At 46.4% G+C, this 72,089-nt stretch overlaps 1 protein-coding gene across 4 annotated transcripts; it reads left to right on the top strand.

Annotated features, from left to right (window-relative positions):
• The first annotated feature begins 41,879 nt into the window (after nucleotides 1–41,879).
• Nucleotides 41,880–63,385, top strand: LOC100384492 (eukaryotic peptide chain release factor GTP-binding subunit ERF3A). 4 transcript variants are annotated; one of them, XM_008664865.2, is made up of 17 exons: nucleotides 41,907–42,282; nucleotides 46,827–46,877; nucleotides 47,336–47,407; nucleotides 49,876–49,987; nucleotides 56,543–56,588; nucleotides 57,018–57,089; nucleotides 58,118–58,180; nucleotides 58,255–58,409; nucleotides 58,496–58,560; nucleotides 58,887–59,037; nucleotides 59,366–59,471; nucleotides 59,559–59,694; nucleotides 61,815–61,879; nucleotides 62,143–62,328; nucleotides 62,419–62,491; nucleotides 62,874–62,960; nucleotides 63,040–63,385. In XM_008664865.2, exons 1-16 carry the CDS (start codon nucleotides 42,084–42,086, stop codon nucleotides 62,933–62,935), a joined length of 1,614 nt encoding a protein of 537 aa, XP_008663087.1. In that variant the 5' UTR covers nucleotides 41,907–42,083; the 3' UTR covers nucleotides 62,936–62,960; nucleotides 63,040–63,385. The 4 variants fall into 4 exon arrangements, with proteins under 4 accessions (XP_020401650.1, XP_020401649.1, XP_008663087.1 ...); XM_020546062.2 differs by having other exon boundaries at nucleotides 41,923–42,282; nucleotides 47,333–47,407; XM_020546061.2 differs by lacking the exons at nucleotides 62,874–62,960; nucleotides 63,040–63,385 and having other exon boundaries at nucleotides 41,880–42,282; nucleotides 62,419–62,796.
• The last annotated feature ends 8,704 nt before the right edge of the window (nucleotides 63,386–72,089 follow it).

The raw sequence follows: 72,089 nt of genomic DNA, 5'->3' as shown, positions 1-72,089 counted from the left end.
TCTTTTATGTTTTGTTATGTAAATAAAAGCTTCGGCAGATAAGAGTAGCAGTCTTTTATGTTTTGTTATGTAAATAAAAGCTTCGGCAGATAAGAGTAGCAGTCTTTTATGTTTTGTTATGTAAATAAAAGCTTCGGCAGATAAGAGTAGCAGTCTTTTATGTTTTGTTATGTAAATAAAAGCTTCGGCAGATAAGAGTAGCAGTCTTTTATGTTTTGTTATGTAAGGAGAGGCTTCGGCAAAAAGAGGAAGCGGCCTTTTATGCTTCGTTGTGTACGAAAAGAAGGGAAGGTGTTTTTTCGCCTTCGGCTCAAAAAACTGATTTCGTCCACATCAAAGCACCTCAATCGAAGGGTAAGAATATATTACAAGGTATGTACAAAGTTCCTTGAAGAACAGTTTAATTCTATTTACAAGAGTTGTTACAAGATTATCCTGAGTTTTTCTAAAGCACACTTCTGCTAGTCTTCATTAAGCTTCAGCTTCGACGACAACTTCGGCGACATATCTTAGGCATCATCTTCACCTTCGTCATCCTTCATGAGTCAAGGAATCATAAGTAAGAATCAAGCCCAAAGAAAAAGGTAAGCACGAAATGTCATTTCTTACTGGTTCAAGATGACTTCGGGCTTCGTCTCCAGCTTTCTCTCGCCCGCCCTTTGTCCATACCATTTTTATAAATCTATTGGAGATACTTCGGGCGAGGTCGGGCATATCATCCAGGATTGATGAAGATAAGGTGAAGTTGGGCCTGTTGACAACCTTTCCATGTTCGCAGCCGGCCTTCAGAAATGCAGCAGCGGTACCCCGAGAAGCTACCCAGGCACAGAAGTCGCCGTGCCCGGCTATAACTTCGTCAAGCTCTTCGATTTCAGCTTCAATATGATCGAAGGCCTGGGGTAAATTTTCCGCCGAAGGGTTAAATTTCCCACTGCTGGCTCCAACAGAGTAAAATATCTTCTTTAATCGTCCAATACAATTATTGCCAAAGTTCAAGCATTTGTCTTGAAGGCTTGTTAATGCTTTCTTCAATTCTGAGCTGGTCTGGACTTCGGCTTTAAGCTTCGAATTCAGTTCTAGCTTCTCCTGATCAAATTGTTTTGATTGATTGATAAGCTTCGAATTTAACTCTAATATTTTAGCCTCAGTTTCAGCCAGCAAGCCTTCGGTCGATTGGAGCTCGAAGTCTTTCTTTTCAATGATGGCAGATTGCTCTTTTATTTTGCTTTCCAAGTTTTCAATTATAGCTTCGTGCTTTTTGTCCTCCAAGTCTTGTTGCATCTTCAGAGCTTTGCTCAGTAGCATGCTCTGAACAGAAACAACTTATGTTAAGTAATATTTTCATTGTTAACGGCAATAAAAACCAGAAAAAAAGGTTGTTTACCTTGAAGTTAGAATAAAACAAGCTGCCGACGATATGTTGTCGTCGGTAGCGGCTGATGTCTGTCTCTAGCTTCGGAAAACCGATACTCTTTGATAGAGTACCGATGACCTTAGCCCCAGCTGAGTCCCGGATGCAGCCCAGTTGTTCATCATCAATGCCTCCAAATAGAAGAGCTCCTGGCTTGTATCCGCACGATTTGGCGTATTCCTTAAGCTCTTCTTTTTCGGCCTTCGACAGTTTTTGCCCGACTAAATTTTGAAATGAGTAGGCTTCGTCGTCCGAAGTGTCTTCGGCTATTTCTTTCTCTTTCCCAGGCACTGTGGCCATGGTTTCTTCAGCAGTGGTGGCAGCTTCTTCTGCAGCCATGTCTGTTAAAATTTTGTTGATGTCTTCAACAGTAGATTCTAAGTTTACATCTTCGGCTGTAGCGGCTTCGGTAGCCACGACCTCCGAAGGTGCGACTTCGACATTTTCCGTGCCCTCAACGGCTGGTGTTTTCTGAATTGACGCCCTCGGTGGCGTCTTGTCAATAACTTCTGTTACGGCAATAATTCTTTGCCTTTTCGCTTTGGCTATCTTCGTTTTTCCCGGCTCCGCCACCTTTTGAAAAAGCTTCGTCAGTCGAGGCCCTAATGGACTTAGCTTCGTGGGCATGGGTTCAGTCATTACCTTTAAAATTTCCTCCACGTCGCTGGTAGAAGGCGGTGTGGGGGTCTCCTCTTCTTCGGGTGATTTGCGCTTCGGAGCAGATATTTTTCTTTTCTTGAGAACTTTCTTCTCCTTTGCTGGTATTTCTTCATCCCTGATCAGAGCTTCGGCTACTCTTTTTCTTTTGAGGCCCTCAGCGCCCTTGTTCAATTGTTCGTAGTCTGGGTATTCGAAGCCCAGTGCATCAAGCACTCGGTTCAGCCTTCGCTTCGGACGGGTGCCGAAGGCTGCTGTCATCAGTTGATCTTCTTTTTTCGAATAATTTCCAAGAATTTCATTACACATCACCTCAACTGTATCCAGCCACTCTTGGCAGGGCTTCTTAAAATATTTCTTGAATTTGAAGTGGTAAGGAAGCCGGACAAGATCCCCTTCCTTCTTCTCCCCCTTTAACTTTGGCATTTCCCATTTTTTCAGAGTAGGGAAGACTCTGAATGCTAAGAATTCTTGAACCAGATCCCTGGTACTAATATGCTCTGCAATGATCCTGAATTCATCCATTGCCCGTTGAGTTTGACCCTCTGGTGTCATGTTGCAGTGGGGTCGGGTTTCTCCGAAAGTTAGCTCGAGTGGACTTTGCACAAGCTTCTCCTTGTCCTCATCAACCTTGACATAGAACCATTCTGATTTCCAGCCTGCCGGCCATTTGCTTCGGTAGCTGATTACAGGAAACTTTGCAGTTTTCCGGTAGGCAAAATTGTAGCAACCGAAGTTTTCATGAAGCCCATCTTTTCTGGCCTTTGTTTGATAATGTAATTCATGAACTCGACAGAAACTGTCAGCAAAAGGCTCCACTGCTTGGCTTCGGAGGGCCCAAATATAAACGCTAAGCCTAACGATAGCGTTAGGAGTTAACTGATGAAGGTAGATGCCAAACCTCTTCAATATCTCCGCAACAATATCGTGGAGAGGGAATCTAAGCCCGGCTTTTAAAAAACTCTTGAAAATAACAATCTCATCCTTCCTTGGCTTCGGGGTGGTTTCTTCTTCCCCGAAGCGGAGTAGCTTCTTCTGGTCCTCATTGAAATAACCTGCTTTCACCATCTTCGAAAGGTCAGCTTTTGAAACAGTTGATTTCCCAAAATCCAGGTGACTGGGCTTGCTGGGCATAGCAAGGTGATAGTCATCTTCGGAGTCAGTCCCTTCAATGTTTTCTTTTCCTTCGGCAGTTGTTGGGCCTGCTTCAGCAGCAGGCATTTCTTCTGTAATCAGTAGACCGGAACGCTGCATTGCTTCGGAGATGGGCACAGTGTCTGAACCTTCGGCTTCGTCTCCCTCACGTACAACTTTGGCAGTAGATCGTATTCTCGCCATTTGATTCTGAGTTTGGAAAGTCAAAAACTTTTTCCTTTTTTCTTTTCTCCGAAGCTCTTCTTTTTGACGAAGCGGACGTTGAGAAGCACCTTCGTTCGATTCTGAGACTTAAGCTTCGGCTATGGTGAAAAATTTTGGCAGCGAAGCAGTGCAAATAGCAATGAATGCTGTGGTAACTTCATACCCACCCGTTTGTTTATATAGTGCTGCAGGTAGGAAGGCGAAGCGGTGGAACTGTTACATCAGGCGCGCAGTAACTCATACCCGCTGTGCAGTGGACCGCAAAGACCAAACAGTAACTCTACAAAGTGGGCTTGGCACGCGCTCGGAAGTCGGATCGTTTCTCCGCAACGAGCTCAGGGAAGGTGTTTTTTGGACCTTCGGCTTCCCGAAGCTGAAGAGGTTTTTTTTTCACGGGCCAAGCTCGTTACGAAGAACGATCTAGCACCGCGAAAGGGGCTACTGTTGGGGCCATGCTTCGTTGCGCCGAAGGTCTTGCGTGAAGAAGCAGCTTCGGCTGAAATCGTCCCCAGGAAATGGCCGAAGGTTCCTTTTTATAGAGCTTCGGCGTTGCAAACCGACATAAAGATAGAATGACCTTTTTATCCATAGAGGTCTAACATAATGTTGTAAACTTTTGTAAAGGGCATAATTGTAATTCGTCACAGGCTGCGTCCTGTGTCTATAAATAGATGAACAGTACCCCCGTACTGTTCACACGGACCTGTCATTGGCCTTCACATCACACTTGTATTCTTCAAGACCGAAGGTACATTTGTAATTTGAAATCATTTCTATTTTTCCATGTTAATAAAATAGAAGTGATTCTATGATGATGCTTATATTATATTTCATGCTTTATACGAACCCTTCGTCATTACTTGTTATGTTTACGAAGGTATGTCTCTTATGACCTTCGTCCGAAACTCATTATTTCCCGAAGGGACATAATGCTTCGAAGGACGAAGGACTTTAACATTTAACACTTTTTATGTTGCCTTGTTCTTAACTCTTAGCATTTGAGAACAAGTCCCCAACACATAGTATCATCATTGTATCTCATCATGTTCATTGATTCAAGTAAAGCGCTAGCATGAAGCTAACCATAGTAACCCGAAAGGTAAACAAGGATAAGGTAAATAGAAAGCTAGTCAATCCTTAGGTTTCAATTAAGTAGTGCGGGACAGTGAATTATAAATAGATAGGACATAATGGGTCAGAGGACACTTGTCTTCACCAAACAGATGCTCAGGGTCTTTAGTCTCGTAAAACTCGTAAAGCTATATCACTTGGTCGCCAACGCTTGATCCTCGATCCCTCGAAGCTTGGAACCGGATCGCAATCTATTCGCGACGCACAGCGAATACAAACAGGCACAAACAAACAAACATATATGCGTAAGAACATTACACCATTCAAATAGAAACATAATAAAATATGCAAAACGAAATAGAGCGTGTTACTACGATCACGCAAGGAAAAAGAAACGCGACAGGCGGAGCTACGATCGAGAAGTTATCGTGTCTACACTAAACGAGTATTAGTCATAACATTTAGTTTGACCTGCTTATATTAATCGATATTTATTTAAAATGAAATTATAGCTATCACACAATTTTAATTAGCTGACCACACTAATAATTCTTAGTTAAATAAGTAATTTAAATAATATCAGCAACTCTAAGCGGGACGAATTAGCGGAGCGAGACGAAATACGTAACGCGTGAAACAGCACGCCCGCACGCGACCTAGCGCACATGACACGCGCGGCACACGCAGACAACGTGACGATGGTGAATCCAACACGACAGCGTGCAAAAACGACGTGCGGACACGCACGACATAGCACGCTGACCACACACGAAACAGCGCGCGCGACCAGCGCGAACGAGCACGCCACCACATGCGGAACAGCACGCGCCACAGGTGAGAAAACTAAATAGGTGACATGTTTATACTAAACAAATGTTAAGTAAATAGAAAGTAGTTAAGTTAATATTTGTCATGTCAATATTTATTATAAAAGCACAAGTTGAGCATTACACATTTAATCTAACTGAGATATTAATCTAATAAATATTAGTCGAGTAAACCTTAAGTTGATTATCTAAAATATATGATGTGACGAATTAACCTTATTAACATGAGTGTTTATAAGCGAAAACAATTTATTATCACGTGCGGATTCCGCGCGACACATGTGATCGACATGCGAGATACGCGCTAACGACGCGCGGCAAGCCAAGCGACACGTGTAAATGGCACACGAGATGCACGCAAACGACGTGTGACAACGCGTGCGAACAGCACGCGCGACACACGCGAACGAACAACGGCGACGCGCAAACAGCGCGCGATTAACACGCGAAATAATGTGCGCGACAACGCGCGAGTCAACGCGACTACGCGCACGAACAGCATGATGACACGCACATGATACCGTGCGCGAACAACAACATACAAATGATTGATTAAAAGTATTTAAGATGGTATTAATCAAGTTAATTAACATTTATATTTATAAAAGCACGAGTTAAAACTATAGATTCATTCTAATTAAATTATTATTTTATTAACCCTCGAACAAACCAATAATTAAATATTCAACTAAAACATGCGACACGACGACAACGATCGCCACACGTGGGAACAGTGTGCGCGCCACGTGTGAAGGAGCACACGGAAAGCGCGCACGACCACATGTGACCATGAGCAAATGACGCGTGACGATGCGCATGAATAGCACACAACAACACGTGCGACACACGAGAACCACCAACAGATGTCGTGATTATACTAAGTAAGTATTAATTCAAAACATTTAAGTATGGGATTAATCATGTTAACATGTATTTATAAAGGCGCAATGTAGAAACTGTAAAATAGTTTTAACCAGAAAGCTATTTTAAATAACTAGCAGATTAAACAATTACTTGACTAATTAATTAATTAAAACTTGTGTTGCGACAAAATAGTGTTACTGATATGAATGTGATGCTGTTATAGAGTTAACGCGACTGAAACAAGTCAAAACAGGTTTGCGACGCATAACGTATTGAATAATTAACAATTCTCGGCTAAATAACGACGCGACATACGAATGCCACTAGCTTATGCTTAAACGTGAAACTATATTTCTAAGTTGATTTTAGTTAATATAAATTATTTGCGTAAGATATTTTAGATAAATTGAATTATCAATTAGTCAACGATTAAACAAGAATTAATTACTAAGCATGAGCGATTATAGCGAAGCGATTAACTAATGTGCGCGGATCGTGTGTGCGACACTCGCGAAACAGCGCGAGTGGAAGGTGACGGCGCATGCGGACGGCAAGAACGACACGTTTGTGCACACGCGGATGCGGGTACGTCCACAGCACAAGCATGACGACACGGTTTGAGACTGGGTTCGGCGACTTGCGCAGGTTGCGCGATGGAGGCGAGGTTGTTGTTGTGCACGTGGCTGGGCGGGCGAGACCGGGTCGGCCGACCACGCCAGCAGAGGCAACCGCAAGGCGGCAGAGCGAAAAGTACCATGGTCCAGGGAAGGAACACCACATGGAGGAAAGACGGGATCTACGGGTCTTACCAGCCATGGCATCCACATCGACGTGCTGCGCAGGCACGGCGTCGAGGCTTCCAGGTGCGCACGGTGGCCCCTCGGCCAGGAAACGGTGGCGAGGCGATGACTGCGCGCTGGGATCAGCCATAGCCGTCACGTGTGGCCAGCCAACCAGCAGGGGTGCAGACGAGGGCACAGCTTGGACGAATCGACAGCGCTGACGCCAGGGGTGACCTCCGGTGGCTGTTGTGCGAGCGGGGCAAAGTGGAGGGCGGTTCTGGAACAGAAAGATGGGACAGGGGGCTTGGGCACGATCGCCTTGCGATTTGGCGCGGGGTCAGTTCCATCTAGATGATGAACAGGAGCATGCTAGCTGCCTCTGCCGCGTGGGCCAGAGTGAGGGGCGCCAGCAAGCTAGTCCGCGGGCGGGGAAATGCTAGTTTGGTGCTCATCCGCGCAGGCGCGTGGGCCGCCAGGCGTGCGAGACGGCCGGGGCGCGCGCGCAGAGCGCACGATGCGGGCTGGCGCGGGGTGCTCGGGGAAGAGGAATAGGTGGTGGGCTCAGGTGACGGTGTGAGAGCGAGCAGTTCTGCATGTGAGGAGATCGGAGAATGCATGCACGTGGGGCCCAGCCATTTTCTTCAAAAACATGATGCAACTGGCTCACGGCTGGGGATTTATCTAAGAAAGGAAAAAGCAGTTTTGGAACATAAAATAAACAACCTTCGTAGATCATATTAGAATAAATATCCGGATTTTCCAAATCAATAAATTTCCAAAAAAAATCTAAAATTTATATTTAGTACCTGAAAATGTTCCAAAGGCTAAAAAAATTCTAGGACAATCTGTAGACATGTTTTGGCACCAAGTGAACTCAAATCAAAATACTTAGAGTTTGTAAATTATTTTTAGGTGTCTTAAATAAGTAGATTTTGCTTTTTCAGAAAAAGGGAAAAATACTCCGAAACAATATAAAAGTTATTGGGGCTTCTACAAGGTATATTAACACGTTTCAAACACCTTTTGCACTTAAAACACTTTGTGACTGCATGAATGCAACAAACAAAGCACCTCTAGGGCTCACTTCACTAGGCTTGCCAATATATATAACAAAATACTTATCCGTTATTTAGAAAAAAGAAAATAAAAGTAAGGAGAAGAGAGGATAACACCTGAATTTGGTGGATATTAGAAAAGAAATTTTATACCCCCAAATCAGGGTGTTACAATTTAGAGGCTTGATCATTTTCTTCATCATCATTTTGTTCTTCTTCTTCACTTGAGGAACTTGAGCTTGGAGCCTTCTTCTTGCCTTTCATCTTTTTGTGTTCATCACATGCAAAAGCATATGACATTGAAGAAGTTGGCTCCTCTTCTTGACCCATTTTTTGCAACATCTCAAATGCCACAATCTTTCCAGTCACAATCGTCGGGATCATTTTGCTCAAGTCCTCAAGATTGTGAAGGATGGTGATGATGGTCTCATATCTTTGTTGAGGTAGAAGGGAGATGATCTTGCACACAATGTCCGCATCACCTAGCTTATTAATTCCAATAGAGTTGAACTCATTAATCACAAGATTTAAGCGAGAATACATATCTCTAACAAGCTCATTTTTTCATAGCAAAAGAATTATACTCATTTAATACTAGGCAATGTTTTTGCTCACGGACATTAGATGTGTCGTCATGGAGCTCATGCAGTTCTAACCAAATCTCATTAGCAGTTTTCAAGGTAAATACTTGATTGAAAATTTTCATGCTAAGAGATTCATACAAGCAATTTTTGGCTCTAGCATTCAAGTGAATTTCTTTTTTGTCACTCGTGGAGAGCTTCTCGGGATTCTTGGGTGGTTTCATCCCATCACGAGTGACTCTCCAAACACCTAGATCAACCGCTTCTAGGTAACAAGTCATTCTAGCACTATTATATGGGAAGTTAGTGCTGTTGAAGTGTGGTGGCCTACGGGTATCCATCTCTTTCCTCTAAAAAGCGTCGACTCGATTAGCGGTGAAGCTAAAACGTTTTAGATGAGCCAAACTAGACTCCAATACCACTTGTAGGAAACGGTGACGCTTAAGAGGGGGGTGAATTGGGACTTCTAAAAACTATCTCCAAACTAGGCCACAAATAAATCCCTAGAACAAAACCAATGCAAATAAACAATCTAGAATGTGTATACTTGTCGGCGTTTCGACCCCGGGGGGTCCCTGGACCGACGAGTAAATTGTCGTTGCGTGTCCCAGCCCAGATGGGTCGGCGCGAGACGGGACACAAGGGGGAAACAATAAGGGGAATCGCGGTCTCGTGTTGTCTTGTGCCCAGGGCAGATGCGCTTGCAGTAGGGGGTTACAAGTGTTCGCGAGGGAGAGAGAGAGAGAGAGCCTTGTTTGTCAGCCCGTCCTCCCGCGCGGCCACCTTCTCGTATGAGGGCCCTGGACCTTCCTTTTATAGATGTAAGGAGAAGGCCCAAGTGTACAATGGGGGGTGTAGCAATGTGCTAACGTGTCTAGCAGAGGGAAGCCAGAGTCCTATGTACATGCCGACGTGGCTGTCGGAGAGGTTTTGGCGCCCTGTTCATGTGATGTCGTGGCCGTCGGAGGAGCGCTTGAGCCCTGTAGGAGCACAGCTGTCGGAGCTGTCGGGTCCTTGCTGATGTCTCCTTGCTTCCATAGGGGGCTGAGAACCGCCATCGTCATGGAGCACGCGGGGTGCCATCATTACTTGTTTACCGGGGTGTGCCAGATGGGACGTCGGTCTTGTTCCCCGTAGCCTGAGCTAGCTAGGGGTAGGGTAATGATGTGCCTCCCTGCGACGTGGTCGGTCCGAGCCCAAGGTCGGGCGAGGCGGAGGCTCCTCCGAGGTTGAGGCTGAGTCCGAGCCCTGGGGTCGGGCGAGGCGGAGACCGTTGTTCGAGGTAGAGGTTGAGTCCGAGCCCTGGGGTCGGGCGAGGCGGAGATCGTCTTCCGTGGTCGAGGTTGAGCCTGAACCCTGGGGTCGGGCGAGGCGAAGTCCGAGCCCTGGGGTCGGGCGAGGCGGAGATCGTCTTCCGTCGTCGAGGTTGAGCCCGAGCCCTAGGGTCGAGTGAGGCGGAGTCCGAGCCCTGGGGTCGGGTGAGGCGGAGTCCGAGCCCTAGGGTCGGGCGAGGTGGAGATCGTCTTCCATGGTCGAGGTTAAGCCCGGGCCCTGGGGTCGGGTGAGGCGGAGACCATCTTCCGAGGTCGAGGTGGAGTCCGAGCCCTGGGGTCGGGCGAGGCGGAGACCGTCTTCCGGTGTCGAGGTTGAGTCCGAGCCCTAGGGTCGGGCGAGGCGGAGCTTCCTATGGCACCCGAGGCTGGACTTGGCTGCTGTCAGTCTCACCCTGGCGGGTGGCACAGCAGTCGGAGCAGGGCAGGCGTCACTGTTTTCCTGTCAGGTCAGTCAGTGGAGGGGCGAAGTGACTATGGTCACTTCGGCCTTGTCGACTGAGGAGCGCACATCAGGATAAGGTGTCAGGCGATCCTTGCATTTAATGCTCCTGCGATCCGGTCGGTTGGCGAGGTGATCTGGCCAAGGTTGCTTCCCCGCGAAGCCTGCCCGAGCTGGGCCTCGGGCGGGTCGAAGGTGTGCCCGTTGCTTGAGGGGACCCTTGGGCGAGACGTGAATCCTCCTGGGTTGGCTGTCTTTGCCCGAGGCTGGGCTCGGGCGAGGCGAGATCGTGTCCCTTGAGGGGACGGAGCCTTGACCTGAATTGCGCCCATCAGGCCTTTGCAGCTTTGTGCTGATGGGGGTTACCAGCTGAGATTAGGAGTCTTGGGGGTACCCCTAATTATGGTCCCCGACAGTAGCCCCCGAGCCTCGAAGGGAGTGTTGGTACTCGCTTGGAGGCTTTTGTCGCACTTTTTTGCAAGGGGACCAGCCTTCCTCGGTTGTACTTCGTTCCGGTGGGTGCGCGCGAGCGCACCCGCCGGGTGTAGCCCCCGAGGCCTCGGAGGAGTGGTTTGCCTCCTCCGAGGTCTTAGCGCTTTTTGTGACGCCTCGGTCGGTCTGGTTGTTCCCTCATGCGAACTGGTCGTTGCCTGGGTGCATAGTCAGGTTCTGAGTTCTCGGGCTGGTATGTTGACGCTGTCAACGGTTTGGCCGGAGCCGGGTTTGCGAGAGCAGCCCCCGAGCCTCCGCACAGAGCGAGAGGATGGTCAAGGACTGACTCGGCTTTTATCATACGCCCCTTCGTCGCCTTTTCGCAAGGAGGAGGGGGGAAAGCGCCATGTTGCCCTCGGAGGGCGCCGAACATGGTGTCTCCAGTGAGTTGCTAACGGGTGATCCGAGTGGACGCCCGTGCCCCGTTCGATAAGGGTCGGCTAGTGGCCCAGAGGCGCGCTCCAAAAGTACCTGCAGGTGATTTGCCGGACCCAGTCCCGTTTGATAGGGTCCAAGGGCTCGATGCCTCCCTCTGATGGGATTCTGTTACAGAATCGCTCCTACTGGTCTCGGAAATGTCCTAGGGTACCTCGGGAGCATAGCCCGAGCCTCGGCCATGTATCGGACGTACCTAGAGTCATCCCTCGCTCTGCGTGTTCTGAGGCGGCTGTCGAACCCTTCGGGGGGCCAGCCTGCGAACCCCTGATCAGTAGTGGGCGCGGAGCCCGAGTGGCCTGAGGCGGCTGTCGAACCCTTCCGAGGGGCCAGCCTTCGAACCTCTGACCAGTAGTGGGCACAGAGCCCGAGTGCTTTGAGGTGGCTGTCGAACCCTTCTGAGGGGCCAACCTTCGAACCTCTGATCAGTAGGAGGGCTCGGGGCCCGCTTCCTTCGCGGAGAAGGATCCCTTTTGGAGTATCCCCTTTCTCGGTCCCTGTAGCAAGAGAGAGAAAGGGGAAGAGGCAAAGGATACGAAATTGAACGACGTGGCGCACCTTTTTTTGACGCGGTCATCATGGCGGAGGTGAAGCGTCGCCCGCTTCGCCTGCCAAAGGTGTCACCTGCCCCGCCGCAGAGTTAATGCGACAGGCCGAGTGGTTGGCGGGGCAGCCGTTGTGTATGCGCGAGCCGTTCGAGGAACGGAACACGGGCGTGTCGTATTCACACTGTGGGAGAGGGCTCTCTCGCTGTCCCAGGAGGGGACATGAGCCTGTAGACGATTTGACTGTTGCTTCCGCCTGCCTGCCGCCGCCATTACTGTCGGCCCACTTTTGGCCATATCGACCGTCGCGCCTTCTTTCGCGGCGGACTAACCCGTGACCGATGTGCTCGGTTGGCACTGTTGGGCCATGCGCAGGGTTGCCTCGAGTCGCGGCACCGGTTCCGCAGTCGAGAAGGCGTGGTACTGGCGCAAGTGGCGGTGCAGTTTCTCACACGTAGTAACTGGCGCGCTGGTTACATGACGTGTGGGCCTAGGCCTCCATGTTGGACACGTCGAAGTCGAAAGGGTGCATCCCCTTGGTGTAGTTGCATGCCGCCTGCATGGCGGTCCGCCCTTTCGCCCGCTGGTTTAGGCGAAGATGGAGGAGTGCTCGTAACCGCTGGGCAGTTACGCGCTCCGCGCGTGGCGGTTTGGCTTCTTCTGTCCTGGGCCAGCTTGCATGACGCGTGGGACCCAGCCCCCATGCCGTAGGGGGAGGACCTTGGAGCGTGTTGGTGAAGACTCAGTCCGCGATGGCTAAGGACGCAAGTGGGGAGAGTCTCCTTTTAAAAAGGGGGCGACATCCTTGGATGGCAGCCATGCCTTCGCACTCCCCTCATGCATTGCGCCCTTCCACCTTCTGAGCCCCCGGATGGGGAGCGCCCGCGTTGCTTTCGTCTCCTTGAGTGTCGGTGTCTGTTCATTGTGGCTGTCGGGGCCTGAACATCGAGGTATTTGAGCGCAACACCGTGTTTTTTTCTCATTTAGAGCACTAGGACTCGCCTGTCGGCTAGCTGAACCGCTTAACCGAGTGTGAGTTGCCCTGTGCGAAAGGTGACGAGTGAGGTATCCGTATCCCGGAGGCGTAGGAGTCCCTCGGCTCGGTCGGCCTTGCCGCCTGAGGCTTCTCTTGCCCAGTTAAAGAAACCCTCGGTCGCTCTGCGATGAGCCGGAGCCGGAGGCAGCAGTGTCAGCATGGACAGAGGCGGAGTTGGCTCGAAAAGAAGACTTCGTCGGCCTAGGAGCAGGTGACTTCCCAGGCCGAGGAGGCGTAGCAGCGGCGGCCGGAGCCTGGCCGGGTCGTCCACTGGCGGGACCAACCCTGGAGTCGGGCTACCGAGGCCATGAGCCGGTCCGGTGTCCCCGGGGGACGGCTGGCTGAGGCTACGGAGCGGCCGGTCCGGCCGTCTGCTTGGGCCGGGTTCCCGGAGGAGGCCCTGGCGGCGATGACCCAGGCGCGATGCTGACATTTTCCTTCGAGGTGGAGATCATCCGACCATGTCGCCGTCCGAGGCCAGGTCGGATTCCGCCGAAGGTGGAGTTGACGCCGAGGGTGCTGCTGCTCCCCCTACTGATGTCTGAACCTGCAGGATCAGTTTGTCTGTAGTATGCATATGTTTTTTTTGCGGCCACCGAGGCCCAAACATACCGTCGTCGTGTTGTAAAGCTGCGTTTCTTTTCCCCTTGTTTCGAGTATCAGGACTTGTTCGTCGGTAGCAGAATTGTTTATCCGAGCGAGAGTTACTTTTCACGGAAGGTGATGAGTGAGGTATCCGTATCCCGGAGGCGTAGGAGTCCCTCGGCTCGGTCGGCCTTGCCGCTTACGTGTACTCTTACTCGTCCGTAGGATTCTGTTATCGATATAGTCGAGAAGGCACGAAAGATCGTTTTGGCAGAAAAGTTTTCGAGCGTTAAGACTTGTTCGGTCAGCGGAATCGCTTATCTGAGCGTGAGTTACTTATCGCAGAAGGCGATGAGTGAGGTATCCGTATCCCGGAGGCGTAGGAGTCCCTCGGCTCGGTCGACCTTGCCGCTTACGTGTACTCCGTCGTTTTCAGGATACCACTATCGAAGTAGTCGAAAAGCACGAAAGATGTTCTGGCAGAAAGACTTTTTCCGAGGAAAATTTTGACGCAGAGGGGGTACCCCCTTCTAGCCCCCGAGGGAGGGTCGGGCTTTGCCGAGGCAAGGCTGACCCTTCCTTGATGGTTAGGCTTTATTTGTGTATGTAAACGAGGTATATGAACGACTTGAAAACATCTTAAGGGTAGAAGCGACGTAGCTGTCGGATGTTCCAAGCGTTGCTGTAGACCTCGCCTTGACTGTTGGCCAGCTTGTATGTTCCAGGCTTCAAAATCTTGGCGATGATGAACGACCCTTCCCAGGGAGGCGTGAGCTTGTGGCGCCCTCGGGCGTCTTGTCGTAGCCGAAGCACCAAGTCCCCCACCTGGAGGTCTCGGGACTGAACCCCTCGGGCGTGGTAGCGTCGCAGGGACTGCTGATACCGCGCCGAGTGTAGTAAGGCTACGTCCCGAGCCTCTTCCAGCTGGTCCAGTGAGTCTTCTCGGCTGGACTGGTTGCTTCGGTCGTCGTACGTCCTTGTCCTCGGGGAACCGTATTCTAAGTCTGTGGGTAAGATAGCCTCGGCCCCATAGACTAGAAAAAACGGCGTGAAGCCCGTGGCTCGGCTTGGCGTCGTCCTCAGACTCCAGACCACCGAGGGGAGTTCCTTCATCATCGCCTGCCGAACTTGTTGAGGTCGTTGTAGATCCTTGGCTTGAGTCCTTGCAGAATCATGCCGTTGGCACGTTCTACCTGCCCATTCGTCATGGGGTGGGCTACGGCGGCCTAGTCCACCCGGATGTGGTGGTCCTCGCAGAAGTCCAGGAACTTTCTGCCAGTGAACTGGGTGCTGTTGTCAGTGATGATGGAGTTCGGGACCCCGAAGCGATGGATGATGTTGGTGAAGAACGCCACCGCCTGTTCGGACCTGATGCTGTTTAGGGGTCGGACCTCAATCCACTTGGAGAATTTGTCAATAGCGACCAGCAGGTGCGTGTAGCCCCTGGGTGCCTTCTGCAAGGGACCGACGAGGTCCAGACCCCACACAGCAAACGACCAGGTGATGGGTATTGTTTGCAAGGCCTGAGCGGGTAGGTGTGTCTGCCTTGCATAGAATTGACACCCTTGGCAGGTGCGTACAATCCTAGTGGCGTCGGCCACCGCGGTTGGCCAGTAAAAACCCTGTCGGAAGGCGTTTCCAACGAGGGCCCGAGGTGCTGCGTGGTGGCCGCAAGCCCCCGAGTGTATTTCTTGCAATAGCTCTTGACCTTCGGTGATGGATATGCATCGCTGGAGGATGCCTGAGGGGCTGCGGTGGTAGAGCTCCTTTCCGTCACCCTGCAAGACGAACGACTTGGCGCGCCGCGCCAGTCGTCGAGCCTCGGTTCTGTCGAGGGGTAGCTCTCCTTGGTGGAGATATTGCAGGTACGGGGTCTGCCAGTTTTGATTAGGCGGGACCCCATTCCGCTCTTCCTCGACGCGCAGTGCCTCACCCTCGGGGGCCGAGGGTGCCTCGGGCTGAGCTGAGTGTGACGGAACCTCCCAAGTAACTAGGCCCACCTACAATTGTCCTTGTCCAACAGACATCAGACAACCCTATAGATGTTCCTAAATCACTCAACAAGTTCGGTATCTTCTTTCTTACCTTTCCAGGAACGTTTCACCCGTCTTGCAGACATTACAGAACATCGGAGATATAGAAATGCGGAAGCGATTACATAAACTTACATTTATTTAGAAAGTAAGATCAAGTTACTTATTACAGACCAGATTATCCTAGGAGTGCAGAGTAATATTATTACACATACCAAGGGAGGCAAAAACTCCTCCCGATAGTTTTTGAACAAAAGTCCTAATGGAGGATCCTTTCCTCCCGCACTTCAATCTTTGCGCTCTTCCTTGGGTACCACCTTAGAGCAAAAGCAACAAAAAATTGTCGCTTCCTCACCTAAAAACAACGGGGGAATAAACCCTGAGTATGGAATTACTCAGCAAGTCTTACCCGACTAAAGAAAAGACTCTCAAGGGTATGCTAGCTTAAGGGAGTCAAGGAAAGGCTTTTCAATAATCAAAGACTCGGTTTTGCAGAAATGCTTACTAAAGTGAATCCTTAAAAATCCAGTTTTATTTGTCAAGTTAAGTAAAATTACCTGCAACTAGAGTTCTTTCTACCCTAGTTCAATCACTTGTCCTGCACTAGCCAATTTCTTAACAAACCATCATCTTTAGTGGATTGCTACGTGTAAGTCAGTGACCAAGTCTTCATAACCGCGAAGGTACGGGGATCCGAATCGATTATACTCAGCTAAGGATCTCCAATCACACGACATATGTAGCACTTAACCCTTGCATATGTCAACCCGCCACCGGGGTTCTTAAGACCAGATCAGGTTCATGCAAACCGAGAGCAGAGATACACCACCGTCCAACCTCTTGCCACGGAGGGTACACGCTACTCTCGCCACCGCTCCACACCCATTTTGTGTTATCTTATTCTGGCCTTAGTCTGCTCGAGGCAAGGCTTACCCATGACGAGGCATGTGACCAGCTAAAGGGTCATCGGTCATCAAGCCTACATCGAGACGGTCCTTAATCGACTCAGACGGAAACACTACACCCAGACTCTCTTCCCGTGCAAGTCACCCGCCCGGTCTCAGCTTAATCATTTAAACCCAAATCTTGGTACCTGGCAGAGGTACATCTTTTCCGATGTTGAACCCATCATGGCCATGATGGATCCACCATCAAGTTTTATTTTTGAAAACAACCCTCCCACTTTGCCAAACATCTTTTGTAAAACAAATCCTTTTGTTTTTCTAGAGCAATACTAAGCATAGAAAAACCTTTTTGTAAAAACAGGGTTTCCAGGAAGGTAATCAAGTTCAAGGAAGGTAATGCAGGAATTGTTTAAGCATTCAACTCCTATCACCTAATGCAGCAATCAAGTGAGAAAAATTTTAAAAACATCAAGGAAGGTGGCAAATGCACCGGGGCTTGCCTTCGTTAGTAGGTGAGTCAGGCTCAGACCCGCAGATATCAAAGTAGAAACAATTTCCGGCCTGAGATTCCGAAGGTGGTGGTGTCTTCTCTTCGGTCACTTCGATCTCTTCTTCGTTTTCTAAACATAACCATATATATACATATATAAGAATGAATGTCATGTAATGCTCATGAGAGTGCAAAGATAATAAAGATTTATTATCTAAGTCTTGAATACAACTTTCCTTCACGGAACTCCAAGAACTTAGGGTTTCCGGAGTTAGTAAAGGAGTTCAAAGGGAAGGGGGGGTTTGGGTTCTAAGTATCAAACAAGGTCCAAATCAAACCAAACTCTACCCGAGGCTTCTAAATAATGTGTAGAGCTTATATAAAAAAATTTGAGCAATTTTGGGATTACCATTTATTTTCTAAAAATCCAGAACTAATGTTTTAAGCTACTTTAAATACTCCAAAATTCCTTATTTTATCTAAAAATCAGTCAACTATTTTTATTTAATTCTATGGAAAATAAGAAGTCTAGGAAAATTGGTTTCACAATTTTAGGATTTTTCTACAATTTTCTATGGATTTCTAAAGTTCTATTGAAAAAGAAAAGGAAAAAGATTGAATAGTGTTGGGCTGGTTTTAGCCCAGGCGGCCCAGCTACACAGAGAAACGGGGGGCGCCCACGCCCGCGTTGGCAACCTTGCAGAAGGGTCCTTGTCTTCTTGAATATCCCGACAGAGTCCAAGGCACTATTTAACACAGTCGCTGACACTTTGCAAAAATGTCCTTGAACTTCTATTTCTTCGCAGGGTGAAGTCCACGACGACGGTGAACGCGGGGAGGCTCCGGCGAGCTCCTGGACTGGACGAATAGGGCAACGACTAGGGTTCCCGAGCGGCGGACATCAAATCAGACCTACCCCGAGCATTTCCCCTAAGTTAATTACACAGTTGGTGAGCTATCAAGCTCTGTCCGCGTGAACCGAATGGGTGGCGGACAGATGAGTGCGTTCCCGGTGACCATAGGGCTCCTAGCGCAATTGTGTGGGTCGGCAAGCATCGTAGACATATGAGAAAGCTTAAACGAGGGAGAGGGGAGGATGAACTGACCGGAATGGGGCTGGCCACGGTGAGGTGGGTTTCGGGGTGGCGGAGAACTGATTTGGGGCGAATTCAAAATTCGCGAGCTCTGGCGAATGATTGCTAACGATTCTCGGAGACTGGGTAGCTGATGACCTTGTGGAGCTGGTGGAGGGCTCAATTTATAGGGAGAGCGAGTGGTGGTGATCAATTCGGCCGAGCCGTGCTGGCGGCCGGAGATGAAGAAGAACCTTGGCGCAGTGAATTCGTGTCCACCGTCGTGGCAACCTCCCCAGCGACGATGGGACATCTATAGGGAGTCACGGCGACATGGTGGAAAGGCAGAGCCACGCGGCACAAGGCCGAAAGGCGGCGGTCACCGGTGAAGTTATCGGATTCCGCTGCGGTGAACATGGTACGGTGGCCGGAGTTGTTTAATGGCCGGAGTCTATCCACGGCGAGGATATTTACGCGACCCCGAGTGCTATCCGGTTACCAGTGAGTGCGAATCTTAACAGCGGCAACGATCCCGGTGCGAAGTCATCGGCGGCGAGGGGAGCGGTTGATCTGATCTGTCCAGGCACTGTACCATGGCGATGCTTATTCAGTGTGTCTGATAGCCAAGATTTAGGGCCAGATTCCTCCCAATTTTCTATGGAAACATCCCCGAGTCTCTGCATCAAAGTTGTAGTGCTACATACCAGCTACAAATTTGTTATGGGAATCATGCTCAAACTTGCACTGGATCATGTTTAAATCCGAGCCCTAACTCCATGCCATCCCACTGTTAATATGAATTTCAGATTTCAAGCAGTCGGACAGTCCAACTTCAGGCTCATTTATCTCAGAATTCTTCATGGTACCAAGGCATGAGTTCTATAGCAAAGTTATTCTCCTTCCATAGATCTACAATATTGATGTGGTTACCTAGGGCAGAATCCCTTTTGTTTAGAAGTTACAAGGTCACAAAGATGTGCATAGTACACTGAAATTCAGACTTAGTCAAAAGAGTTCAAATGTGGCTCTTTTGCAAGTAAGTCCAAAACTCAGAGTTTAGCTTGCAAATTCACATATTTGTGAACCAAAGGGCTTAGGATACCTTATTGTCATGGTTTTTGCACTTTAGTCCAAGAGTGGACTAATTTTGCACATAGACCCCTAGGGTTTGGATTTAGGGTTTTCCAGGGTTCCAATGGGGGTTTTTGGTATCTCAGGGGTATAAATGTGATTCAAGTTCATTCTTGGTAACATTTTATGACTATTCCCCTAAAGCTTTTAGGTTTTCTCAATTTGGGTTATGTTCTACCCCTTTGATCCCTATTTAGGGTTAAGTTCCCTATCCAGGGTTCTATTTGCAAAATGCTATAACAATACAACTTGTTTGAAATTTTTACCTAGTGAATGCACTCTAGGTGTGTCAAACATATGCAATGCCAATGTTTATGATGTCATGCTCAAGTTTTAGTAGCAGTAACACCAGGGGTGTTACATCCTTCCCCCCATAAAAGAATCTCGTCCCGAGATTAAAAGTCCTAGGGTAAGTAATGGAAAAGGAAATGTGCCACATTCTTATTTCCTTATTTCTGGTACAAGACAGGTGGTTTGGGAATTTACTCCTTTATTACAGCAGTTATACATGCTTTACAAATTACAAGAGGCTAAAAAGCCTGGGAAATTCTTATCTAAAAAGTCTTGAGTTTCCCATGTAGCCTCATCTTCGAAATGTTGGTTCCACTGTATCTTGTAGAACTTGAGGGTTTTTCTCCGGGTAACCCAGTCCTTTTGGTCCAAGACTCGAATGGGATGCTCGGAATATGTCAAGTCTAGTTCAAGGACAACATTTGTCACTTCAATGGTTCGATCGGGAACCCGAAGACACTTCTTCAACTGTGACACGTGGAACACATTATGCACAGCAGACAAGGTTTCGGGTAACTGGAGTCGGTATGCCACTGGCCCATATCTTTCAAGAATAAGAAAAGGACCAATATATCGTGGTGCAAGCTTTCCTTTAACCCCGAAACGCGATACTCCCTTCATTGGTGAAACCTTCAAGTAGACATAGTCCCCCTCAAGGAAATATAAGGGCATTCGTCGTTTGTCTGCATAACTCTTTTGACGAGCTTGGGCTTTCTTCATATTATGAATTATTCTTTGAACTCTTTCTTCGGTCTCTTTCACCATATCAGGCCTGAAGAAGTACCTTTCACCAGGTTCAGACCAATTTAGCGGAGTACGACATCGTCGTCCATATAAAGCTTCAAAGGGTGCCATCTTGATGCTTTCTTGATAGCTATTATTATATGAGAACTCCGCTAACGGCAAACATTCATCCCATTTCTGCGGAAATTCTAGAACACATGCCCGCAGCATATCTTCAAGTATTTGGTTCACTCTCTCAGTCTGTCCACTGGTTTGAGGATGGTAGGCCGAACTATGGAGCAATTTGGTACCCAGGGATTTATGAAGTTCCTCCCAGAATTTGGATACGAATTGAGGTCCACGATCCGACACTATAGTCTTCGGAACACCGTGCAAACTGAGAATGCGAGCAATGTATAATTCCGCATAGGTAAGTACCGGGTAATATGTCTTGACCGGTAGAAAGTGAGCAATTTTCGTGAGCCGATCAACAATAACCCAGATAGAGTCATACCCCTTTGCGGTTCTGGGCAATCCCACAATAAAGTCCATACTAATATCTTCCCATTTCCATGTTGGGATCGGCAAAGATTGTAATGGACCAGCAGTCTTCATGTGTATGGCCTTGACACGTCTGCAGGTGTCACACCTAGCCACATAGCGTGCAATTTTAATTTTCATCTTCGTCCACCAGTAGTGCTGCTTTAGATCATGATACATCTTAGTGCTTCCCGGATGAATAGAATAGCGACTAAGATGTGCTTCATCTAAAATTTGCTGGCGGAGCTCTTCATTCTTTGGCACCACTATGCGGTTGTTGAACCATATTACACCTTGATCGTCTTCTTTGAAACATTTGGCTGTTCCAGCCCTTATCTTTTCACGTATGTGCTTTATACCCTCATCATCTTTTTGTGCGTCAATTATTCTTTGTAAGATGACTGACTCCAGCTTCAAATGATTTGAAGTCCCATGTTGAATCATTCCTAGGTTTAATTTCTCCATCTCCTGGCATAATGTAATGTCAGAAGTCCTCATTGTTAAACAATGGCAGGAAGCCTTACGATTGAGCGCATCTGCCACTACATTTGCTTTTCCTGGGTGATAATGGATTTCTAATTCATAATCCTTGATCAGCTCGAGCCATCGCCTTTATCTCATATTCAATTCTGACTGGGTGAAGATATATTTCAAGCTTTTATGGTCTGTATAAATATGACAGACATTACCCAGCAAATAATGACGCCAGATCTTTAGAGCATGAACCACCGCAGCTAACTCCAGATCATGAGTAGGATAATGTTCCTCATGTCGGCGCAACTGCCTTGAAGCATATGCAATTACTCGGCCTTCTTGCATTAGCACACAGCCGAGGCCACTGCCTGATGCGTCACAATACACATCAAAGGGCTTATTAATATCCGGTTGAGCCAATACCGGAGCAGTGGTTAATAATATCTTCAATTGTTCAAAAGCTTCATCACACTTTGAAGACCAATTGAATTTAATATCATTCTTCAATAAACTTGTGATTGGCTTCACAAGCTTAGAAAAATCTGGTATGAATCGGCGGTAATATCTAGCCAGTCCAAGGAAACTTCGGACCTGATGAACAGTGGTCAGGGGCTTCCACTCCAAAATGTCCTTGACTTTGCTGGGATCTACCGCAATCCCCCTGGCAGATAGTACATGTCCCAGAAACTGAATTTCCTCCAGCCAAAACGCGCATTTGCTGAACTTGGCATATAACTGATGTTCTCTCAAGCGCGTTAACATGATCCGTAAGTGTTGGGCATGCTCCTCTTCATTCTTGGAATATATCAAAATATCGTCTATGAAGACCACCACAAACTTGTCCAACTCGGGCATGAATACCGAGTTCATCAAATACGTGAAGTGGGGAGGAGCATTTCTCAATCCGAAAGACATTACCAGATATTCAAATAATCCATATCGCGTAGTAAATGCGGTCTTTGGTATATCTTCGGGCCGAATACGGATCTGGTGATAGCCCGATCTGAGATCAATCTTGGAAAATACCCTTTCTCCAGTCAGTTGATCAAATAGAATATCAATCCTTGGAAGAGGGTACTTATTTTTGATAGTGACCTCATTCAGGGGTCGATAATCCACACATATCCGTAAAGTTTGATCCTTCTTTTTGACGAATATGGCTGGACAACCCCAAGGCGATGAGCTTGGCCGGATAAATCCTTTCTCAAGTAGATCTTGTAATTGAATCTTCAATTCTACCAACTCATTTGGAGGCATTCGGTATGATCTTCTAGATACTGGAGTCGTACCGGGCTTCAACTCAATTACAAACTCTACCTCCCGTTCAGGTGGCAATCCAGGCAAATCCTCTGGAAAGACATCGGGAAACCCGCATACTACCGGAATATCCTTGATTTCCGGTATAACGGCTTCATAAACTCTGCCAGTAGCTTTGGTTGGAATGGGGATAGGCAAAAGAATTTCTTCCTGGTTATGACTCAACCTGATAATTCTCTGATCAGTGTTGAGGGTTGCTTTGTGTCTGGCTAACCAATTCATGCCCAAAATGACATCTATATCTTGGCCTTTCAGAACGATCATATTAGTAGGAAAGTCCCGTCTGGCCAATGTTACGGGCACTTGATAGGCCACTTCTCTAGTAAATATTTGTCCCCCTGGTGAGTGAATTGTAAACCCTTCTTTTGATTCATGGCATGAGATGCAGTGTTGCTCCACAAATTTCTTGCTGATGAATGTATGTGAAGCACCAGAATCAAAGAGAATAACTGTTGGATGATTGGCCACAAGGAACGTACCCATCATTACCGGCTCACCGTCCGGTGTAGTGGCCACTTGTGTATAATATATGTGTCCCGTCTTCTTTGTATTTTTGCCCATAGTATTTCCCTTGGCTTGAGATGAATTCCCAGATCCTTGATGATTGTTTGACTAGTTCTGCTTTGGATAAGGGCAATCCTTGATAAAATGCCCCGACTTCCCACAATTGAAACATCCCGTTGATGAACTGGGAAGGGCAGGGAATCGAGTGCCTGGGGCACCCGGCTGACTTGATGCAGTGGGGGCATTATTGGGACGAATAAATATTGGCTGCTTAAAAGGGAAGGAGGGTGGATGAGAGAAAGAGCGATTTTGGCTGGAAGGCCGGATGACAAACCGTTGCCTTTTCACCGGGCCCTGACTAGGCCTGTCACCCCCAAAACCCTTGGATTTTCCAGCGCCTGCATACTTTGCTTCAACCGCCAATGTTGTGCTGACAGCTCTTCCATAAGTAAGATCTATGCAGGTTGCCATCTTTCTTTGCAGTCGATCATTTAAACCTCTCATAAAGCAATTCTTCTTCTTCAAGTCAGTGTTCACTTGATCGATTGCGTACTGGGATAAATGATTGAATTTATTGAGATACTGATTAACAGTATCCCCTCCTTGTTTCAGCTTCATAAATTCTTCTTGCTTCATGTGAAGAACACCTTCTGGTATATAGTGTTCGTGGAAGGCCACCTTGAATTCTTCCCATGTTATCTGATGATTGGCCGGTTGAATGACCACAAAATTTCCCCACCAAGTGCTGGCAGGTCCGCGCAGTTGCTGGGCTGCGAATAAGGGCTTCTGGGTTTCCGAACATCGCAGAAGTCCGAACTTTTGCTCGATAACACGGAGCCATTCGTCTGTCTGACGGGTCTTCGGCTTTGACAAACAGCGGTGGTCGTGTCTCTGAGAAGTCCAAGTAAGAGGTTTCACGGGGACCCTGTTGATAACCTCGCCCGCCTTGCTGTTGAAACTGTTGACCCGCCATCTCTCTCAGAAAACGGGTATTATCCGCGGTTGCATTTACCAAGGCGGCAATCGCCTCGGCCAGTGTGGGAGGGACAGGAGGTGGATTTGGGGTAGACACCCTCCCACTGGAAGTTCCAGCTGCATCCTGTGATCGGGTCTTGGACGACATCTATGGCAACAACATTTGGAAACAATATGATATGCCAAAGAAAAACCATCCATTTTACATTACCGAAAAGAGTAATGTTACAGACTCAGATTTTTACAACAGGATACATTACCTATTATACAATAGCACTACCTATTATACAATAGTACAACCTATTATACAATACACTACTTCCATTTCTACTACTACACCACTATTCCTGCTTCCGGTTGCTTTTGGCAGCCTCGTCATCGGGTGTGGGAGACCATTCATCGACCAGCCTCATAGAAGGAGGGGGGTGAAAAAGGTCCAACTCACCACCAAGCGCTTGTCCCGCAACATGCGAGGGTCCGGCTTCCGACTCGACAGGATTCGTAGGCTCACTGGGATGCAGTTGCGAATATAATACATGAACTTCTTCATGTAAGGTATTGCAATATGTCTGCAGGTCTTCAACGGCCAAGTTGAGCTCGGCTACTCGAGCTTGAGCCTTTTGCTCCTTGTCCCATGCAAGCGAACGAGATTGAACAACCCAGTCGAGTGCCAAATCCCAGTCCGCAAGCTGATCTCGCAGATGGCGGACATCTCTTCTCAACTCATTTATTCGGTCGCCATCCACGACCCATATAGCCGTCCTGCGGCGGAGTTCCACTTGTAGCCGACTTACTTCAGCTTCGAGATCCCCTATAGGATCGTTGCTTCCACTACTACTATTATCATGTCTTAGGGCCAGCTGGTGACATGGCACACCAATCGGTCCAGTGTGTTTGTGCGTTGTTCTCCTTGTGCGCGGCGACATTTTCTAAGGGGGAAAATTTGATTAGTATAGTTCTTAGCATGATGCATGTATAATTACAGAATCAACCTTAGTTGATTCACACCTTCTATATGTTGCACTCTTGCTACCTGGTCTTTAAGATAAACTCTTCAGAATACTTAGTTAAGAAGGGAAAAGAGTTTCTAGATAAGACTTTTAGAAAACCCTTTTGAAGATGCCTCATAATATCTGCAAAGAAGGGCTTCGCTCCGATACCAGCTGTGACGGAACCTCCCAAGTAACTAGGCCCACCTATAGTTGTCCTTGTCCAACAGACATCAGACAACCCTGTAGATGTTCCTGAATCACTCGACAAGTTCGGTATCTTCTTTCTTACCTTTCCAGGAACGTTTCACCCGTCTTGCAGACATTACAGAACATCGGACATATAGAAATGCGGAAGCGATTACATAAACTTACATTTATTTAGAAAGTAAGATCAAGTTACTTATTACAGACTAGATTATCCTAGGAGTGTAGAGTAATATTATTACACATACCAAGAGAGGCAAAAACTCCTCCCGATAGTTTTTGAACAAAAGTCCTAATGGAGGATCCTTTCCTCCCGCACTTCAATCTTTGCGCTCTTCCTTGGGTACCACCTTAGAGCAAAAGCAACAAAAATTTGTCGCTTCCTCACCTAAAAACAACGGGGGAATAAACCCTGAGTATGGAATTACTCAGCAAGTCTTACCCGACTAAAGAAAAGACTCTCAAGGGTATGCTAGCTTAAGGGAGTCAAGGAAAGGCTTTTCAATAATCAAAGACTCGGTTTTGCAGAAATGCTTACTAAAGTGGATCCTTAAAAATCCAGTTTTATTTGTCAAGTTAAGTAAAATTACCTGCAACTAGAGTTCTTTCTACCCTAGTTCAATCACTTGTCCTGCACTAGCCAATTTCTTAACAAACCATCATCTTTAGTGGATTGCTACGTGTAAGTCAGTGACCAAGTCTTCATAACTGCGAAGGTACGGCGATCCGAATCGATTATACTCAGCTGAGGATCTCCAATCACACGACATATGTAGCACTTAACCCTTGCATATGTCAACCCGCCACCGGAGTTCTTAAGACCAGATCAGGTTCACGCAAACCGAGAGCACAGATACACCACCATCCAGCCTCTTGCCACGGAGGGTACACGCTACTCTCGCCACCGCTCCACGCCCATTTCGTTTTATCTTATTCTGGCCTTAGTCTGCCCGAGGCAAGTCTTACCCATGACGAGGCATGTGACCAGCTAAAGGGTCCTCGGTCATCAAGCCTACACTGAGGGTTGATGTAGATCTCAGGAGAAGACGTCTGGAGGAATCGTCGTCCGCCCCGAGTCTATCTTAGCTAGCTCGTCCGCAGTCTCGTTGTATTGTCGAGCGATGTGGTTGAGCTCGAGCCCGTAGAACTTGTCCTCCAAGTGTCGAACCTCGTCGCAGTAGGCTTCCATCTTCGGGTCGCGGCAATGGGAGTTCTTCATGACTTGGTCGATGACAAGCTGCGAGTCGCCACGAGCGTCGAGGCGCCGGACCCCTAGCTCGATGGCGATGCACAACCCGTTAACTAGAGCCTCGTACTCGGTCACGTTGTTGGACGTCAGGAAATGGAGGCGCAGAACGTAGCGGAGGTGCTTCTCGAGGGGTGAGATGAAGAGCAGGCCCGCGCCCGCTCCTGTTTTCATCAGCGACCCGTCGAAAAACATGGTCCAGAGTTCCGGTTGGATCGGAGCTACTGGAAGTTGGGTGTCGACCCATTCAACCACAAAGTCCGCCAAGACTTGGGACTTGATGGCCTTCCGAGGAGCGAACGAGATTGTCTCGCCCATGATCTCCACCGCCCACTTTGCAATCCTACCCAAGGCCTCTCGGCACTGGATGATCTCTCCTAGGGGGAAGGATGACACCACAGTCACCGGATGAGACTCGAAGTAGTGTCGCAACTTTCGTCGCGTCAGAATTACCGTGTACAGTAGCTTCTGAATTTGCGGGTAGCGGATTTTGGTCTCGGACAGTACCTCACTGATGAAGTAGACCGGCCTCTGGACGGGCAATGCGTGCCTTTCTTCTCGTCTCTTGACCACGATCGCGGCGCTGACCACCTGAGTGGTAGCGGCGACGTAGATCAAGAGGGCTTCTCCGGCAGCGGGGGGCACCAAGATGGGCGCGCTTGTAAGGAGCGCCTTTAGGTTCCCGAGGGCTTCCTCGGCCTCGGGGGTCCAAGTGAAGCGCTCGGCCTTCCTTAAGAGGCGGTACAGAGGTAGGCCTCTTTCGCCGAGGCGCGAGATGAAGCGGCTCAGAGCCGCAAGGCATCCCATGACCCTCTGTACTCCTTTCAAGTCCTTGATGGGCCCCATGTTGGTGATGGCCGCGATTTTCTCCAGGTTGGCCTCGATGCCCCGCTCGGAGACGATGAACCCCAGGAGCATGCCTCGGGGGACTTCGAAGACACACTTCTCGGGATTGAGTTTTACGCCTTTCGCCTTGAGACACTTGAATGTCGTTTCAAGGTCGGAGAGGAGGTCGGAGGCTTTCCTCGTCTTGACTACGATGTCATCGATGTAAGCCTCGACCGTTTGACCAATGTGCTCTCCGAACACATGGTTCATGCACCTTTGGTATGTCGCACCCGCATTCCTCAAACTGAATGGCATAGTAATGTAGCAGTACATGCCAAAAGGTGTGATGAAAGAAGTCGCGAGCTGGTCAGACTCTTTCATCCTGATTTGGTGATATCCTGAGTAGGCATCGAGGAACGACAGGGTTTCGCACCCAGCAGTAGAATCCATGATTTGATCGATGCGAGGCAGAGGCTAGGGAACTTTCAGACATGCTTTGTTTAGACCAGTGTAGTCTACACACATCCGACATTTCCCGCCTTTCTTTCTCACAAGCACAGGGTTGGCTAGCCATTCGGGATGGAATACCTCTTTGATGAACCCTGTAGTCATCAGCTTGTGGATCTCCTCGCCTATGGCTCTGCGCTTTTCTTCGTCGAATCGGCGCAGAGGCTGCTTCATGGGTCGGGCTCCAGCTCGGATATCCAGCGAGTGCTCGGCGACATCCCTCGGTATGCCAGGCATGTCCGAGGGACTCCACGCAAAAACCTCGGCGTTCGCACGGAGAAAGTCGACGAGCACTGCTTCCTATTTGGGGTCGAGCTCGGAGCCGATCTGGATCTGCTTGGAGGCGTCGTTGCTGGGGTCGAGAGGGACGGACTTAACCATCTCAGCTGGTTTGAAGTTGCCGGCGTGGCGCTTCGCATCTGGCGCCTCCTTGGAGAGGCTCTTCAGGTCGGCGATGAGGGCCTCGACGTACTCCACACACTCCACGTCGCATTCGTACGCATGTCGGTACGTGGAGCCGACGGTGATGACCCCGTTGGGGCCGGCATCTTGAGCTTGAGGTAGGTGTAGTTGGGGATGGCCATGAACTTGGTGTAGCATGGTCTCCCCAGCACTGCGTGGTAGGTTCCTCGGAACCCGACCACCTCGAACGTGAGGGTTTCCTTTCGGAAATTGGAGGGAGTCCCGAAGCAGACGGGCAGATCGAGTTGCCCAAGGGGTTGGACGCGTTTCCCGAGGATGATCCCGTGAAAAGGCGTCGCACCGGCCCGGATCGTGGACAGATCGATCTGCAGGAGCCCGAGGGTCTCGGCGTAGATGATGTTGAGGCTACTACCTCCGTCCATGAGGACCTTGGTAAGCCTGACGTTGCCGATGACGGGATCGACAACGAGCGGGTACTTTCCCGGGCTCGGCACGCGGTCGGGGTGGTCGCCTTAGTCGAAAGTGATGGGCGTGTCGGACCAGTCTAGGTAGACTGGCGCCGCCACCTTCACCGAGCAGACCTCCTGGCGCTCTTGCTTGCGGTGCCGAGCCAAGGCGTTCGCCACTTGCCCACCGTAGATCATGAAGCAGTCGTGGACCTCGGGGAACTCCTCCGCCTTGTGATCCTCCTTCTTGTCGTTGTTGTGGGCTCTGCCACCTTCCGCCGGGGGCCCGACCTTATGGAAGTAGCGCCGAAGCATGACGCACTCATCAAGGGTGTGCTTGACGGGACCCTGATGATAGGGGCACGACTCCTTGAGCATATTGTCGAACAGGTTGGCGCCTCCAGGAGGCTTCCGAGGGTTCCTGTGCTCGGCGGCGGCGACAAGGTCTGTGTCGGCGGCGTCGCGTTTCGCTTGCGACTTCTTCTTGCCCTTCTTCTTGGTGCCGCGCTGAGCGGACGCCTCGGGGACGTATTCCGGCTGGCGCCCCTGAGGCTGCTTGTCCTTCCGGAAGATGGCCTCGACCGCCTCCTGGCTAGAGGCGAACTTGGTGGCGATGTCCATCAGCTCGCTCGCCCTGGTGGGAGTCTTGCAGCCCAGCTTGCTCACCAGGTCGTGGAAAGTGGTGCCGGCGAGGAACGCGCCGATGACATCTGAGTCGGTGATGTTGGGCAGCTCGGTGCGCTGCTTCGAAAATCGCCGGATGTAGTCCCGCAGGGACTCTCCCGGTAGCTGGCGGTAGCTTCGGAGATCCCAGGAGTTCCCAGGGCGCACGTATGTGCCCTGGAAGTTTCCGGCGAAGGCTTTGACCAGGTCGTCCCAGTTGGAGATCTGCGCAGGAGGCAGATGCTCTAGCCAGGCTCGGGCGGCGTCGGAGAGGAACAGGGGGAGGTTGCGGATGATGAGGTTGTCATCGTCCATTCCACCCAGCTGGCAGGCCAGCCGGTAGTCCGCGAGCCACAGTTCCGGCCTTGTCTCCCCCGAGTACTTGGTGATGGTAGTCGGGGTTCGGAACCGGGTCGGGAACGACGCCCGTCGTATGGCCCGGCTAAAAGCTTGTGGACCGGGTGGTTCGGGCGAGGGGCTTCGATCCTCCCCGCTGTCGTAGCGTCCCCCACGCCTGGGGTGGTAGCCTCGGCGCACCTTCTCGTCAAGGTGGGCTCGATGGTCGCGGCAGTGGTGCTCGTTGCCGAGGCGACCCGGGGCCGCAGGCGCTGTGTTCCGCGTGCGCCCGGTGTGGACCGAGGCTTCCCGCATGAATCGAAAAGTCGCGGCGTGATGCTCCGGGGGGTACCCCTGCCTTCGGGAGGCAGAGCTTTCGGCCCATCGGACCGCGGCATCTTCCAGGAGATTCTTGAGCTCTCCCTGGATAAGCCGCCCCTCGGTGGTGGATGGTTCCGGCATCGCTCGGAGTAGTATTGCTGCTGCAGCCAGGTTCTGGCCGACCCCACTGGAAGTTGGGGGCAGTCTTGCCCTGGCGTCATCGGCGATGCGGTGCTGGACGTCCTGGGCCAGATAACGCGCTTCTCCGGTCGGTGCTCGGCCTGCCCGATATTTTGCCGGAGCTGCACAAGTTGTCCTACTTCCTCGTCGAGCCTGGCCTGCATCTCGCGGATTTGCTCGAGCTGTGCGTCCTGACCCCCCGAAGGGACTGGGACCACAGCTAGCTCCCGAAGGATGTCAACGCGAGGCGCAGGCCTAGGGGGATCGCCGTCCTCCGGCATACCAAGGTGGTTGCCTTCGTCAAGACCCCCTAGATCGATGTGGAAACATTCGTGACTTGGGCCACAGTCCTCGTCGCCGAGGCTGTGGCTACCATCGGAGCAATCGGAGAGGCAGTAGTCACATGCGGTCATAAAGTCCCGCATGGCACTGGGGTTACCGAGCCCGGAGAAATCCCAACCATAGTCGGGCTCGTCATCTTCCTCAGATCCTGGGGGCCCGTAGGTCGAGACGACCGTTAGTTGGTCCCAGGTTTACCGCATATGATACCCCAGAAGGTTCGGATATGCCTTTATGAAAGCATCCACCGAAGCGGGGTCGCTTGGTGGGTCGAAGCTGAATCTAAAAGGCACGGGATGAAAAATGGACGGTGCCTCTTGATCGACGGATGGTGACGAAGCCGCGTCGGGGACGGACTGCACCGTTATCTCAGGTACGAGGCTAACGCCCAGCAAGTCCTTCGCGAGCGTGCTGGCATCGTCTGTCTGCTTGGGGTTGGCGTGTTGCGGGGAAACGATGCTCGTCTTCGTCTCAGACGCGAGGTCAACGCCCGACGTGTCCCCCGCTGGGGCGCCGGCGCCGTTGACTCGCTCGACAGCCGACGAGGTGCCGCCTCCTGCTTGGCCATGGTTGCCCCGCCTCCTCCTCCGTCGGCGGGGAAGGTGACGGGACAGACCCGGATGTTGCTCTTTCGCCACGTGGGGAAGACGTCGTCGATTCCGCCGCCGGCGAGCGGGCTGACGGCCGCCATTGTCATTGTCGCGCGACGGAGGAAGGAGTATTATGTCGTAGCTGTCGTCGAGGGACATGAACTCAAGACTCCCAAAACGGAGCAGCGTCCCGGGCTAGAGAGGTTGCCGGAGACTACCCATCTGGAGCTTGACGGGAAGCTGTTCGTCAACACGCAGCAGGCCCCTACCTGACGCGCCAACTGTCGGCGTTTCGACCCCGAGGGGTCCCTGGACCGACGAGTAAATTGTCGTTGTGTGTCCCAGCCTAGATGGGTCGGCGCGAGACGGGACACAAGGGGGAAACAATAAGGGGAATCGTGGCCTCGTGTTGTCCTGCGCCTAGGGCGGATGCGCTTGCAGTAGGGGGTTACAAGCCTTCGCGAGGGAGAGTGAGAGAGAGCCTTGTTCGTCAGCCCGTCCTCCCGCGCGGCCACCTTCTCGTATGAGGGCCCTGGACCTTCCTTTTATAGATGTAAGGAGAAGGCACAGGTGTACAATGGGGGGTGTAGCAATGTGCTAACATGTCTAGCAGAGGGAAGCCAGAGTCCTATGTACATGCCGACATGGCTGTCGGAGAGGTTTTGGCTGTGGCGGAACTGCCCGAATTATTCCAACTTAAGTGCCTAAGTCCCGCCTTAGAGGCTAGACCACACTTAAATGGGGATAACCCGTCAATCCCTCGGATCTAGTCCGACACGGCCACTGACAGGATCAAGTACCACAATCTCACTCGATGGTGAGTCACAGAGCAAATGCAATAAAGCATAAAACCATGCATGAAAGAGTATTAAATTATTACATCATCATCGGAGTTTTGCAAAGTAGTCATCATTGTTCGAAGTGCAGCGGAATAAAACTAACGGTAATTAAACAGAGAGATGGGAAGCCTGTCCCATCACTCCTCATGCTCCTCCTCAGCCGAGATAGGGTCCCACTCGATAGTCCAACCCGGTGGCAAGATGGACGGCCAAGTCACTCCAGCAACCATGTCCTCCAGAGAACCTGTAAAATTATGCCACAAGCAAGGCTGAGTATACTAATACTCAGCTAGACTTACCCGGTGTGAGGAGTCTACTCCTCTACCTCTAAACATGCAGCTGTTTGGCTGTGGGGTTTGGTTGCCAAAAGCACTAGCTGAGTTTCTAAGTCAAGTTTTAACTTTGTCATATTTAAGTGTGACTCTCTTAAGGCTAAATGTGTACTATCTACTCATACATAGTAACAAACATTTTAGCAATCAACATCTTATAGCAACTCATCATATTTCCACTTGTTACTCAATGTAGCAGCATGGATCAAGCAGTCTCATTAGCTACGAGAAGCAGACGATTCGAATCGAGTTTTTAAACCTTGCAAGGTAAACCTAAACACACGACATGTAGGGGCACTCCGTCCCCACACACATCAACCGTCCCCATCGATTCCCTGGCAACAGAAAGGGGCTCACCGCCTTGGCGTACAATGCCTCACTGACCCCGACTGCCGTCGTGCAGTGACCGCACTTGTACCCACCATAACCGGAATGGGAGACCTCGTCTCAGGTCGCGTGAGGAGGGCAATCTGCGGGCAGGTTCACTCAGGTACTAGGCTTACCGATTTACCATATTTCTCGGTATGTGTTTAGTATGTTCAAACGCTTGACACACGGTACCACACCTTAATCCTTATTCAAATTTTGATCCCGTGGACAACCAATCCCCATGGATTGTTGTCCACCAACCAGTCTCATTATGATAAGAAAGTGGATACAACCAATTTCCTGACCTCGCGCGAGTGCTAGAAAAATCACTCGTCTTCTACCAAGATCCTAATTAATAAAGCAGCTACTCGACCTAGCATACTAGTATTCATCTCAACAGGATTCCTGAGATCATGCAACTAGGGTTTCAAACAATCCCTACACCTAAGTGCACAATCAATCCTACAATCATTAAGTGAAGTAAAATAGCATAAATAACAGGTTATGCATAAAACCGGGGCTTGCCTTCCAAAGTAGTGGCAGGCAGATCCTCTGATGCAGACTCTGGGGCTGGATCCGGGGCTACCTCCTGAGCAGCTCCTTGCTCCAGCACGAGGACGTACTCTCCGTCAGCAAGGTTACAGTCTATCGAGTGCAATGAACATGTATGTCATGATTATGCAGGATTAATAACATTATGCTAAAAAGAAAACTAAGTTAAATAGTCACTTAGGGTTTCTTGGTCATGCGGGGCTTCCAGTGAGTTATGCTTATTACTTTTTAGGCTTAGGTTTTTATTGTTGAGGATAATCATAGGGAATTAGTATTGCCTTTTTATATACTTTAGTGGGCAAGTTATAAAGAGTTTTTAGGATGGAACTAAATTCCTGGCATTCACTTTTCCTTTTCTTTATTTTCTACTTATGGTTTCTAGGGTAGGTTTGAACTACGACAGTGGTTTAATACTTTCCAAAAATTCTGTAAAAATTACAGTGGGTTGCCATCTGCTATTCTAGCCTGTTTTAAGAATTTGAGGCTTAAAATATAAAGGCTATGCTTTAGATAAAAATAACAAGAGTTGTGCAAAATGGGCCACTTACACTACATCTCCTAATTAGAGGTGGGTTCTGTCCTAAAGGTTATTTTTGCTAGCATCTAATAGCAATAATAGGCTCCTGTGCAAAAAATCACAGAAAGCTAAGGGATGGTCATTTAGTTATGATTTTCTAAAGTTAAATGCCAAAAAGGTACTTTCTACTACATTGTTATGTGCAAAATGTCAAACAGCAGATTTCATATTTTTCCTAAGTTCTTATTAACAAAACATTAGTTATCCCAAGGGTTGAGGTGTTTTCACCTTGGGGTTATTTTGTAGGGTTTTTCTAATTTTCCCTTGTTTTATTAAAATAAAAGGTATCCTACTTATTTTATACTAAAACAGGGTATGATAGATTTTTCCAGTGAACTACATTGAATAAGTACCCTAACAAAAATAGGGGTGCCCTCTGGTTCATTATTTAAATCACATTTTCTATTTTTCTTAACCTTAAGCATATGGTAAAATAAGTGGTAAAAACTAACTTAATGGGGTGGACAGAGAGATTCAACATTTTTAATTAGGTCAGTAGGTGGACATAAGCTTCTTCAAATTTTTCTAACCCTAGCCAAATAGTACAACTATTTTTCTTTCTATTATTGAGCTTTTGGCCAAAACTATAATTAAATTAGAACTTTAAAGTTTTCTATAGTACATAGGGTTTTTGTATTTTTCTTAAGTAGGTTACATTATTTAGAGTCTGACAAAATTTGTTTGACCAAATTTGGATGAACTAAACCGAAGTTATGGATTTTCAAAGTTTCTGTTCAAATTTAAAATCAGGTTTAATAAGGTTTTCTGGAAATGCAGTTTGCACTGGGGTCCCTGGGTTAAAACTAAATCAACCCACGCAAATTTACCCCTGAGCCACTATTCCCCTGAGTCGCTGACAGTTCAAAAAGCCCCCTGACCTTTCCTTCTTCTTCCCCGAGGTCCTTTCCCCAATGTAAACAGTACCCGCGGGAAAGAAAAGGGTGGCGCGGCTTACCGGCGGCGAGATAGGTCCGGCGAAGGGCAGGGTTGGCTCGGGGAGGCTCTGGCGGTCACAACGATGTGCGGCTCGACGGCGGGGATGGCCGGTATCGCTCGGTCCACGTGCACAGGCGGGTGTTCTCGTCGGCGGCGAGTGTACCGGCCAAACCACAGCGATCTGGTTCAATCCAAGGGCATGGTGAGCTTCACAGGGTAACGTAGAGACCGTGTGTACAAGGAATCGGAAAATGGTTGAGTGGATTACCCGGTCCACGTACTCCGGCGGGATTGTGAACTCCGGCGACCGTGGACTGGCCTCTCCGGCAAAGCAGGCTTCGATTCCTCGCTCGGGGAGCTTCACTGAGCTGTGCACACTCGTCTCCGAGGGTTGGACGGGGTTGGGAAAGGCTGGGCTGGCCGGTCTACGGCGGCAGTGGCTCTGGTGGTCGCGGACACGTCGCGCACGGGCAAACGGCGGTGAACTGAGCTCCGGTGAGGCTTGAGTGTGCGCGGAAGAGTGCAGTCAATGCCCGAGCGGGCTTTATAGGCACGGGCGCGGGCCATGGCGTCGGCTGGCCGTTGGCGCGACGCGGGGCGCGCGCGGGCGTGCTCTGGCGCACACAGAGCGCGTCGAACACGTGGAGCTTTTCTTCTGCCCGTGTTCCACAGCTCACCCAAGTCGCAAACGTGCGAATCTTGGCAAAAATCCGGCGCGAGTCTTTTCCTGGCACCTAGGGTTGTCTCTCATCCGTGAGCTGCCATGGCAGATATGGCCTAGGTAGGGAGATCTTCGGTCGCCAAATCGGGTGTGTCACTCTGCCCACCTCGCGACAAAAACCATGCCAAGGCATGTCAAACGTCCAAGTCTCGGGCTCAGCTTTTTCCAGTGGGTGCCTTAGGTGGTATGCCACATTTTTGGTATAGAACATAGGTGGATTTGGTGCCAGCTTCGAGGTGAACACGACTGATCTTTAGTGTAGGTGTAGTTTTTAACTTAGAGAGAAATAGAGAGCTCTAGCTCTCTCTCCACTTGGAGATTTGATTTGGGGTTTCACCAGGGGTCTTTTTGCAATATTTCCTTCCCCTAATTGCTGGTTATAAGGTTACTTAAGGTTTTGTTAAGGATTACTCATGTTTTGCACATTTGCTCACTCTTTCCCCCCCTTGTTCAATGGCTTTGGGAGATAGAGTTTTAAGAGAGGCCTAGGGTTTTCCCCCCCTCTTAACCAAGGTAGTAAGTGTACAAAGGGTCGAGTAATACTTCTTAGGTCATTACAAACCTTGCTTAACACATGATCTCCAAAGTTCTTTTGTGTCTCCTTAAGTCTCTACCACATGTGATCACAGTCCTTAGTACCAAGGTGTGCTCTAGCCATGGTAACACCTGGGGTGTTACATTGGCGCCCTATTCATGTGATGTCGTGGCCATCGGAGGAGCGCTTGAGCCCTGTAGGAGCACAGCTGTCGGAGCTGTCGGGTCCTTGCTGACGTCTCCTTGCTTCCGTAGGGGGCTGAGAACCGCCGCCGTCACGGAGCACGCGGGGTGCCATCATTACTTGTTTACCAGGGCGAGCCAGATGGGACGCCGGTCTTGTTCCCCGTAGCCTGAGCTAGCTAGGGGTAGGGTAATGATGTGCCCCCCTGCGACGTGGTCGGTCCGAGCCCAAGGTCGGGCGAGTCGGAGGCTCCTCCGAGGTCGAGGCTGAGTCCGAGCCCTGGGGTCGGGCGAGGCGGAGACCGTTGTCCGAGGTCGAGGTTGAGTCTGAGCCCTGGGGTCGGGCGAGGCAGAGATCGTCTTCCGTGGTCGAGGTTGAGCCTGAACCCTGGGGTCGGGCGAGGTGAAGTCCGAGCCCTGGGGTCGGGCGAGGCGGAGATCGTCTTCCGTGGTCGAGGTTGAGCTTGAGCCCTGGGGTCGGGTGAGGCGGAGTCCGAGCCCTGGGGTCGGGCGAGGCGGAGATCGTCTTCCGTGGTCGAGGTTGAGCCCGGGCCCTGGGGTCGGGCGAGGCGGAGACCGTCTTCCGAGGTCGAGGTGGAGTCTGAGCCCTGGGGTCGGGCGAGGCGGAGACCGTCTTCCGGTGTCGAGGTTGAGTCCGAGCCCTAGGGTCGAGCGAGGCGGAGCTTCCTATGGCACCCAAGGCTAGACTTGGCTGCTGTCAGTCTCACCCTGGCGGGTGGCACAGCAGTCGGAGCAGGGCAGGCAACGCTGTTTTCCTGTCAGGTCAGTTAGTGGAGGGGCGAAGTGACTATGGTCACTTCAGCCTTGTCGACTGAGGAGCGCGCGTCAGGATAAGGTGTCAGGCAATCCTTGCATTGAATGCTCCTGCGATCCGGTCGGCTGGCGAGGCGATATGGCCAAGGTTGCTTCCCCGCGAAGCCTGCCCGAGCTGGGCCTCGGGCGGGTCGAAGGTGTGCCCGTTGCTTGAGGGGACCCTCGGGCGAGACGTGAATCCTCCTGGGTCGACTGTCTTTGCCCGAGGCTGGGCTCGGGCGAGGCGAGATCGTGTCCCTTGAGGGGACGGAGCCTTGACCTGAATTGCGCCTATCAGGCCTTTGCAGCTTTGTGCTGATGGGGGTTACCAGCTGAGATTAGGAGTCTTGGGGGTACCCGTAATTATGGTCCCCGACAATACTAGGTTTAGTCTATGTGTTTCTATCTCTACCGCAAAAGGACATATGCAATCGAAGTTCCAATCCTGTATATTGTACACTAAGAATAGTAAAGTTTGAAACTTAAGTAGATATAGTAAATGCGGAAGATTAAAAAGCTAGTAGAGAAAGCAAACTCTCGTGGATGACGCAAGTATTTTTACTAAGGTATCTAGAACCACTCAAGGTGCCGACTAATACTCGTTGGTGCCCCTACGCAAAGGGTAGCCCACGCGAGGACCAAGCACCATAGACGAGTAACTTCGTAGAGAGCCACAGGCCTTCTCCACGTCAAGTGGTGCTATGCTTTCGACTCCTCTCGGACGCTCCCCGCCGTCTCCACTATCGAGCTTTCGGCCAAAATGTTGCGGGCCTCGTTCCCTCCAGTACACAGTGGTGGCCGTGACATAAACTCGGTTGTCACGGTCTCGCAAGACTCACGCCTCACTCGTTACAATTACAACGGCTCGCACAAAGCCAAAAGGTTTTGTGGGTTTTTCTAAACTCAGTCAGCTAACTAGGATCACGTAAAGCAAGCGCATAAGCGGTCTAACTATCCTAAGCACTTCCCAAATCACCTACGCTAATCACCGAGTGATTCTATTAAGCACTTGGGTGTATAATCACTTGAAAATGTCTATAACATGTGTTGGTATGTTGCTTGGGCTCCCACACCTCCAAATGGCCGGTTGGAGGGGTATAAATAGCCTCAACCTCAATTATAGTCGTTGGATAGAAAGCTGGTTGTTTCTGTCGTCAAGCGCACCAGACAATGCAGTGCGCTCCGGACATGTCCAGTGTCCTGGCCATGTTAGTCGACTATTGAGGGCTGCAACAGTCGACCATTGGAAGATCTGTTGCCGACCGTTGGCCAGACTGTCCGGTGAACACCGGACAGTCCGGTGCTACAACACTCGAGAGTCCAATTCGTGGAGCTCTCTACGCAAACTGTCTAGTGCACACCAGACATGTTTGGTGCGCCACGAGAGTGTTAGCTGATTGCCCACTTCTTAGATTTCTTCACTATGTTCTTGGGCTTCTTTTGGACTTGAGTCTTGGACTTATACTCATCTTTTAGGTCTTCTTTTGAGGTGTTGCATCCTTAGAGTCTCAGTCCAATCCTCTTCGCATCCTATGAACTACAAACACAAACACTGACAAACACATTAGTCCACAAGTTATGTTGATCATCAAACACCAAAATTAATTAGTCAAATGGGCCGAGGTCCATTTTCCTTACACTCCCAATTGTGTTGTTGCGATTTAAGCTTGTTATGAAGGAACGAACTCATCCCACAAGGGGCTACTGTTTGGGGCCAATCTTGCCGCCGCAAGACACCTTTACTTCGGTGTAAATAAATATGTTTCAGATATATTGCGAAGGACATATGAAGCTAACCTTCGACTTAAGCGATGAATAAAGAAGCTTCGTCTATATACAGCTATGGTGTGAACCAAAGATCACCATGCTCGGTATAAGGAAGGCTTCAACTACGAAGTGACGAGGGGGGAGAAGCTAAAGTCTTGTGCGACAAGAAAGAAAGAGAAAAGGAAGTATTGCCCTTGTATCACTTGTTAATCATGTGTGTAAACTTTGCGGGCATGTATGTAATTTCATGAGATACAGTTCAACTTCCCTATAAATAGGTGAGCAATGCCATATATAAATTCACCTATCAAGGGCCTTAAGCTTCGTTTCGCTTAGCCTTCAAAGTATCTTCAAGCTATTTTGTGCAAAGAAGTCGAATGTATGTTTGTAAACTTGTTTAGCACGAAGGGAGATGGAATAAAGAATGTTAAGGCACATGAGATGAGTCTCATACTTTATTGTTCACTGTCATTTCACACAATATCATTTTGTACACATCGCCCCTCAAGAACCTTCGTCCTCAAGTTATTACTTCGAAGAAATAATAACATAAGGACAAAAGTTCAAACTTCTTAACTTATGTTGCCTTATTTTGTATGCATGTAGCAATTGAAAACAAGTGACCAACAGTCGGAACGAAGCGTGAGGTGGGTGGATGGGGAACATATGAGGACAACAATTTGGCTGCGGAGAGGAGACCTCGTGAGAATGGGTAGCAGATGGAGCCACTCCTATTTTAGGCCAGCTCTAGCAGTTTACTTATAGTTTACCCCAAACACCATTGTTGTAACTTGTAGATTGCATTTTTTTGTAGAGTGAAGTTTAAATCTCTTCTCTACTACTATTAAGGCTGCAAGAGTAGTCGACCATTCTCGTGTTCTGCCACCATTCCTGTTCTGTCATTCCTGTTCTGCCACCGTTCCCATTCCCATTCCCATGTCTGTCATTCCCATCATTCCCCCGTACAGTCCACGTCTAGCTAAAATTAAAAAAAACACATGTCCTCAAGGGGATTTGAACCCATGACCTCTTAAGCAAAGGCTAGGAGTAGCTACCACTACACCACATATGTGTTTATGTCTACATTTATGACAGGAAACACATCTACTACATCTCTCACCAAGCTCACTTGCTACCCTTTCACAATGCGTAATAGTAGATAAGTATCACCGAGATTCTTGAATTAGATTTTTGGATGGAGGTAATATTATTTAAAGAAGAGCTTTGTATGCAATTTCTTTTGTTTGAATAATGTATTATACTTAAATTCTTTTTTTGCATGCGTGACATTTTTCTCCGTAATATTTTTTCCATAGATCAGACTTCTGAGTCATTTTCATAAACCAACGCCAAGCATGAATCCATGTTTCTTACTTGAAACTCCGAACAAACACCATGAGCAGGAGGCACTCACGTTAGCGTCGCTCATCGATGACGAGAAGAAGCTTGGCGACTGTCAGTTCGACCTCTAGAAGCAGTACTACGTGGTCGCATGCGCCGCTGTGTACGACAAGCTCCCGCGAAGCCACCACTTGGACGCGGTCCAGAGCAGCTGCACCGCGCTATCCATCGTTAAGCAGGGAGGCCTCATGGTTGTCGCCAACATCGACGACTCTCGGGTTGTTCTGGACACCGCATCTGACGACGACGCCATCACGTCGTCTAGCTCATCGTCCACCTGAAGCCCAACCTACCACGTAAGTCGCTACTGACCGGACATGAATTCTTGTGCGCTGGGACGATGGACGTTGCTGACGTTGTGTGAGTGTCCTCGAACATGATGTATGTAGTGGAGTAGCGCATTTGGTGGTGCAACGGCCAGGGGTACTACCTCGCTGATGAGCCCGGGGTACACTTCGTTTGGCAGCCCAACCAAGAGTCATCGGTACTCGTCATGTCGCGCGCGTTCGACGACTACTATATCGAGGATTGTGGCGTCATCTTAGCGTCGGAGGTGACGCAGAGGAGGATCGACAACAGTGACCAGTTCGTCATCCTCGCCACCGTCAGGGTAGCTTTTGTGCCGACCTACCTTTAATTCTCTTCGCAAACACACACATTTACCTTTTTGTTTAAGCAAGAGCGTATGGTGGTGCGTGTCTGATGACTAACGATGTACGAGGAAATTTCTTCCAGCATATGTGGAACGTGCTCTCTAATGATGAGACCATACAAATCGTGTCATATATCGAAGTCTGCATGATACTGATGGTTGCAATGTAGTGGTGAAACAACTAGATTAAAATAACAAAATTTATGTATGGCTAGGATCACAAATTGATTATGAAACATTTTCTCATAACAATATAACACACATTTTATATATAAGTTATCGTAGTATACTGGTATTATATATTACCGTTGCAACGCACGGGCACTCAGCTAGTATGAGTATGATGATGAGTAAGCTGCTGGAGATAATCTTATAGGTGGCGGAGATGAATAGTTATGGTAGGCAAGTAAGGTTGTCCATAGCAGATCTTGTAAAATAGTGGATTTGCACTATAGATATCACTATTTATATAATAAAGTTTGAAATATGAGATGAGATAATAGATGAGATAAGAGAGGGGCTGGAATAGTTAATGAAAGTCATTTGAGTGCTGGAGTTAGTATATACAGCACGCAGACAACGTAGCAGCGGGTCACGACATCAGTAATGCTCCGTTTGGATGTTGATATTGGAGGGCGTGAAATTGAATTGGATTCAATATCAAATCAGTCATTGTATTAAAATGAGATGTAATTCCAATTCTGTTGTGTGGATGTTGCTGAATTAGAGTTTGGAATTGTGTGGTCTAATTCCATGCAATGTAGAGGGGTGACACTCGGTATGGAGAAAGAGAGTTTGTAGTTATAGTCCAATTCCAGAGAATTAAATATACGATTCCAAATCTCAATTCTGTGTGCAACCAAACAATAAATTTAGAAAAGCTGATTCTAATTTTCTAATTATATGCTCTAATATCGGCATCCAAACATGCTAGCAGGCCTGTTTGGTTTAGCTTTTTTCTGACCAGTTTTTCTAAGAATCTGACTGTGGGGGAGAATCTAGGTATCGTTGGAATTACGTGCGCAGAAAGATAAAGTTGTCCATATAATTCATGATCTAAAAAATGACGAATTCTTACTATTTCAACGACTCGACTGATTTTGTGTTTATGTTGATTTTGAATAGGTTATATCAAATTAATTTTTATAGAAAATTGAGTGTTTTTGTCTACAAGACTACAACAGCTTTTGATAGTAGTTAGTTAGAAGTTGAAATAAGCTGAACATGGCCATAATCAGCCACCGACTGTCCGACCGCCCACACGGCCACACGCCACACCCCTGGCTGAAACACAATCCAAATACGCCGAACACGCAAAAACCCTAGACATCCGGCGCCCAAGCTCAGCAGTGTCTCTCCACCGCCGCCGCCACCTCGTGCTCCCCTTGCCCTCGCATCGCGGGATGGAGCACGACGCGCACGCCGAGGCGTCGTCGCACGCAGTCCCGCCACCGGAGGACGCCACCGTCGATGATTGGGCTCGCGACGACGCGGAGCCCATGTCCGTCGAATCAAGCGCCACCCCCCCGGAGGTAGCTGCAGTGGATTCCGGCGCTGATACCCCGCCCGCGCCCTCGGCCTCGGCCGCGGTTGCGGGAGAAGGTGCCCTTCTCGGCCCTACCTACCTATGTTTCGCTCGTGCTGTTATACGGCTTATTTGCTTAGATCTAAGCCTCTTAGGCGCCGATCTGTAGTGCTATGGCCCTCGATTATGCGTAGATTTGGGTTTATGAGGGTCAGGGTCTCGTTTATAGGGGTTGCTGGCTTGCTGCCGCGGAAAACAAATTAGGACGATGGAGATTATGTTGTGGCAGGGATATGTCTTCAAAGCGAAATTCAACTACTAGATTTACCCGGTCCACGCAAGCTACTGTAGCTAGACCCGAGCCAGGATTCTTGGGTGTATGTTGTTTTGGCATGATATGCTTGTAGTTCTGTGTTCCTCTATGAGTAAGTTGACGATCATCCATAGGTGGTTTGTACATTAGCAGTTTGTGCTTCTATTTTTTTGTCTGTTTGTAATTGTGATTCTATAGACTGTCCTTGAAAAGGTTTTCTTTGGCTCATCTTTTGTTGTTGCTGTTTGCTTGACCACACAACAATCAATCCATGCATTTGCAATTTCCAAATAAGTGTGCTTGATCAGACACATTTATAGCGATGCATGTGCAATTTTTAAAAAAAGTCTGATGAAGTGCGGTGTTACTTAGGAAGGCTATGTAGCAATTAAGCGTTTAGGAGAAGGGTGTTGCCTAGCTCCTAAGCACGCTAGGTGACCAACTTTTAGGACACTGGCCATTTTCATGAATGGAAAATCCCTTGAGTGAGATTTTTCATTAGAGCAAGTAAGGGAACTTCTGACAACCATGGTTCAAAATTCTTATGTCTGATGAAATAGATGCTCCTTTACCCATTTGTGTGCACCTTGTGGTTCATGTAGACTGCCACACACTCCTCCAAGACACTTCTACCTCTCTTCCTCGTGCATCACACCTAGAACCCAGCAAATGAAACCGCAGCTCCACAGATATGCTTCATGTCTGAATGCTCATGTGCTAATCCTCTTATGCAACATGCCTGCCATAGGCAAACATGTAAAAACCATTCCTCCTAGTCCAACTCGATCTTAGATAAGACCAAGTCACCAAAAGCCACCAGGCCACTTCCTAGCACCTAGATGGACTAAACATAGATTAAACATATTAGGGGCTGTTTGGAAGGAAAGTATTTTAAAACCATGGTTTTTGAATACTATAGTTTTGAAATGCCATTGGCATAACCATAGTATTTTTTACATCACTCGGAGACAAAGTTATTGGAAACCCTAACCCTAACAGGGGAAAAGAAAAAAAACTGGCTCTATACCATATTGGAAACCCTAACCCTAACAGGGGTTGGGTAATCTATTAATAGACTGGAGTAACTGGGCCAGGCCCATTACAGAGGGGGAGACAGTAATTACACGGGGAAAACCCCAAACCCTAATCGGGTATTCTAACAAAAATATCTCAAACCATGTTATTTATTATACATGTGCAAGAAGCTAGTCATAGACAAAAATTTGGGATTGGAGTTTCAAACACTCCAAAAATACCATGGTAACTGCCAAGCTATGGTATCCAAAACATATTTTTTTTACAAGGTAGTCAAACACCTCTTGGCAAAAAATACCATGGTATTCTCCAATACCATGGTTTTATCTCAAAACTCCAAAAATACTTTGCTTCCAAACACCCCCTTAAGCGTTTGTGCTTTTTTATTAGTTATTATTTTCTGGAAACACATATGGCTTAGATTAAATGCTCAACTTCAATCTCAGAAGAAATTGTAACACATTCAGACAATTGTGATTCCAATTCTTGCTAACTTGCAAAGAAGCATCAAGGGACTTGCAATTTTGATCCTCAAATGTCCTGTCTCCCTTTTCACTGGCTCTTCTGCATACCTTTTTCATGCCAGCCGGCGCGGTCACACATAGCCACCAAACCAGCCAGGCCATCACTTTTTTGTGTTTATGTGCTGTTTAAGCACTGCCCCACATCTACACACACTGCATAGACATGTCCATGGTTTTATTGGATGCCCAGGCCCTATACGAGACACTAGGGGTCAGTTTCAGGTTTAATCGAGAGTAAATGAAAGTTCATTTAGTTTTTTAGAACCATGGATAAGATTTTTTTTCTCGAACGACGTAGGAGAGCTGCGTGCCATTTTATTAAGAAAGAAAAATAGCAGTACATCACATGAGGGGAGGCATGTGGTCCGCCCCTCACCACACCAACACTCTAGAGTACAAGCGCGTCACACGCAATGACAAACAAACGACCCTACATGACAAAACTTAGGCGCTTAGCCTTTGCGGCCCACCGAGCAGCTCCTTGAGTGTCGTGTTACCGGAAAGACAACAGAGCTTGGTCTCCTTACCAACCATGGGTAAGATTTATCCACTGATTCTATGTTTCCTTGCACAAAACAAGAATCAACTTGGCATTCTGTTCCTCAACATTTTTGTAGTGCTCCCACAGTGTAGTTCTCTGCCTTTCTTGTTAGCTTGCATAGACATTTTTGGATCCCTTTAGAAACCCAAATAGGTGGCCATGTTTCATTTATAAAATTTAGCACTGACAGCACACACATCCTTAAGTTTATTATTTTTTCCCAATGTTCAAAAAAGCGTGCTTAAGCGCCCGCCTAATCGTGATTAGGCGCTAAGCGATGCCTTAGCGCAGCGCTTATGCCATAGGCGCTGTTTTCCGCGGTGGGCGCGCGTAGGCGACGCCTAATTTGTGCTGTGCATGCTAAAGCGGAAAAACATGCGTGGAAGCGGGCCTGGGCGCACGGAAAATCGCATGAAAGTTTAAAAGAAGGGCGGGAAGAAGAAGGGTGGAAAAGAATGACGGGAAAGAAAAGGCGCGTGGGAGGTGGGAGCTGCTGCTGCTGCACGTGAGAGAAGGGAAACAAGGCGAGAACTGCTGCGTGGGAGAGGAAAACGGCGGGAAAGAAAGAGTTTGTGGAAGCTGCTGCTGTCGCCGCCGGTCAGGCCCTTTTCCACAGTCGACCAGGTCTGCCGTCGCCACCTGTCTGTTTGTCCTCTTCGGCTCTTCCTGTCTTCCCCAGCCGCCGCCCGCCAGGGTCAGCGACGCCATAGTTCTGCTGCTCCTCCAGTCTTCCAGTCTCCCCCTTTGCTATTTATCTGCTCCTCCTCCATCTCCTCTGTTCTGTTCTATGTTTAAGACTGATGCTTTGACTTGGAAGCTTAATTAGTACATGCACATGCTTTGTGTAAGATGTCTTCATCTGAGCCTAGCTAAAACTCCTGATTCCTAGTTAAAACTGTTTTTTTGTGTCAATATATATATATATATATATATATATATATATATATATATATATGCATATATATATATATATAAATATAATATTGTATATTATATTGTATATTCCTATAAATGCTTAAGCACGATTAATCTACGCTTAAGCTCTCTAGGCACTAAGCAGTGGCCTAACGCCTAGCGCTTAATATAACCTTGTTTTTTTCCATTGTGTTTGCAACAGAACATGGGTTGTTCCCTTCCCTTGTTCTGACCATGCAAACATTTTCTTATGCATGAGATAAATTTGTAACTAGGCTAGGAGGCTCACTCACTTTTGCATGCTTTTTGGTCAGTTTAATTGCTGCTTTCTCTTTGCCCATGAGACATTTTTTCCTTTCTGTACAAATGCTCGCAACAGATATATACAACTAAGATCTCCAATCTTGGGCTAATAGTGATTCTTTAACCTAATTATCTAACGAATCTGACAGTATGACCAACTGACTATGGTGAATGTCTTATTGCTCTGGCCTGGGCTTGCAAGATGCCAAGCTGTTTATGGCCTGTGTTAACTTCCTTTCTCATTGACTAACTCTGGAAAGTTCAATTCTATTTATTATGTCAAGTCTAATAACAAGAAATTCCAATGTCATCCCTCTGGTCATGGATTGTTGTTATAGAAAAATGACCAAACACCTTTTCACTTGATGTGGCCAACTATGTAGATCTGCCTTTATAGTTCTTCTTTCATGGAAAGTGACATGCTTAATGAAATTGTTGCTATGTGCTAACCCGGACATGTACATTCAGGTGTCATGAGATAAATTTGTAACTAGGCTAGGAGGCTCACTCACTTTTGCATGCTTTTTGGTCAGTTTAATTGCTGCTTTCTCTTTGCCCATGAGACATTTTTTCCTTTCTGTACAAATGCTCGCAACAGATATATACAACTAAGATCTCCAATCTTGGGCTAATAGTGATTCTTTAACCTAATTATCTAACGAATCTGACAGTATGACCAACTGACTATGGTGAATGTCTTATTGCTCTGGCCTGGGCTTGCAAGATGCCAAGCTGTTTATGGCCTGTGTTAACTTCCTTTCTCATTGACTAACTCTGGAAAGTTCAATTCTATTTATTATGTCAAGTCTAATAACAAGAAATTCCAATATCATCCCTCTGGTCATGGATTGTTGTTATAGAAAAATGACCAAACACCTTTTCACTTAATGTGGCCAACTATGTAGATCTGCCTTTATAGTTCTTCTTTCATGGAAAGTGACATGCTTAATGAAATTGTTGCTATTTGCTAACCCGGACATGTACATTCAGGTGTCAAGGAAATTCAATCATCTCTTCAATCCTTGGAGCTTAAAACAAATGGTGTGTATTAAATACATCCTTGTTTATGTTTTTTCGTCCTGTCATTGTTATTGAAACCCATTGCTAATTTTGTACCTTGCCCACCATTTCATGCAAATTTGGTAAATTACAACCTGAATTTTCTCATGGAAATAATAGAACCTATAATTGACAAGCTGATTTTCAATTTTGATTATTAATGTACTTCTTCCATTGAGCTGCAAGGGAACTTTTTAGAGAGGCTGTTTATCCAGGACCCAGTTTTGTTGTATTTTGCTGTTTGGGTATCTTCCTCTTAATTTTAGTTTGAACCCTTGCTTCATGTTGCTGCACAGAATCTGAGTCATGTTTATTTACCTGATGTGCATTTTATTATTACAATTCCAAAATCTGCTTGGGCCTGTAGTTTTTTTCTTATTGTTATATACAGACTCTTATACAACCCTACTTTTCTATTGGTGTTGTTGCTACTCAAGAAGATGCTCATGTGGTTGAAGACGATGTAGAGGAAACAAAACGACATTTGAATGTGGTTTTCATTGGCCATGTTGGTAAGTTTAATTTCCTCACTGCCTGCTTTCTTACATTATTTTATTGTTAGCTAGATTGGTGCTTTTAGAAAACTTAATTGATTGATGTGTTCCTGTGTAATTGTTGAATGTCTGATGTAGGTGTTAACTTTAAATGGTGGAAATTTTTTTGTTTGTGTGAGGATTTGTTCTTTGGTGGTTTTGTGTTGGGATGTAAATCTCTTGATATTTTGAAACTTAGATGGGGCCAGTTTATGATATTTAATGTTTCAGTGGAGACTGAAAGATAAAGATCTTTATATTCAATGTAATTGATATTTTCATCTGAAATCTTAAAATGTTTTCTTGCGAACTCTCACTAGTTACAGGCCAAAAGATTGTAGTACATGCCATGGTTATTAAAATGGTAAAACGTTAAAACGTTATGAACCAACTTTTCAACGTTTAAACGAACGTTGAAACGTCTTTTCGGACTTGACATAGAATTTCAAATATAGAATAAGTTCATACATAAGTTGAGTTCACAAACAAAATAGCATTAGCATAAAAAGAAAAAGATCAAGTTCAACAACACTATTTGTTGCCATTGAAATTCACTGTCAGCAAATAAAGATTGATTCAATGTGAGCAAAATCAACAAATTCAATTTGAGGCTGGCTGCTGGTCTTGCGGAGTGGCTGCTCAGCTGCTGGTCTTGCTCAGCAGAAGTGAGGCAGAGCAGAGCTGCCAGAGCGCAGTGACAGGTCAGGGCACTGGTGTCTTGCTCTGTTGCTCAGCACTGGGCACTGGCGGCTTGCGCTGGTTGCGCAGAGCAGCGCAGTGGGGAGTGGGGCACTGGAGGCTGGCAGCTCTGGACTCTGGAGCATGGCGGCGGCGGCGCACTGGAATTTTTAGGGTCGGCGGCACACTGGAGCCTGCAGTCCAAAATTTTGATTCAATTTTGAGTGGCAGCGGCGCACTGGAATTTTGAGCGGCGGCGCACGGTTCCTTGACTTTGGACTGTGGGCGGAGGGAAGAGGGAGGAGGGAGGAGAGGGGCTGGCGCCCGGCGGCGTACCTGGCGGCTCTGGACGACGGTAGCGGGCAGTGGCTGAGGACGACGTCGCAGCGGCTGAGAACGGCTGGGCGGCTGGCGGCGCTGAGGACGGCTGGGCGGGTGGCGGCTTAGAATTTAGGGTTTGAGGACGGCTAAAGGCCTAGGAAGGCCCATTAACATCTAGAACGTCCATAAAACGACTAAAACGCCGTAAAACGTGTTTCAGACGCTCAGAGGACGCTTAAACGTCCAAAACGGACGTTCAACACCTTTTTCGTAAAACGTGCGGACGTTTTACTCCATAATCGCGTTTTACCGTTTAAGCGACGCTTAAACGTCGTCTAAGTGACGCTTTAATAACAGTGGTACATGCCAACGTATTCTGAATCTATCATAATAACAAGATGGCATAAAATTTATGTTTATACATGAAAAAATCAGTTCATTGATTGTTTTGAGTTTACAAGTTAAAAAAATCTGTTCTCTATCTATGTACTTTGTTATTCAATATATACCATACCTTTTGATTCTTGACTAGTTGATTCACTTGAGTTCCATATTTGAATTTCTTATTGGAGTTTTATGTTAGTTTTCTTCTTTGCTTGTGTCTATTCATTTAAGTCCTAAATACATCTTTTTAATTGTAACTTGCAATTTTCTTAGTGAGCAGCAAGGCTCGCCAATAGTTAAATGCCAAGAGTTCATCGTGATTTTGTAAATTTCCTGTGGCCTGGTATCCTTTCTTCTAAGCACTAGGCGGAGTCACTGCATAGAGAACGTCTAATGTCTTTTGTATTCTTGTACATCAACATCACCTAGACACCTACTGCTGAAAAGTTTGAACATCAATGTTAATAAAAAGTTCTACAGTAAAAGATTCCTTTAATTGATATACAACAACTGAACTATGACCATCACAAATAACTCACCAGTTTGCTTTGTGGCTCATGTTTCTAATTCCAACTTGTGCTTCCCCTCTGCTTCGCATATTAGGGGTGTTTGTTTCAGTTGTCAGAATCTGATTCTATCAGCCAAACGTTTCTTGGAGAATCATTTTGGTGAAAATTGCTAAAATCATCGTGAATGTATAATCTGTCAGAGTCGTCGATGGGAGAAATCCGTTGCTTTCTAGATCCTAAATCCTATGGACCCTTTATCTTCCTCCGCACGTAAGCGATGCGATATCCAGATTCTCAGAAAAGCTCTTTAGATAAAAGCTGTACCAAATAGGGCCATTCCCTTTTCCCCCTCTCCCCTCACCCTTGGATGCCTCAAGATTGAAGCTTTTGCTTCTCTGTGATCATTATGCCCTTGTTTGGTAGAGCTTCAGCTCTATGAAATCTGTAGACAAATTTATGAACCACAATGATTGTAGTTTATTTGATGGCTACTTCCATATGTTAAAGGTTATAAATGAATGTGTTAATATTAACTTTGTTGTTGCATGGATCTAGATGCTGGAAAATCAACTACCGGAGGACAAATATTGTTTTTGAGTGGTCAAGTTGATGATAGGACCATCCAGAAATATGAGAAGGAAGCAAAGGATAAAAGTCGGGAAAGTTGGTGAGTAGTTCATTTTTGTTGCAAATAAGTCTTGAATTGCGTGGCTATTTGCAAAATTGAGTTTTGAGTTTAACCATGATGCATTTTGAAATAAGGAGATACGACTTCATATTATTGATGAAATAAATGCTATTTTTGTGTCTGCTTCTGCTTCATTACAAGTGATTGAACAAGTCTTGTACCTATCTTGGCATCTACTTTATCATCGACTTCAGTAGTTAGAATATATTGTAAGTTTCTTCAGTTCCAAATCTGCTATCTTATATGCACCTTAGGGTCTGTTTGGTTGGGCTGTGGCTGTGAAGAAAAGCTGCTGTGGGCTGTGAGCTGTGGAAAAAGCTGCTGCGGGCTGTGAGCTGTTAAAAAGCTAAAAACCATTTGGTCGAAACCACTAAAAGACGTTAAAAGTTCTTCAATATATGTTTTCACAGTTCCATCCGAAAGCCACTAAAAGCAGGTCCAGGGGTGCTTTCAGTTTTGCACTGCGAGAGAGTCGGCTTTTAGAAAAAGCTGCTTCCTAGATCCAGCCCTTTGGTTTGGCTTTTGGCTTTTAGGAAAAGCCAAACCAAACACACCCTTAGTCCTGCCAAGGTTTATGTGGCGTAGAAGAATAGAAAATGAACTCTAAAACATGCCTATTTTCAACGAATGGTACCAAGAGCCTAGTTCTTCCATGTTTAGATTTTGCCTATGGCACCATGTCCAACTTGCCTATTCACTCTCACTCCCTTTCCTTCCACAAGTTGGTCGGTGGCTACGTGCGACCGACACGTGGAGGCAACAACGACGTGGGAGGAGCGTGCGACACTGGAGGAAGGAGAAGTGGCACGCGAGACCACATTGTTGTTGCAGAGGCTACCACAACTACCCTGCGAGTCGAAGCAGACATGAAAGGAGACGTGAAGCAGGGGCGTGCGGATGCCCTTTAGGCGTCACCCTGTTTCTTCTCTAGAGTGACGTTGTGGCCACCATAGCTGACGTGGCTCCCTTGTGATCTAGACCATCATCATGGAGTCTGATGGTGGCACATGGCCCATGCTCACCTAGACCAACTACGAGTGGAGCTTGGTGATGAAGGTGAAGCTGCATGCTTGGTTGATGTGGGATGCAGTGCAGTACAATGACATCAACTTCCATGAGGATCGACGGGTGTTAGAGTCCTTGCCATCTCACCGCTCACCGGAGATGACCTCGTCCTCGCGGACAAGAAGACAACAAAGGATGCTTGGTATGCCATTGTCGTGATATGTATTAGTAGCGCCCACAGAGCCACCCAGCAGAAGCTATGTTAGGAGTGGGATCACTTGTTTTTTGGTCGGTGAGGACGTTGATAACTTTGCTCTGTCTCTAGCCAGATGCAGTAGATGATGCAGTACAACGACGACGACATTGATCGAGAGAAAGCCATCGAGAAGTTCCTCTGTGTTGTCCCAAAGAAATACACCTAGGTCCCATTGGCGATGTAAGCGCTATTGGACCTTTTCGAGTTGATGATCGAGGAGGTGACAAGCCACCTCAAGTCTGTTGACGACCGTGACCATCCACTATTCATTGAGCTGGGCACGATAGGTGGCAAGCTTCTCATCGAGAAGTAGTGGCTTGCTTGCTAGAAGGAGCGGAAGAAAGGGAGGTCAAGAATGTCTTCCTCCATGGCACTATGACGGAGACGATGTATTGCACTCAACCGGTCGGCTTTGTGGACCCGACGCACCTCGACATGGTCTTCAAGCTCAATCTGTCCGTCTACGGTCTCAAGTAGGCGCCCCGAGCTTGGAACAACCGCTTTGCCACCTTCTTGCTCTCACATGGCTTCGTTGAGGCCAAGGCGGACACCTCCCTGTTCGTCTTTCGTCGCGGCTTGGACACGACGTACCTCCTCTACGTCGACGACATCGTCCTCATGGCCTCCTCCCAATGACCTCCTACGATGCATCATCTCCTCCCTCTAGTAGGGGTTCACGAAGTACCTGGGTGAGCTATGTCACTAACCTTAGGATTAACAGAACATAATCAGTCCCTATGGACTATTATGTATATAGGCAGTGGGCCTGGGCCTAATGGGCCTTAATAATCCTCAAACTCAAGGTGGAAATGGATGATCTGAAGCTTTGAGTTTGATCAAGTGAAATTGATGTTGTGCTCTTGTTTGTGCTTTGGTGAAGAAATCTGCCAATTGAGATTCTGAGGGCACATATTGAAGATCAATAGTCTTCTGCTGACAATGAGATCGAATAAATGATGCATCGACACCAATGTGTTTAGTAAGTTCATGCTTCAATGGATCATGAGAAATTTGTATAGCATTCCTATTATCACATAACATAGGTGTAGGAGTGTCACAAGGGACACCAAGATCACTCAAGAGCCAGCGTAGCCAAATAATTCCAGCAGTTGTAGTAGCAAGAGCCCGAAGTTCGGCTTAAGTACTAGAACGAGATATGGCCGCTTGCTTCTCGGATTTCCAGGCAATAGGTGAGGATCCAAGAAGAATATAGTAACCTGTAGTAGAAGAACGATCAACATGATCACTTGCCCAAGTGGCATCGGAATATGCATGAAGCTGAAGTGGGCTATCAGAAGCATAGAGTAAACATCTGGATCTTGTCCCGCGTAAGTATCTAAGCACACGAAGCAAATGACCATAATGAACTGAGGTTGGTGTGGATACAAATTGGCTCAAAATATGAACGACATGAGCAATATCAGGTCTGGTGATGGTGAGATAAATAGGGCTACCCACAATATGTCGATATCGAGTTGGGTATGCTAGAGGTGTTCCATCCTTCGGACGAAGTTGTAAATGAATATCCATTGGTGTCGCAACTGTGCGTGTATCAGTAAGGTCCAGATCGATCAAGAAGATCTTGTATATATTTGGACTGAGATAGATAAAAGCCTTTTGGAGTCTGCTGAACTTCAATGCCTAAGAAATAGCTAAGAGGATCCAAATCAGACATCTGAAATTCCTTACTAAGATGCTTCTTGACATGAGAAATATGTTCTGAGTTGTCACCTGTAATCAGCATATCATCCACATATAATAGAAATAAAGTGCGGCCTTTTGGAGAGACATGAACAAACAATGCAGGATCATGTTCACTAGAAGAAAAACCAGTAGTTGTGATGACAGAGATGAATCTCTCAAACCAAGCACGAGGAGCTTGTTTCAGACCATACAATGCGCGACGAAGACGACAAACGTGCCCTGAGGGAGTATCAACCCCCGGAGGAGGATGCATATAAACTTCTTCACGTAGATCACCATTGAGAAAAGCATTCTTGACATCCATCTGGGAGATAGTCCAAGAAGATGAGGCTGCAACTGCAATCAAGGTTCGAACAATAGTCATATGTGCAACTGGCGCAAAAGTCTCATCATAATCAAGTCCTTGAGTCTGTTGGAAACCACGAGCCACAAGACGAGCTTTATACCTCTCAATGGAACCATCTGATTTTGTCTTAACTTTGAAGACCCATTTACAAGTGATAGGAACAACATGTGAGGGTAAAGGAACTATATCCCATGTACCAAAGCGTTCAAGAGCAGCCAATTCATCAATCATAGCAAGCTGCCACTGAAGAATCCTAGAAGCCTCCTGATAAGTATTGGGTTCAACAATTGCCACACTAGCTCATGGAAAACCATAGCGATCTGGAGGTTCAATGGTACCACGGTCATGAAGACGATATCCCTGATTAAAAACATCATTAGACTCAATATTGCTAGTACAATAATCGGGTATAGGATCAATATCAGGACCAGCCGTATGAATAGAGCAGGAACGACGAATGTAGGTTTGTGTGATAGGTGGTTTGGAAGAGTAAGAGGAAGATGACGTGGAGATGGAAGGTGGTGTTATGGGCATGAGAACATCAGGTGTGGATGTGGAAGATGATGGTTCAGATGAAAAATCAGGAATGGAAGGAAGACACATGAAAGAAGTGGATTCTGTGGAATAATATGAGGAGTGAGTGGACTTGTTGTGAAAGAAGGGGCGATTTTCATTGAAACTCACATATCTAGAGATTCGAATACGACGAGTAGATGGATCATAACAACGATAGCCTTTGTGTTCAGGACTGTATCCAAGAAAGACACACTCGACATATTGAGCAGTCAATTTAGTCCGTTCACGTGGTGGTAACAGGACATAATATAGACATCCAAATACACGAAGACGATCATATCGTGGAGATGTCCCAAAAAAAATCTTCACCCGGTGTTTTGCCAGAAAGTTTAGATGATGGTTGTCTATTAATGAGATACACGATAGTGGAAACAGCTTCACTCCAAAAGTGTGAAGGAACAAAGTGAGATATCAAAAGAGTACGAGCACTCAATAATATGACGGTGTTTGCGTTCAGCAACATCATTTTGGGCATGAGCACCAGGGCAAGAAAGTTGAGCTAAAGTACCCTCTAAGGTCAATATTTGGCGAAAATTATCAGATAAAAGTTCACCAGAATCAGAGCGAATTTTTTTAATAGTAGCAGAAAACTGGGTGTGAATCATGCGAGCGAAGGACGTGTAAATAGAAGGCAATTCTGAGCGGCGTTTCATGAAGTAAATCCAAGTATAACGAGAATGATCATCAATAAAAATGACATAATATTTATGACCACCTTTGGAAGCAAAAGGAGCTGGACCCCAAACATCAGAGTGAATAAGATCAAAAGGTTTAGCAGAATGAGAATCACTAGTAAAATACGAAAGTTGTACTTGTTTTCCAAGATGACAACCTTTACAATGAAAACTAGACTCAACATGTGTAGGGCCTAAACATTATGACTTTATTAGAGTAGACAGACGAGTCCCACATAAGTGACCAAGACGATGATGCCACTAGGCAAATGACGTCGTGGGACCCGAAGCGACAAGCACATGAGCTGTAGAGGCATGGTAGGAAGGAAGACGCAATGTGTCCAAGATGTAGAGGTGAGGTGAAGTTTTACGGCGACGGCCAGTCCCAATCACATCCCCTGTGTGTCGATCCTGTACAAAACAAGATGAGTCATCAAATTCCCTGGGCGCAGACGGCAGCGTGAGCAGACGACGCGGACGGCGAGACGACGCAGGTGAAGGTCACAGACGTGGCAGACGTCGTGGACGGCGGCGGAGAAGGAGGCTGCGACACCGCCGACGGCCGACAAGGGAGAGAGCCGCGTACGACGCGGCCGGAGGCGCTGGCGGAGTCGACGTAGAAGATGGCCGCGATGACGGCGGACGAGACAGACGCGACACCGGCGGCGACCGACAGGGGAGGGCCGCGGACGGCGCGGAAGGACGACGCCGGTGGGAGACGACGCAGAAGACAGACATGATGTCGGCGAACGAGGCAGACGACACGCGGACGACGTGTAGACGACGGCGGTTGATAGGAGCGGGCAGGGAGGGCCGCGACGGCGGCCAGGAGGAAGGCCGTGACGACGGCTAAGAAACCCTAATCGAAACCTGCTTTGATGCCATGTCACTAACCTTAGGATTAACAGAACATAATCAGTCCCTAAGGACTAGTATATATATAGGCAGTGGGCCTAGACCTAATGGCCTTAACAAGCTGCACCACTTTCTGGGGATCACCGTGGAGCGCCGATCCTAGGGCCTATTTCTCCACCAACGCCAGTACAACGTTGACATACTCTAGAGCGCGCGGGCATGGCTGGCTGTAAGCCCTGCACGACTTCGGTGGACACTCAGGGCAAGGCCTTCTCTGACGACGGCCCCCAGTGGCTGATCCTACCAGCTAGCGGAGTCTTGCCGGGGCACTGCAACACCTTGTATTCACTCGGCTCGACATCGTCTACGCCATCCAGCAGGTCTGATATGCCCGCCCTGCGTGAGCCACATCTCACCGCTATGAAGTGGATCCTGCGGTACCTCCAGGGCATCACCGACTTTAGCCTTCTTCGACGATCTCGACACATGTCGGTCAACATTCGGCTTCGTCGTATTCCTTGGTGATAGTCTTGTCTTCTGGTCCTTGAAGCAGCATCCGGTCGTCTTCCGCTTCAGCGCTGAGGCCGAGTAACGGTGTTGCCGAGGCAGCGTGGCTTCGTCAGTATTCTTCAACCATATGCATGAGCATGACTGATTTCAGGGAATATTAAGGCCGATGGTATTCTTCAACCATATGCATGAGCATGACTGATTTCAGGGAATGAACTTAATGTTGTGAGTTCAGGTCACGCTTTGGACAGAAAACCAATTAGGACTCTTATCTCTAATCCATCATGTACCACTACTCTTAGTGAAACTGGACACGACTCTTATACTTTGAGGGAGAGTCAAGAGACAACAGACTTGGTAGAGAGTGAAGGATGAAAATTTGGTGAAGATAAATTTTGCTCTTAATATTAAGTATGGATATGTACATAGATCTTGGACTGAGCCCCCCCACCTTAAAGCAGCCAAGCGGGTGCCACCCTTATAAACACAAAAAAACATGGGCCTTATCTGACGCGCTTTCACTTTAAGGCCCTCGGGGGTCTGCAAAATTTTGGCTTTCCATCCAGTATACTGTTATTGATTTTAATTTCTAATCTAAATACTTGCAGGTATATGGCTTACATCATGGACACAAATGAGGAAGAAAGGGTTAAGGTATCATTTTTGTATTTGGTTCTAGGGAAAAAAATTGGTGCAGCCCAGATGCAAACTAGTATGTTTGCAGCCTCTCACAAAAAGGCGGATAGACCCCACCCGCAGCAGCAACAACAACAACTAAAACATTATCTGGTGGACCTGTAGGTGGGACATATCCTCCTTTTTGTGAGGGGCTGCAAACACCTTGGTTTGCATTCGGGCTGCATCATTTTTTTTTCTGTTTCTAGAGTCTGATTTGTTTTTATTGTGTTAAGTCTTTACTTTCCTTTGGTATTGAAGTGCGCCCTTGGTTGAACAACATTTATTTTACTGCGATTTATCTAATTCGTTTGGCGCATCTGATGGGATAAAATCTCTTGCTAGTGGTTATCTTTGTAGTTTCAATCATGCTTATGATTCTTTTGCATATTCTTTTCATGTGTTCAGGGAAAGACTGTTGAAGTTGGTAGGGCCCACTTTGAGACAGAACACACAAGATTCACTATCTTGGATGCACCGGTATTTGTTCTTACTATATGTTGCATATATGTTACTAATGCAGGTCTGCAACATGTACTTCAAATTTTTTTATTTATTTTCTTTTATGTCTTGTTGCCCTATTCTCATCTTGGCCACAAGTTACTTCCTGGTGACTGGACCTATTATGCAAACTGTTATAGTTATGTTGCTACTTAATCCATTTGGCTGATTGGGTTTAATGACTGGAGCAACCAGAAAAAATATATAGTTTGCTTTTAAAGTCAATATTTTGTTGTTTCCCTTCTATAATTTTGTCTTCAGGACTGTACACATAAAGACATCTATTGTTAAAAGTAGGAATTAAATTCTCTGTCACTTGTTAGCACAGGAAATCTGTGTAACCATTCCATGGAGACCATGTTGTGGATTTCTATGTTTTGATGTAATATACTAATGTACTTATGAGAAACAAATAATTTGGAAAAAACTTAACCACAGGAACTCGGGAGATGTCCCCTTGGGCTGTTTTAAGAGAGGGGAGTTTCAAATCTTTTAGGTCATGACCTATTAGTACAAGCATGGGTGTGCTCCCCCCCTCTGACAAGAGGCTCTGCCAAGCTAGCATACATAATTTTTTTTCACATATAGAACATGAGGGCTATTAAATTTTGTGTACTTTTGAAGTGTGTTAAGTGATCTCCTAACTTTTTTCCAGATTAATGCCATTGATCATTACATGTTTGTCAGCAGTCTGAATAATTAAATTTTAATAATTCATTAATTTAGTAGCACTGCTAATTCATTCTATATTTCTATCGCACTTGTTGGGTAGACTGTACACATGCAAGCGTTCAACATGTTTATTATACTTGCCACTTTTTTTTTTACTGTGTTCAGGAAATATATCTTGCACACTATGCTGTTCCATATACACTGTTGAATCCTTGATTGTTGGGCACTACCTTTTGATACTTTTCCATGCATTGTTTACATGAACTGTTGACTTATTGAACTTAATGCTTGTTTCCTATATGGTGCTTGTTTAATCAAATGATTTGGTTTTGCAGGGTCACAAAAGTTATGTTCCAAATATGATAAGTGGTGCATCTCAAGCTGACATTGGTGTTCTGGTAGGACTCAAGTCATTGTTTCTTGAGCTTTCTTACTTAGCCATTAGTTTTTATTTATATAATTTCTTTTCCAGGTCATATCTGCTCGAAAAGGTGAATTCGAAACAGGTTATGAAAGAGGAGGACAGACCCGTGAACATGTACTACTTGCAAAAACTTTGGGTGTTGCTAAGCTGGTAGTTGTAATAAATAAGATGGACGAACCTACTGTTAAATGGTCTAAGGAAAGGTATAGTAGATAAAACATTTACTTATCTTTTCTATGGTGTAACTTGTACAACTGGAGGGAAATAATAAAATTGTTATCTTTTCAAGGTATGATGAGATTGAAGCAAAAATGGTTCCATTCCTCAAATCTTCAGGGTACAATGTTAAGAAAGGTAGGTATTTGTCTACTTCATTGTCGCCTAAATGTATGCATTATTGTGAGCATTTCTTTTCAGGCTTGAGATTCATTGTTTCTATTTATTTGTATTGATTGAAGTTCCAGTTTTCATGCTTTCAAATTGTGTCTTCAGTATTGAAATTTCTTCAAATGATGCATCTTTGCCTCACATTTCTATAACTAGAGCTAATTGCACTATTGGCTTTGCTAAACTCACAAACAGAGGCTGGAACACCTTCATTATCTATTAATTGCTTTGTTCCATTATATCCTCATCAATATACAACCCTTTTGTCTAACTGTCTTTGTCTTTGTTGTCAGATGTGCAATTCTTGCCAATATCTGGTCTTGTGGGAACCAATATGAAAACCAGGATGGATAAAAGCATTTGTAGTTGGTGGGATGGCCCATGTCTTTTTGAAGTTCTGGACCGTATTGTAGTTCCTTTACGTGACCCCAAAGGTTCAGTAAGGTTAGTTTTATTATCTTGTAATTTATATACTGCACTCAGAAAGTATATAATGCTTTGAACATGCAATCTCTAACATTTGCTGTGAAACCACTTTTCATGGTAAATCTACTGATATTGTTTTCACATTAGTTGCCTAAAAACAGCTTTGTGTTGGTCATGTGATCATTTTTTGTGGCTTTATGTAAATGTTAGAATTTGGATGGCCCTTTTCATAAACAATAATTGCAACATCTTTGCATATTTTTGGTTGTGAAATCTCATGTTGAAAACTATATGTCTTGATCGTGTGCTAAATGCATCATCTTTATTTTTGTTTATAACAATGCAGGATGCCGATTATTGATAAATATAAGGATATGGGCACTGTTGCAATGGGCAAAATAGAGTCTGGCACTATCAGAGAGGGTGACAGTTTGTTGGTTATGCCAAACAAGGTATTTTTTGCCTTTCCTTCTTATGTAATATACTTGCCACTTATCTCCTTGAGCCAGTTCAGTTTTACAACACACTTGCTGTAACAGTCCCATGTGAAAGTCATTGGTTTGAACTTGGATGAGAGCAAAGTACGTCGTGCTGGACCTGCTGAGAATGTCCGTGTTAAATTGTCTGGAGTTGAAGAGGAGGATGTAATGGCTGGTTTTGTACTTTCAAGTGTTGGTAAGTTTATATTCAGGAGAAAATAGTATAGTAACATTCTCTGACTCGGCATGTATAGGCATTAATATGGTGTTTTGTTTGAGGAATCACCCCATCCTAGGTGGTGCATCAAGAGTCCATCCCTCAAATTCGGTGGAATGACTTCATTCCTCGTATTAGTACTAATTATTAGCTTGTTAGGAATGAGGTGGTGATGGATCGACCCATTCCATTCCACAAACCAATAGAAACTGAGTGAGTTGATGATGGAGTAACTTAATTCCTCAAACCAGACATCCTATAAGTCACTGCAAGCTTAGTTTCTGTTTCCCCCCTTCTAATAGCTGTTCATTCTTATTTCATCGTAGTCATTCAGCTCTACGACAAAATGATCGTCCACTTATCAAATTAGCATGCCAATCTGGACTAAAGGGCAAGAATGGGTTCTATTGTGGTATTAATATTACTAATGAACTGATCAACTGACAGCACAGGATGAGTTCTGTCTTCTTCTAAACTATTCCCTCCATTCCAAATATAGGTAGTTTTGGGTTTCCACACTCCCTCTATTCTAATGTAGGTCGCTTTGGCTTTTCTAGGTACATAACTTTATTATGTATCTAGATGTATCGTATATCTGGATGCACTGTTTTAAGCCATCATCTAGGTCACCTACGCGTCCAGGCGCCCAAAAGATCCAAGGCGTCCTCGTCGCCTAGGTAAGAATCAGCAGGACAGAGGGCAGAGGGGAAGGGGCGGCAATGAATCGGGGCGGCGGCAGCCAAATTGGTGGAGGCAGTGGTGAATCAGGGATGGTGGTTGCTCAATTGGGGGCGGGGGCGGCGGCGGCTGAATTGTGGGGGGAGAGGCAACCGGCGGCAGAATCGTGGAGGAGAGGCAACCGAGGGCACCCAGGGGAAGGACTATATGCGCTGGCTGGTGGGCCGCGCCTCCTACCCCTTTCTTCTCATTTTCCTTTCTTTTTCTTCCTCCTCCATGCTGCTGTTTTGCTGGTTCTCAGATTGATAAGGGGTCGTCTAGGCGTCCAGGAGGTGGTCCAATGCCTTATCTCGCCTTACCGCCTTAAGAACATTCTCTGGATGCATAGCGAAAGCTAAAAAACTAAAACGACCTATAATTTGGGACGGAGGGAGTAGTTTTTACTATGAATCTAGACATTGTGTATATGAAGGTGTATAGCAAAAGCTATGTACCTAGAAAAACCAAAAATAAATTATAACAGAGGGATTAATACCTTGTGGGCTGTGCTGGGCAAGAATTTAGTACTACCTCCGTTCTCGAATATTTGTCGCCGGCTAGTTCATTTTTGAACTAAAACGCGACAAATAAAATAGAACGGAGGGAGTATTTTGTTTGAGTGCCTTTTCTTCTCTGTTATATATGTGTGCAATTGTTCAGGAAGCATTGTATACTACCTGAGAAGTACAGAGTTATTTTATTTTCTATCATTTTAGAGCATCTCCTACAGCTTCCAATTGATACTCCCAAAACAATAGTTTAGGAATAAAGATGAAAAAACCTAGTCCAACAGCTCCTAATCTATGCTCCCATTTTTTCGATATCCCAAAAACAGAGCCTCGCGGTATAGATTTAGGGTCAAGCCACCCAACCCCTATCTGCCTTTATCGTCTCCCACACCCCTTTCGATTGGGGTATATTTAGGGCGTGTTTGGCATATGGCTCTGCTCCACCCCAGAGCAGCTCTACTCTAAAACTCTGGGTGGTGCTCTGCTCTAGAGTTTAAATTGTTTCTCATAACCGGTGGCAGTGGCGGGTAAATAATTCCAAACTCCATGACTAGGTTGCTTTTTTGGAGTTTTCGGAGCAACAAAAGATGTACTCCAAAAAATTGTACTGCAGCTCGAAAAACTCCATAGAGTTTACAACTCTGGAGTTAGGGTGTTTGGCATGCTCTGGCCAGCTCCTTCTTAGAGTTTTGCTCTGGAGTCATGCCAAACACGCCCTTAAGGGGCTGTTGGAGTTGGGTTTATTTTTTTAGGCTTTTATGCTTTTAGGATGAATCCAATATAGAGATATTGGGAGCAGAAATATTAGAAGCTATTGTTGATGCTCTTATACCTTATTGCCACGTTTTCATTTAATGGTTTCTAACCATGCAGCTAATCCTGTTGGTGCCGTTAGTGAATTCATTGCTCAGTTGCAGATTTTAGAGTTGCTTGACAATGTAAGTAATCATGCTTCTTGAATAATATTACAAGAGTCCACTCGTAATCTTGCAGCAATTTTAAATATGTTTAATCTTTGAAACCAAATATTGGATATGTAATTTGATCTAGATTGGACCCTTAGGGTATTGACATTTTTGGAGTTAAATTTGAACTGTTTTCACCATACCTTGCTAAGCTTGTGGATATTATATAACATTTTTTCTTTCTAACAATGATGATTGTTCAGAACACTTCACATTATGATTTGTGAATATGCTAGGCTATTTTCACTGCCGGCTACAAAGCTGTGTTGCATATTCACTCTGTTGTCGAAGAGTGTGAGATTGTTGAGCTCATAGAGGAAATTGGCATGAAGAAAAAGAAAGAAGAAGATCCAAAGAAGAAAAAGCCAAAGAGGAAGCCTCTTTTTGTGAAGAACGGTGCAATTGTTGTTTGCCGCATTCAGGTATTCTCATAGATCATCTAAATTGTTCCTGTTATGAGTTCTGATTGTTAATTTCAGGCTTTTCTGATTGTAATGTGTTTTCATATTTAGGTGAATAACTTGATATGCATAGAGAAGTTCTCTGATTTCCCTCAGCTTGGAAGGTTTACACTTAGAACTGAAGGTAAAGCTTCAAGCTTGGAAGTTGGAAGCATATTTTCATTTAGTGTCCATGTAGAGAAGATCATCTATGATGTAACGTATGAGATCCTATGTTTCCCTTTTTGTCTATTACTGCCTCCATTCACAGTTATTTTAGATACATTATTATTTTTACTAGTGCATAGCAGAAGCTATGTATCCAGAAAAACCAAAACGTCTTATAACTTGTAATGGAGGTAGTATTTTTTTGTGGTCATCAGAAATTCCATGTCTTTTACTTGTTGATTCTACACTTGTGTCATAGAATGGATTATGATGCCTTTCCTATCTGGTATTTAAATGTTTGTCGATGACTTTTTCTTGTATTATGTAACTTATCGTCTCATTCTTACCTACGGTTACAGGAAAGACGGTAGCTGTAGGCAAAGTTGTTGATATTCCGCCTGCTGGTAGCCCAACATTCTGAGCTTAAGTCAATTTTGAACAGGATGGTAAGCAGAGAGAACAAATTACATTGAATTATCTTTTCTGATGAAGAGTTCACATATGAGAAATCACCTTTCTTGACAGGATAATCATGAAGCAGTGCGTTCGCTTAAGATACTTTTTTTTGGGAAGTGAGATTAGTTGTTGAGGTTAGATTTTTTTTCAGTCCATCTTGAGAATGGTCTATGCCTTTATGGTTTAGGCTAGCAAGTCTTAGATTGGTTGCATAAAATTACATCTCTGGTTACATGTGAGGTTGTAAAATCAGTATGGAATTATGGATGAGTGTACCAACCTTAATGTACCCGTTCAAGATTATGGTGGTATCTTTGCGTACAATGCTGTAACTATCCATTTTTTTTTGTGTGTGTGTGAAGTTAAATATAAGATGACCACACGTGGACAGGCCGCATTAGGCCTCATTCGTTTATGTGGGATTGTACCGGAATCATTCCACTCCACATTATTCCTCATTTCAGTTGTTCAAAGTTTATATAAGGGTGCGTTTGGTTGAGGAGCCACTTGAGATGGAGCGGCTTTATTCTATAGGAATTGAGCTATTTTATTCTGTGTTTGGCGAACAGAATATAACTGCCCTATTTTTTTTTTCACTCCCTTAAAGAACTGAACGGGGCCTTAGACCTGCAACGTCGAAAGTTCGAACTGTCATAATGTGCATACGAACATGTCAGAGGTCTTTAACTTCGTTCCAGTGCCATATTTTTTTTGAAACAATCGCATGGTATAAAATTGAGGATTAAAGACAGCTGTTGGACTGTTGCAGCTACAATCTACAGAGACAAAAAAAATTATGGAAACTGGTACATATTAAAACCAATTATTAGACGAAAAAAAAATTTATGGAAACTGGTACATATTAAAACCAATTATTATGAGTCGTTACCTATATAGACGAAGCTTTAGGGTGAATTTACCCTCCAATGGAGTGACTATTTTTTTAGAATATAACTTTCCATAACTTTTCAAAGTTTTTATATAAGCCTACTATAATACCCAACTTTGATAAAGACGTGGAGTTAAAATTTCTATATGAATGTATTTGCATTTGTGATCACACGTAAAGTAAATAGAAAGAAATCTTGCATGGCATGCTTGTTTTTTGTATGAAGTGCATCTCAATGGGAATCTAAAGATTTAAACCTTACTTAAATTCAAATTTCAAAAGGAAGAAATGGAGAAAAGGAAATTCCAATGAAGTCAAATATCTCTTCTAAGATTAAATAATAGGAAGAAAAAATAAATAGTTACTGCAAACATTAGGAGTTACATTCATATTAGAATTATATTATATATTTGCAAAACTGAAAATTCAAAGCCAGAATTCGAATTTAGTTTGAATCTTTGATCTGGGAATAAAACAGAACTTATATATATATATAAAAAAGAGAAACCAACTGGGCCGCTACTCACATTTCGACCCATTCATCCACCGTGTGCGGCCCAACTCCCGTTTTCGCGCACATCGGCGCCGACAGGCGGGCCCGGACTGCAGCCTCCGCATGTGTGCGCACGCTTCTCCTCTTCAAGTCACCGCTAGGCGGGCTCGGGTCGTCAGGCACTCCCCACTTCTTTCTCTCCGCGCGCCCGCGTGCTCGCTGTCGGGTGGGCCAGGGTGCCAGCCAGTTCACACGCCAGGGTTGGACTTGGGCACTGGCAGGTGGGGCCCCCTTGTCGGCACTTTCTTCTCTGCCGTAACGACCGCGCGGAATCACCGCGGCGGCGTTGAATCGTGGGCTTATTTCTTTCCCTCCTTGGCTGATGGAGTGGGGATAAATTCGGAGCCGGAAGCCCTTCCTGTTAACCCACACACGAAAAACACCGAGCCGCCGCCGTCGTGTGAGAGTCGCCAGCCGCACAGACCTTCTCCGTCGAGAGAGAGGGGACTCGTCGCCGTCGTTCATTTGTGAGGGCGCTTGGGGGTCCGGAGTTGAACCGTGGAGCTACACGGAACCGCATGGAGCGTGTGCGACTCCTCCCCGGGCGTGATTGACGGCTGGAGTCGGGGGAATCGCTCACCGGAGATTGGAATCTTCCATGGGCCGCACCTCTCCGCGGTCAGAGCGCTTCACGACACGATAGTCAGTAATGATCCCTCCCTTGTGTTCTCTATATAGTTCTCTACGCATTGAGCGCCCTGGATCAGAGTTCGTGGTACAATAACGTGGCAACACCATCCTCCGGCGGGACCTGCGCCGTGATTGGGGGCGGCGTCGCCGTGCGGGGCGGCCGTGAGCTGGGTGATGGCTTGATGGCCGTCGATCTTAGATGAACGGTCGGGATTATATGGACGTAACGTTTCAATCCAATTAATCTAGACAGTTGATTGGTGATCCGAGGGGAAGGGGGTAAAAGAGAGTGTGCACACGTGTGGGCCGTGGATCATGTATCTAACGACTCACGTGACGTACCGGTTCGATCTCGGGTAGGTCTGATAGTGGCCGTAGACTACTAATCCGGCGACCGTAAATGCTTCATACCCTTTTGTCCGTGCAAATGTGCAAAAGAACCCCTGATATTTTAGTTATCAACCTGCCGTCCATTAGCATTGAATCAGGCTTGCATCGAGGTCCTGGAAATTTGTAGTCTAGTCCCTGGAATTCATGGTATTAGTGGCCACAGCCCAGCCCCTAGTTTAATTATAAATTTAATCCAAAAATTGAATAATGGGCAAAAAATAAACCTAAGCACTTAAGAACTTCATAACTCTCTCATTTTAATCTCTTTTTAATCCATTCCAGTTGCATTAATTTTGTATTAATATTGTTTATCAGCTGGTAAATCTGTTTAATCATGAAATGTGGATTAAAATTATTCACTTAGTTTATTCTATATCAATCACGTAAAAACTTTGGAAAATCATAACTATTTAACCGTATCTCCAAATTTGGTGATTCTTGAACCAATGATCTCATTGCGATGTGTAGAATATTATTATGCAGTACGTTCTCATGTTTGGTGTGATGTTAATTTCTCTTGTACCATGTTTGTTTGTATTGTTGTGAGTAGACGAGCAAGCAACTGAGGACCCAGATGCTCAGCAGGTGGAAAATTCTGAGCAGGAGCTCGTTGAAGGCAAGTTGTGCCCTTGATCACTTGTATTTACCCAATAATATTTCTGTAATCATTATGATCTGCATATGTTAATTTTGATGGGACCCAATAGGTCACCCTAGTTTGGCTATCTTTATACCTTGTTTACCACTGAACTTTTGGGTAGTACCTGCTATTGCTTTATGTGGTTTTGGGTGTTAAGATACACATTATTCATGATCATGCTTTTATTACAAATGTGTTATTTACTGTTCATGACAAGATTATTATGTTAATTGGAATATGGAGCGACCATCCGGGAAAACAGTGCTACCACAAGGGTGGTATGGGACGCCCTTGGTTGACTAATTAGGAAAGCTAGTGGAGGACTACCTTACCCAAAGGGGCAAGGACAGTAGGGGAGTGGTCGGTATAGGGAGGTTCTCGGGTTGATTTTTGCTACGATGGCTTTTCAAACGAGGGATTCCTATGCTGCGCTCCCTAGAAACTGTAGCGGGTTTTCTGAAGCTAGTGGAACTTTGTAAAGGCCTAGTAGTGGTATCCTGCCTCACTTCCTTGGTAGAGGTGTATGGGGTCCGATCAACCCCGTGACAAATGGGTAACACGACTTATGGGTAAAGATGCGCAACCTCTGCAGAGTGTAAAACTGGTATATCAGCCGTGCTCACGGTCATGAGCGGCTCGGACCCTCACATGAGTAACTTATGGAATTAAATTTAATTGGTCAATTTGCATCACATTTTGGTTTATTTATTAATTCTGATCCCTCATTATTCGGGTTGGTATTTACTTATACTTAGTAATTGCTAATAAAACTTGACCAACTTATTAAAAGCAATGCTCAGCTTTAACCATTATTTGTTGATCAGCCTTACACTTCACATGAGCTCCCACCTTTGGTGAGTTCATGCACATTATTCCCCACAATTTTGTTGAGCTATGATCTTTTGTGAGCTCACCCTTGTGATATATAAACCCCCACATGAGAAGAAAAGGTAGCCCAGGAGGAGGTCTACTATGAGGAGTATGAGCTTGTCTAGGTGGCGTCTCCCAGTTAGCTTGATGGCGCCAATGAATAATTATTACTTTGCTTTATTGTTATCATTTATTTTTGTAAGACACCCCCGCTATGTAATAATGATTGTGACATTTATCTCTATACACTTGGTCATTATGTGTGTTGTTCTTCTTAGGCGCACATATGAGACGCACCTGGCTTTATCCCTTAAATCCGGGTGTGACAGAAGTGGTATCAGAGGAAATGTTGACTGTAGGACGAAACCTAGATAGAACTGGACAAAACCCTTACCTACTTACCTTTACTCTGAGTCTTTTTATACTTTTCTTGATCCTGTCTCATCTTTGGCTGTTCTACTCTGACTATCCTTATCTTTTATACTCTAAAATGACAAGAAGGATTTCACACCTTGGAATCCTACAGTTAAGACCCCTCAAGAGATAGAAGACCTAAGACAAAAATAATATATTTTCTCTATCTAAAGTGTTTGGATGTTTGTTCTGATGATAAATGCTTGATTTGCTTCTTTGATTGACTGAAATAGTATAGCCGGAAATTCTAGCATGTACCACCGTAAGGTAATGTATTAGTATTAGTAGGTGACACACTAATCTACTGAGCTATTAAGACCCCAAAAGATCATGTCTCATAATTACTCGTCTTATCTGCAATTCTATCTTACCATGTGTTTCTAACTGAGATGGTCAATACCAGGAAGGGAGATGGTATCGATCTACCTTCCAACAACCATCGCAGGAGGATTGTTAACCAACCACAAACAGAAATGAATCCTCCACCGATCACTAGAACAGATCCAGTAGCGACCGCTCAGATGCAGCTGCTGCAGCAAATGGCAAACACTATGACAGAAATGCAAGCTCAGATGCGGCAAGAATGTCAGGAGATGCGTCAGGAGTGGCAGGAAATGTGACAAGAGATGAGACAAGAACGACTGGAACGACATCAACAACAACCACTAGCTCCACCTCGGGACAAGCACCGGGAATTCATGAGTCACAAGCCACCCACATTCTCCAGCTCTCCAGATCCTCTACATGCTGATGATTGGCTGAAGTCAGTGGATAAAATGCTCAATATTGCTCAATGTACTGATCGAGAGAAGGTGCTCTATGCGTCGGGTCGTCTCACTGGCCACGCTGCTGATTGGTGGGACTCATACTGTGCTGCCCATGCTGCTGCTAACACTATTTCCTAGGCAAAATTTTCTACACAATTTAGGAATTATCATATTCCTACTAGTCTGATGAAAATAAAGAAGAATGAATTCTTATCAATCAAGCAAGGAAATATGACAGTGAGTGAATACCGTGATAAATTCATTCATCTGTCAAGGTATGCTCCCGAGGAGGTTGCTGATGACAAAAGGAAGCAGGAGCAGTTCATGGAGGGACTCATTGGGCCACTCCAGTACGAGTTGGTATCCCACACCTTCCCATCTTTCTAGAGGCTTCTGGACAAGGCCATAGCTGTTGAACACAAACATGTTCAGCTGGGCGAGATGAAGAGGAAGACTATCACCCAGGGACAAGGGAGCAGTAGCATCTGCCCTCGCTATGTTCCACCCCAGGGTACACCAGCTCGTCCTGGAGGAGGGCAACTGTCCTACCAACGACCTGCTCTGCATATACCACAGGCGACTCCGCATACTCGCCAGGCTGCCCCCACTGGCACCCCAACGAGACCTACTGGCCAGGGTACTACTACAGTCACCACTTGCTTCAAGTGTGGTGAGGTTGGGCACTACGCCAATGCTTGTCCGAAGAGGAATCCCAACACACCCGCTCGAAGCAATGTTTAAGGCAAGCAACAGACTCTGGCTACCGGCAAGGGGTCCAATATTGCTAGAGTCAACCAAGTTAGTGCTGATGCTACTGTTGACGATGATGATATTGCTATCGGTACATTTTATATTAATTCAATTCCTGTAGCTATATTATTTGATTATGGAGCTAAGCATTCGTTCATTTCTGCTCGCTATGTCAACACAAATGAGTTACCTCTTCAAACTATGCAAAAACCCATGATAGTAATAACCCCTAAAGGGCCTACTGAAGCAAATTATATGACCAACAGATTAACACTGATAATCATGGGGAGGGAATTCTGGTCTATGCCTATAGTATTAGAAGAGAGCAGTATAGATCTGATTCTTGGTATGTCATGGTTAAGGAAGGTGAAGAAAATTATACATTGTGCTAGGGGAACCGTAGAACTCACCAGTCCAAAAGGAGAGAGATTCGAAGTCATGATTACCTTAACCCCCTCTACCAGACCCACCATATATCTAGTAGATGGTAAATTTGTGGGCAGAAACATCCGTGTGGTGAGAGAGTTCCCAGATGTCTTTCCAGAGGAGTTACCCGAGATGCCACCAGATAGGGAAGTTGAGTTTGTTATTGATCTTTTACCTGGAACCGCTCCTATTTCTAAAAGGCCATATAGGATGTCAGTGGAAGAATTAAAATAACTTAAGAAACAACTAACAGAGTTGCAGGAGGCGGGGTACATTCGTTCGAGTTCTTCACCTTGGGGAGCACCGGTTCTGTTTGTACAGAAGAAGGATGGTTCACAAAGGATGTGTGTCGATTATAGATCACTTAATGATGTCACAATTAAGAATAAGTATCCTTTACCTCGTATTGAAGGTTTGTTTGATCAAATGAGAGGTGCTAGGGTATTCTCTAAAATTTATCTCATATCGGGTTATCATCAAATAAAGATTAGGCCTTCTGATATTCCCAAGACGACTTTCTCTACCCGATATGGTCTATATGAGTTCACAGTCATGTCATTTGGCTTGACTAATGCACCAGCCTACTCCATGAATTTGATGAACAAGGTGTTTATGGAGTATCTTGATAAGTTCGTCATGGTATTCATCGACGACATTCTGATTTTTTCCAACAATGATAGTGATCATGAGGAACATCTGCGATTAGTACTATAGAAGTTAAGGGATAATCAACTTTATGCCAAGTATAGCTAGTGTGAGTTCTGGCTTGACGAAGTACCATTTCTTGGACACATCATCTCCAATGGAGGAATATCAGTGGATCCTGCTAAAGTGAGAGAGATAGTGGGATGGAAGATACCAAGCTCGGTCACTGAAATCTGGAGTTTTCTAGGACTCGCAGGTTATTACCGGCGTTTTATTGAAGGATTCTCCAAGGTAGAAAAGCCTATGACCTCACTACTAGAAAAAGGAAGGGAGTTTAAGTGGACTCGTGAATGTCAAGAGAGTTTCAATTAACTGAAGTTTAGATTGATGTCACCCTAGTATTGGTTATGCCAAATCTGCAGAAGGAATTTGATATATATTGTGATGCGTGCCGCCAGGGCTTGGGATGTGTTCTTGTGCAAGAAGGACATGTCATTGCCTACGCGTCTCGCCATTTTTGGAAACATGAGCTGAACTACCCCACTCATGACTTAGAACTGTCAGCCGTAGTGCATGCTCTCAAGATTTGGAGGCATTATATTATGGGAACTAAGTGCTAAGTCTATACTGATCATAAGAGCTTAAACTATATCTTCACTCAGAAAGATCTCAACCTTAGGCAACACCGTTGGTTGGAGCTCATCAAAGATTATGACTTGGAAATCCACTATCATCCGGGCAAGGCAAATCTAGTTATGGATGCCTTGAGTCGGAAGGAGCATGTTCATGTAGCTATAGTTACCCAGTTACCTGATGAGTTAGCAGAAGATTTTGAAAAACTCAACATGGGAATAGTAGCATATACTGAAGGGATTACCATAAAGGTGGAACCTACCTTAGAAAAAGAAATATGTAAAGGTCAGGTTGGTGATGCCAAGATTCAAGAGATCAAAGATCTTATGGCAGAGGGTAGAGGTTCAGACTTCACAAAGGATGATCATGGCACAATCTGGTTCAAGAACATGATATGTGTCCCTGATATTGATAGCCTTCCTGAAACCTGAAAGAGAAATAGGGCTAACCTTTTCCTACAATTAATTTTGGTGGTTGAATGTCCAACACAAACATATGGACTAACTAGTTTGCTCTAGAACTCATGTATTACAGGTGCATAAGGTTCAACACAAACCAATAAAAGATTCAAGTTAGGATATCCGATGTGCCACCGGATAATGTTTGGTGCACCAGGACCGTACAGGGGCCAACCAGCCACTCTCGGGAAAACGCACGCGCGCTCCGCTATAATTCACCAGACTGTTCGGTGAGCCAGCGGGCAACGGCTCTCCAGCACACAACGGTCGACTCTGTCAGCGGGAACAGTGCAGCACAGTGTGCGGCAGAAGTCAGAGCAGCGAGTCAGAGGGGCACTGGACTGTCCAGTGCACCACCAGACTGTCCGGTGCCACAAGAAGACAAAGGCACCAACAATCAACTGCTCCGGAACCCTAACAGTTGAGTGACATGGCGGCGCACCGGACACTGAACAGTGAGTGTCCGGTGGCGCACCGGACTATCCGGTGCGCCCATCGCGAGCAGCCTCCCCAACGGCTACCTTGGTGGTTGAGGGCTATAAATACCCCCAACCACCACAGCTTCAAGCATCCAAGTTTTCTGAAGATCACATTCAATACAAGAGCTCTAGCATTCACTCCAAGACACAATACAAAAGATCAAATCCTCTCCGAGTCCCAAATTCACTCCAAACACTTAGTGGCTTGTGAGAGAGAAATTTTTGTGTTCATTTGAGTTCTTGTCACTTGGATTGCCTTTCTTATTTTCACATTCTTATTCTCAAGAGCTTTGTAAGCGAAGCAAGAGACACCAAGTGTGTGGTGGTCCTTGAGGGGTCTTAGTGACCCGTGAGATTAAGAAAGAAGGCTCACTCGGTCTAAGTGACCGTTTGAGAAAGGGTTGAAATAGACCCGGCCTTTGTGGCCTCCTCAACGGGGACTAGGTTCTTTGGAACCGAACCTCGGTAAAACAAATCACCATGTTCATCCGCTTGATTCTCATTTGATTTGTTTTCGCCCTCTCTCCCGGACTTGATTTTGGTTCTAACGCTAACCCAGCTTGTAGTGTGTGTTT

The sequence above is a fragment of the Zea mays genome, chromosome 10 (genome assembly GCF_902167145.1).
Source record: "Zea mays cultivar B73 chromosome 10, Zm-B73-REFERENCE-NAM-5.0, whole genome shotgun sequence".
Lineage (NCBI taxonomy): Eukaryota > Viridiplantae > Streptophyta > Magnoliopsida > Poales > Poaceae > Zea > Zea mays.
This window is presented reverse-complemented; position numbering and strand designations above follow the sequence as displayed.

Bases quoted from the DNA above. Each gene is read 5' to 3' on its own strand.
- LOC100384492 (XM_020546060.2), top strand. From the start codon at position 42,084: ATGGAGCACGACGCGCACGCCGAGGCGTCGTCGCACGCAGTCCCGCCA. The intron at 46,878-47,332 runs GTGTGTATTAAA...TTGCTACTCAAG, and splicing joins CTTGGAGCTTAAAACAAATG to AAGATGCTCATGTGGTTGAA. The intron at 49,988-56,542 runs GTGAGTAGTTCA...AAATACTTGCAG, and splicing joins GATAAAAGTCGGGAAAGTTG to GTATATGGCTTACATCATGG.